A 56,897-nucleotide genomic window follows, 5' to 3' on the forward strand; every position below is an offset into this window, starting at 1 on the left:
TACTTATTGAAAACTAAAGTTATGGCATATGTGTAGCTTCCCCAGTAAGTACTGCTGTTCCACTTAGGAGTTAATTTCATTGCATACCAGTAAGACTACTGCTTGAACAAGCTGAGAAGGTTTGGATTTGGTGAGGCCACCAAAACTCAATATTATTCTATTTGTAGGTTGAACCCAGTAGGTTCATAGTTCATGAATCCTGACTTCGATGCAACAAACATTTTCATAATTCAAACTGAGACTGATTGCAAGTTAACGGATGTTTTCTATGCTCACATGTTCTGCGTATGACTAAGCACCCAAACTCTGCCACCTTTGCACATGCTCAGATCTCACTTGATATATCTGTTTACTTTCTGAAGGAAGTTAAAAAGTCCCATTTGCAGTGCACATGAGCATGAAATGATTTTGCCGTAACAAATTAGTTATTCTGTGCCAAAAGAACCAAGCTGTTAAAAAGTTTGGATTTGAAACCATGCAACAACCAATCAAGCAAAAGGCATGTGGAAGAAACAAATCGGAAACAGCCAATGATGGTGCGATGCATGAGACTGGAAAAGCAATGCCACATTACACATGCCAGATGCCCAGGATGCACTTGGTGTTTACATCTGAAAAAAACTAGATATATTGAAATATCAGAAAACTTCTGTCTGAATTAGTACCTCTGGAATCAGAGAATTGTAAAGTTGGAAGGGACTACAAGGGTCATCTAGTCCAACCCCCTGCAATGCAGAATAAAATCACAATTCAAAAACACAAAATACATAAAAACAAAAACAGCCCAATAACTCCCCCCCCCTTCCAGGCCAGGGGTGGTATGTCCTGACTCAGGTTAGCTGGTAACTCAATGGCAGAGACAGGGACTGTCCTAGCACAGAAGGCACAACATCCATTTGAATAATTCCCCTTCACAATTTGTAGCTGATGGGGTAAGTTCACCCATCACTATTTGGAACTGTATGTATCTTCTTTTACCATCTTTCAAGCAGCAGATGCAAGCCTCTTTTTATTATTTCAAATAGCTTTTTTAGCTGAAATAGATGTTGTTATAGCTGCAATTCTGTTTTTTATCCCTTGTGGTTGCTGCTGCTGGGTTTTTTATGCATGATTTTATTTTATAGCATTTTATTATATTTCATTCCAAATCATTGTAAAACTCTTTTGATGTGGTAAGTAGACCGATTGGACCATGAAATGGTCACTCCAGTACCCATTCCAAAGGAGTGACACTATACATTGTGGGACCAAGGTTATCGGCTGGTGGCATTTTGTGCTAAGCCAAACTCAATGCATCATCTCAAGCATGTTTTGTTGTTGTCAGCGTCAGTGCTGTAAGCAAACAAAAATGTTAAATGGCTTCGTCTGTGAGATGGTTTCTTTCTTTGCTTATGCAGCAAATTTCTTCCTCATGACATACAAACAGGGTTTTTTTAGCCGGAACTCACCAGAACTCAGTTCTGGCACCTCTCAGGTGGGCACCATTGCCATTATGAGAGAGCAAGGTGAGTTCATGGTGAGTTCTGGCACCTTTTTTTCTAGAAAAATAGCAATACATACAAGGAATCATCAATCACACCTACAGGGCATAATTTACTCATAGCAGTGAGAAAAGGCCAGCAAATAGAACTTCTCTTTCATTTTCCAAGAGACTAACAGCACAATCTTATACATACCTACTTAGATGTCAGTCTCGTTCGCGCACTTTCCACATCCATGAGCCAGGAAATCAAGGGCTACTGTGAGTCTGCACTCCCTGCCTTCCAGGGTGAATATTGGGGCAAAGGGGAGATTCACCTGGCCCATCTCATCAGTATATGCTCCAGTGTTTGCTTTCCTTCCCCCCATACTCAGTTTTTCCTGGATTAGACTGAAAGCCTGCAGGCAGACACTATCTTATCTTTTGATATCTGAATAGCAGTTAGATAATTTTAAGGACTTTATAAGTGTTAAGGAATAAGAACAATACAAGAAGGTTTAGTGGAGAAAGGATTGCAGCCCAAAGCTCAGTATGCTTGTGAAACATGGACCACTTATAAATGCCATCTCCAACTCCTTGAAAGATTCCATCAACTGTCTCCGAAAATTTTTACACATCACTTGGGAATACAGGCGAACTAATACCAGTGTACTGGAAGAAGCAAAGATCACCAGTGTTGAAGCAATGATTCTTCAACATCAACTTCTTTGAACTGGTCATGTTGTGTGGATGCCTGATTATCGTCTTCCAAAGCAACTACTCTATTCCAAACTTTAAAATGGAAAGCGTAATGCTGGTGGTCAACAAAAGAGGTTTAAAGACTGTCTCAAGGCAAATCTTTAAAAATGTAGTATAAACACCAACAATTGGGAAACACTTGTCTGCAAGCTCTCCAATTGGAGAACAGCCTTTACCAAAGGTGTAATGGGCTTTGAAGACACTCGAACTCAGGACAAAAGGGCGAAATGTGCTAAGAGGAAGGGATGATTGATCAACTCCAGCCCGAAACCAATGTCTCCACTGTGGAAGGACATGTGGATCCAGAACTGGCCTCCACAGTCACTTACGGACTCATTGTTAAAACTGTGTTTATGGAAGACAATCTTACTTGGCTACAAGTGGTCACTAAAGAAGAAGAATATGCGTGTGAGAGAGTGCTTTGCAAGCAACTCATGGGCTTGTGCAGCAGGTTAGAAAAAATAAAAGTAAAAATGAAGAGAATATACCACAAGCAGCTAAAGAGTGATTAATCTGAAATAGTAAGAGAAAGGTAGAAATAGGAAGATCTCTAGCAGACTGCAGACACCTGTATTTTCAGTTCTTTTGTGGGAATCAAGGGGGGGAGAGATCTAATATGGGAAGGTGAGATCAGACACAAACCTTTTCCCCCACTCCTGAGTAGGGCTGAGCTGCACAACACCAAAATTAAAAGATCCCATTTTTCTCCAGTCCTCAGCACTTGGTGTTTAAGGTGACTTTCAGTGCATCTGCTCCAGGTCAGATTTCCCTGTGTTGTCCAGCAAGTTGAGAAAATGGGTGTCCCACTTTGGCTTTCAAACATAAAAATTCCCCAGACCAGAGAAGTTCCCTGCACTTAATACAGGGCAAAAGAAAACTAGCTCAATGGTAGAGTACAAGCTTTGCATTCAAAAATCACCAGCTTTTTGCATCTTCAGGTAGGGTTGGGAAAGACCTCTGTCTGAAACCTCGGAGAGCTGCTGCCAGTCAGTGCATACAGTATTGAGCTAGATGGACCAAAGGTCTCAGGCAGTTTTGCTTTGTTCCTAAGAAACTTTAAAGGGAGCAAGACACAGAGAGAATCTTCTCACACGTTTTAAAAGGCAGAGGATAACTTACCTTTCATGAGAGCAGGCAGGCAGGCAAGACCACTGAACAGTAGGCAGCAACACAGATGTGGGTGAACTGGTGAAAAATCAAGTTCAGGGTATGTGACCCCCTACACAGAAGAAGTGTATGAACAGTCCATCTAGTTACCTATTGTTGGTACAATAAGCCCAAATCTAGCAGGGCCAGAAAGAAGGAGGAGACTGCTTGTGGTCAGGATGACCCTTAGCCCTTCTGCTTTACTGAGAAATTATCCCATTAATAATGTTCCCTCTCAGCCCAGCCTGGGGACCAGCGTGGACTGACAGCTGCTAATTCAGTGTAAATGGCTAGTGATTGCTCAGGACTCCTTTCCCCACCCAAGACCTTATCTTATCAAAGACCATAATTACAATTGCTATTTTGTTTTCCCAGATCAGCAATCAGGCCTTTTTGCCACCTAAACAGCTCCTGTCAGCCTGATCCATGAGTGACAGATAAAGCCCCCCCCCCCGCCTCAGTCATTCACATACACTGGTACCTCGAGTTACAGACACTTCAGGTTACAGACGCTTCAGGTTACAAACTCCGCTAACCCAGAAATAGTACCTCAGGTTAAGAACTTTGCTTCAGGATGAGAACAGAAATTGTGTGGCGGTGTGGCAGCAGCGGGAGGCCCCATTAGCTAAAGTGGTACCTCAGGTTAAAAACAGTTTCAGGTTAAGAACGGACCTCCAGAATGAATTAAGTTCTTAAGCCGAGGTACCACAGTACACACTTCGCCCAAGGAGAGCACTGCACTCTTCAACACCGCTTTGTTGAAGCTGAAAACATCATCCACACCTTCTCTTTGGCTTCTCTAGATGAAAAATATATATATGGAAAACTTGAATGGAAAATCCTGTGTCAAATTTTCCCCGCCTGTCCTCAAATGGGGATAATAAAAGTGTCCCTCCCTCTTTCTGAGACACTGTAAAAAAAGTACTTTGACCACTGGAAGTTAACTACAGTGGTACCTCTGGTTACATACTTAATTCGTTCCGGAGGTGCGTTCTTAACCTGAAACTGTTCTTAACCTGAAGCACCACTTTAGCTAATGGGGCCTCCTGCTGCTGCCGTGCCACCGGAGCACGATTTCTGTTCTCATCCTGAAGCAAAGTTCTTAACCCGAGGTAATATTTCTGGGTTAGCGAAGTCTGTAACCTGAAGCGTATGTAACCTGAAGCGTATGTAACCTGAGGTACCACTGTATGTAAATCCTAAGTACTATTATTGCATATATCACTTATTGTGATTAATAGTATTTAGTTTTTCTATAACACACATGACAGAGATAAATGATAGATAGATAGATGATAGATAGATAGATAGATAGATAGATAGATAGATATCATAAACTTCTGAAGGCAAGTGAGTTAATTCCAGTGGCCTACAGCCTTATATGGGCGATTTACACTGACAGAGTCACGGATACATGGAAGGGGATGGATCTTGTTTCTATTGCCACACTTTCTTCATTTAGATAACCAGAAGGAGCGTGGGCATTCCATTTTCTTCTGTGCTGGGAAATGAGGGAACACTCCAAGGACCCCTGCAGTGTAGGGTACTTTAAGGTGACCTCCCATTTTGTGATGGGAGAGGCAGCAGCAAAATACCCCAATGGTGTGGTGGCAGTGCTGCCTGCTGCCACCAGCTGTGCTCTGAATGGCAGCAGCAGCAGCAGCAGCAGCAGCACGAAGAGTCACCACTTCCCAAATGATCAAGAAATGGAGAAACTGAGTTTCCCGCTTACAAAGAATCCACAGAGAGATCTGAGCTTTATTTGTATTTTCCTTGCTATTTATTTTCTATTTCTCTAGAAAATTTGTAGCCTCCTTTATCTTGGAGGCTGAAAGTGGCTCACAGCCCAAATTTAAAATAATAAAAAAAGTAAAAAACCAAACCCAAATACAACATCTTGAACTCTTAACTGGCTAGATGTTAAACAAACATCCCTTCCACCCGTCTATTTTCTTTAACATTTGTAGCCTAAGTACCTAAAACCTCAGACTGAAAAAATAGTTTATGTTGCCTAAGGTGTAAACATTGTACTGTTCCAAATGCTTATTTCTTACATTTTGTAGAAACTGACACAATTGGACTGTGCTTTTCTTGGACATAATTCAGCAAAGAGAAATGATTCTGCACTCCGTTCCTCTCTCCCACCTAAGTTCAGCTGGGGTATCCAAGGAACCATGCCCAGCTTCTTGGTCCCCTCAATGGATCTGCTTACAGAAGATCTTTCCAAGAGAGACTTTGCCATATTAATTTGCTGTCTTTATTTGTACATGGCACTTCTTATTTGGAGACCCTTGGCAGAACGGATAAATTTCCTAACACTGTACGTACAGAAGCCACTCTTGTCGTTAAGCTAACCTGTGTCCACAAGGTGGCAGTCTGAAGACACTAAACCACATTTGTTTTAACCTCTGTTTTACACCCCCACTCTTTCTTTCGGGAGATGTTCCTTGGCCAGCTCAGTGATCATATTCCTTAGTCTTCTTTTTGGATTACATTTATCCAAAGCTGCTTTGTATCCATTTGTGTTTTTTTAACTTCAATTTTCTTGATTTTTTTTTAAAACACCCAAACCCCTCCTTCCTTAAAGCTCACCTCTTTCAGCATACACACACAGCTGAGTTTTAACTTGCATTATCCTTTCTCAAGATAAACTTTGCTTTTGAACAAACCCTTGTTTCTGGTGCCTGTTCCAGCTGTTGATTTTTCCCCAAGGCAGAAACCATGGAGTTGTAAACCTCTCTCTATAGGACCAAAGCCTGAGGTGAGAACAGCAGCTGATAAAAGAAGACAAACTACCATAGGGCAATTCAGTGTGGACCCTTGGGTCAGCTGCCCTTAGTGCATCAGAGTCAGACCCCTCCTTCTTGCCACCATCAACCACCCTCTGGCCAGTCTGGCCCCAATCTGCACAACTGCTCACAAGGAGAAGGCAAGAGAAATGGAGGAAGCTGCTGCATCTCCTCCCTCTGGTCATTGCCTGCATGCTTGGTACAGGCAGGTGCACAGGCACTGATAGCAAAGAGGAAGTTGAGGAGGAGCAGGAGAGCGATACTTTGGGAATCAGCCGTGGGACCCCTGAAATGGTGGGGGCCTTGGCATGTGCCCAATAATGCTGACATCTGACATCAGCCCTGCTGCAGCCTCATGATTATATGTTACACAGGCGAAAGTGGAAAAGCTATATACTTAATACAAAATGAAAAGCTTTTCAAAACAAAAACTTAAGACAGACCAGTTCCATTATTCTGGAACAGCTGGTTCACTCAGGATATGATAGCTCAAAATGGATGTTGGACGTAAACCATAAAACACTTTCAACTTTTGAGCACCATTTTGAGACCTTGCCTCTACTCCCCACCCACCATGGGTGTTGTCCCTTCTTTTTCCTATGCTTGACATCCAAGCTGGTCCATGTGCAGCTGATATAGACTTCCCTTCTCCTCCTCCCTACTTCTAATGTTTGTCTGTATTCTATGAATTCTGTGATATCAGAACTCATGAAAGGGGCCCTTGGCCTATGCTTGTTTAAACTGGAGAAGCCAGGGATCGAACCGGAAACCTTCTGCCTACAAAGCATTTACTCTACCACTGCACTGCAGGCACGCCCTATGGAACTCTAATGCAATGCAAATTCATTTCAGGCCCTGTTTCTGTTTGCTCAATGTGGATAGCAAGCTTCCTGTAGTTCTATTAATTCTTCATAGGCCATATGATGTCCTCCTCCAAATCACTGCCTTCTCACACTTCCCCCTGCCTTCATCTGGATTTTCTCATTACAGGGACACTCCAGAAAGGGGAGGACTAACAGGTCCAAATAAATATTTTAGCATAGCTGTGATTTCTCTTCCCTTTCCTACTCTCGCATTTTTGGTTATGATTTAACACTGCAGAAGGAGATGGTCATCTTCAGGGCACTTTAAAGTGTAATCCCTCTCCTGTGGGTCACTTCAAGCAGACAGACATTTATGGACAGCCTGAGCTACAATTTGCGTATCCCCTCCCTTGCCAGTTTTGTTTAATCCTTTTCAATCCTGGTTAGCATCAAGAAGGCTTCACGTCATCTTTAGCCAAGTTAATCCTGGGTTACACAAATAACTTTCTGTGAATTATTTAATTTTCTAGCTTGCACTATTTCAGAGCCTCCAAGTGCGTAACAATATATATCTATATATATTAAAGCTCAATCAAAGCACTGCAAAACTGCTTTGAAAACAGTTCCTGGAAGGGATAATCACCCACTACTTGCTCTGGTAAACCACTGCATCTCCTCATTCCCACTGCTAAACTAAGAAACTTGCAGAGACAACAGTGGAAGTTCTGATTAGATGGGTTTCAGTCTTGGCCCAGATCAATGCAATTTTATAGGCAGGTGTCTATCCTCCTCCTTTCCTAAGTGGGAGGGAAGGGTGGTAGTTGGGAAACAAGGAGTTACAGCCGCTCAACCTAGCCCCCAAATCCACATGCTTAAAGCTCTCAGGGAGATAGATGGCCAAAAGCCATCCCAAATGTTGCATCCTTGTTCACCCCTCCCTCCCTCCCTGCCTATACCTCAGTCCCATAAAAAGCTGGAAGGCGTGGCAATGGAAGGTCTCAGCAGATTTATACCTTAAACAAGAAGGTCCTTCAGCCCCCAATGGCACTTGGCCAATGAGAACAACAGAGTTCACAGCACATCTCTGCAAAGGGGACCCATATTAATGCAGCCTTAGAATGACAACAACACCTTTGCCACAGCTGGGTGACTCTCGCTTGCCCCAGGCGAGACTGTGAGACCCAATTAACATCCCCTCTCTCCCAGGCTCAGAGAGCTCCCTAACCCGGCTTTCCAGGGCAGGTTCCATGGGAATGATTTTGTTGTTTATACCCACAGCACAAACCTGGCCTAGGGGCATCAGCAGCCATGCATGGGAGGAGGCCTTGCTTGCCCGCTTTGATGATCAGTAGCTGAACACAAAAGCTGCAATTCCCAGGTAAGGCATCAGCAGAAGCGCCTTGCTGTCTCTCTCTCTCTCCCCCTCCCCGTTCTGTGTTGTAAAGGCAGGGTGACGGGTGCAGGTGAACTATCCTAACACAAAGTATCATGACAGAGGGGTGGGACGTAGCAGCACTGAGCAAGTGAGACGGCGCCCTATGGCGTGTTTATTTAAGGAATTAAATAATCATTTAATTGCACCATTTAATTAAAAAAATCTTTAATTTGGATGCTCTTCAGACAGAAATAAAATAAGGCTCCTGGAGTGGTTTACAAATTACTAAAAAGAATGTTACAACCCTGCTGGATGGGGCCAATATCCCATCTAGTCCAGCATCCTGTTCTTGCAGTGGCTGACCAGATGCCTGCGGGAAGCCTGCAAGCAGGATCTGAGCACAACGGCACTCTGCCCACCTGCAATTCCTGGTATCCAGAGGAAAAGAAAGACAGTCCCCTGCCCTCCAGTTACAGCCCAAGGGCTCCTCCACTCCATCTATTAATTGAACTTTCATCCTGATTTGCTTGCACAAAGCTCACACGGAGGTTAGCTCATATCTGGATTTTATTGAGCATCTGATCTCATTTGCTTCCAGGGAGCTTATACATCTTCTCATTGATAATTTGTTCATCCCGCACTTTTTGATGCATTTCCCTGACGCTTCCTGCTTTCACCCCCACCCCCGCTGCCCCCCACCCCCCACAAGGATCCTGGAGCAATTACAGTGGTACCTCGGGTTACATTTGCTTCAGGTTACAGACTCCGCTAACCCAGAAATAGTACCTCGGGTTAAGAACTTTGCTTCAGGATGAGAACAGAAATCGTGCAGCGGTGGTGCAGAGGCAGCAGTGGGAGGCCCCATTAGCTAAAGTGGTACCTCAGGTTAAGAACAGTTTCAGGTTAAGAACGGCCTCCGGAACAAATTAAGTTCTTAACCCGAGGTACCACTGTATGGGATAAAATAGCAAGATGAATGAATGACTATGTTATCAGCTCCTCCACACCCATTCTAACACAGCCTGGCACTGGCTTAGATACACTTTTGGGGCACGGGCTTCTGAAAGCAATTTAAATCCATCTCACAGAATCAGCCCTATCTAAAGCAACCGGAGACCCTCCACGCGTTTGCTGCACAGAGGTGACAGTGTTTGGGTATGGGTATGTCATCAAATCTGGATCTGAGGGTGGCTCGGGCAAACTTCAGAGTGCAGGATGCTGTAATTTTAGACCTGTTTGTTTACTTACCAGTAGGCCTAAGCAACCTTTACCACATGGCTTTCAGGGCCTCTTGCCTCCGCGATGGCTGAACTACTGACCCTGAGAGTTGGCAAAACACTGGGGTTGCACTCTTGACATCGTCACCTCGAGATGATATTGCTTCTGCAAGGAATATCCTGCTGCCCCACCCCAGTGCTTACCTGGATGTCCTCACATCAAAGTGGGGGAAATGCTCAGTGCACTTGGGGTGTGTGTGTTTAGGTGGGGCAGTTAAGGTTTCCGAAGCATCCAAATACAGCCCCATTTCAACAAAGGCTGGCTAGCCTCTGTTTTTATTTGTTTTTGAAAGGAGAGGGCTGTGAGGAAAAGGATCTCTGCAGTACTGAGTCCATGAAATGTGAGTTGTTTTGGCTTATCCTATTGATTTGGTAGTGCCCCTCAGTGGCTCCACAACTATGATTTACAACTGAGCGCGAGAGGTGTGGGCATGCAGAATTTTGGCATTGCACAGGACCCCACTGAAATGTCTACATTCCCACCTCCATCCCTGCACTACGACTTCAGAATGCCACTTCTCATCTTTCAGGATGCCGGGGTTACAGACCCTTTAAAAATTGTGGGACCACCTTGGCAGAGTCCTTTAAAATGCTATGCTAATCAGAAGCATCCTTCCCTAACCTGGCGCTCTTCAGATATTGCTGGACCTGAACTGTCATTCTTCACCACCAGCAGCCATGCTAACTGGGTCTCATGCCACCTGGGACTTGTAGCATCTTACCTGTGGTCACTGCAACACTGTGTGTTTGTCTTGTCTGAAAATTGCTAGGGTCCATTACAGCATTGAAAGCTGTATGTATGAAATTAGCCAAGTTCCGCTCCAGTGTATTGGGGCTGCAAGCTTCTTGGCACACCACTATATATGCCCATGCACACACTTTCCCTCCAGCAGTTTCTGAAGTCTTCAGAAGAGAAGAGGTAGTCCTTAATCCTTGTGGATTACAGCATCAGTTTTGAGACTGTCATCAGGTGTGTGTGGGAGAGAGATGGGGGCCCGCACACACACAGAGTCTGTGTCTAAGGGGAAAGAATAGGATTAGAGGGTCAGGATAGGGCAATTGGTCCCCCTCTGGAGATGATGCTATCAAAACAGATTCAAATACTTTGTGCAAATGAAAAGGAAGTCCTAGGGGAAGGAGAGCTTGCTGTCAGAGGTTGCTTTTGATAAGCTTTTCCAAGGCAAGGGGGCTGTTAGTTTGTTTTCCCCAGGCTGAGAGGGACAAGGCGTATATGGTGCTCTCTCTTGCTTTTAGTGAAACTAAAGAAACCTAAGGAAAAGAGAACCTAAGTCAGTGTTTCATGAGTGAGTGCGGGTAGCTTGGTAAGTGCTCCTAGTGGAAATACTACAGCACAAAGAGCTAATGCAATGCCTGGTGATGTTAACAGAGTCATGCTGATCTCTGGAGAGCTGCTTCTGATATGGGTGGCAATATTTAAGAAGAAGCAGGGCATTGACATCTTGGTGAAAGTGGTGAAGACACTCATTCTGTTGCTGAACACATTGCCACGCAAAACAGAGCAAAATCCCAAAGAGTAGACTACAGCATTCTGTAATAATCCAGGCACCCCTGTAAATCACTGGGAACTGGATATTAACCGAAAAGCAGTTGGGGGTGTATGTCTCATTGTTCCGGTCTTTGCAAAGCCATTCTCTAGTTTTAATGTAAGAACCCACGACATAAGATACACCACATGCAGCCCAGTGGGATATTACTAAATGATGCTTCAAAGCAGAGACACCAAAAGCAGCTTTAAAAGATATCAAACGTGCCCAGAAGGCAGGCAGAAGAAAGGATGAACATTCAAATCCTTGCAACTCTTCAAAAAACGTTTAACAGGAGCATTTGACAAATCTCCCTATATGACTATGGGTTAGAACCATGAAGGATTCAGAATCTGCTGCGAACTTCTCCAGGGTTCATTTAATGCAACTTTGTGCTCTTTATAATATTGCACCAGTTCTATACTACAGTAATGCTATGACCTAGCACAGCTTTCACCAACCTAGTGCCTTCCAGATGTTTTGGACTACAACTCCCATCAGACCCAGTCAGCACAGCCACAGGCCAAAAGGTCGGAAGGACACTAGATTGACGAAGGCTGGCTTAGTGGATCTGTGAACTGTACCCTGATGGCATTTGGAGTTTTAAATGCATCAGCAAAAGTTGAACTGTGCACTGCTTGAAGGATCACACCTTACCCTTGATTCAATCACATGGATACTTTGAATAGGGGAAATACGAAAGCTGTTTATCATAGGAAATACATGTTGGATAGGAAATATCCTAGTTCTAGCTAACTAAGGTGAATGTGCAAAGAGCCACTGCAGGAGAGAGACACAGGAAAGATGCATTCTCTCCCACGATGGTACAAAAAAGAGAGGTAAGCAGGAAGTGAGGTCAGACACCCTGAGAGTGTCAGTCTAGCATCTGAGGAAAGGTCAGCCCAGGTTATATCAGAAAGACAGTCTAGGAAGCATGGGGGTTCCTCTGTCTTTCTCCCCACACGAACCCTTGAGTCCTTAGTTACAGGTAGGTAGCTGTGTTGGTCTGCCGTAGTCAAAACAAAATTTTTTTTAAAAAAAAAATCCTTCCAGTAGCACCTTAGAGACCAACTAAGTTTATTATTGGTATGAGCTTTTGTGTGCATGCACACTTCTCAGTGGGGTGTAGTGGTTAAGAGTGGTAGACTCGTAATCTGGTGAACCAAGTTGGCATCCCCGCTCCTCCACATGCAGCTGCTGAGTGACCTTGGGCCAGTCACACTTCTCTGAAGTCTCTCAGCCTCACTTACCTCACAGAGTGTTTGTTGTGGGGGAGGAAGGGAAAGGAGAATGTTAGCCGCTTTGAGACTCCTTAGGGTAGTGATAAAGCGGGATATCAAATCTAAACTCTTCTTCTTCTTCAGATGCACACTTCTTCAGATGAGTCTTTAGTATCCAGTATCAGTTCTACTCAAGAGTAGACTCATTGACATTAGGTCCATTAACTTCAATAGGCCTAGCCTGAGTAAAACTTAGTTGGATGCAACCGTGTGCCATTACTATATTATGATCTAGGCCCTTCCAACGAAAATGTGAAAACAAAACCATTTCCTCACTGTAACAAAGCAGACCAAGGAAAGCTCTAGGCATCAATTGTGATGGCAAGTCTGCCATCTTGTGGCTGCATAGCCTGTTGTTTCATGGAAGTCCTAGTCAAGCCTTTTGCAGGATCCGTACTGGGGTGGGGGCTCTTTGCCACCCTCTTCTCATCTGGAGGTAGGAAAATCTCCATTCCCTTAAAAGAAAAGAAAGGCTGGTTGCTTCAGCCACTCCCAGAGATAAATTTTGAACAAAAACAAGCTCATACCTGAAGGTTTTTCTCAGCCTCTTTACTGCAGGCTCAAAATCCCTTCTAGAGATAGGCAGGTAAGGTGTGCCATGTGCTGTAGGTACTTATAGCAGGAAGGGAATGTGATATAACATTCAACCATCACTACTTCAGGGAGTCCCTAACTAGCCTTCAAGAATCATATTCTGTGGGTGGATAAACCATATTGCCTCTTGCAAGATTTCTCCAAATATCAGAATCGTTAATACTTAGGAGTGAAACTAGACATTTGCAGGATGAGTGCGTATCTAGTTTTAGATATGGGAGATTCTTATTGGGAAGGAGGACTTAGAGAGGGGAAGGTTACCTCTTCACTTACCCACATCAGCTAATAACTTTAGGGGAAGGTTCCAGAAAAAGCCATAGCTCAGTGGTAGAGTGCATGCTTTTGCTTGCAAAATGTCTGACTTTCAAAATGTCTCCAGGTACAACTGGGAAATATTGAAACCCTGGAGAGCTGCTGCCAGTCAGGTGTTGACAGTGCTGAGCAAGATGCACCAATTGTCTTGACTCTGTATAGCCAATAGCTCCCTATGTTGCCACATCCTCACTGGCACCTATGGGGACTTTTCTCCCAAGGCTCTTAACTGCACTTGCAGAGTGGTTGTTCCAGCTGAACTGGGGAGGGAAGAGATAAACTTCCCTACTACCACGCTGCCTTCCCATTAAAGACTGTGCACTCTCTACCCCCGACGAGACCTGCAATTGAGTGGACTCATACAGGCCATGTATTAACGAATATTTAGACTTGACTAAGAGAGCCAGGAGCTAATGGTAATTTCTTTCACTACACAGTTAATTCTGTTTTGGCATTACAGTGGTACCTCAGGTTAAGAACTTAATTTGTTCTGGAGGTCCGTTCTTAACCTGAAACTGTTCTTAACCTGAAGCACCACTTTAGCTAATGGGGCCTTCCTGCTGCTGCCGCCACGCCGCCGGAACACAATTTCTGTTCTCAACCTGAAGCAAAGTTCTTAACCCGAGGTAATATTTCTGGGTTAGCAGAGTCTGTAACCTGAAGCGTATGTAACCCGAGGTACCACTGTCGATGTGAACCCACAGTTCTCTTTTAACATCGACTTGCTTTGTCATTCGACCCCCAGATACTCACCAAGCTACAAAGGCACAAGGCAAAAGCAGCTGGAAAGCAAACCCAACTTTGGTGAAACAAGCCATGGTTCAATCATGTATGGGAGAACCTGCAGTTTTTTAAACAAACCATGGCTTGGTGTTATGAATGAACCAGGCAATTATATCTCAATCAAGTAATATAGATTTTGTAGTGAAGCACAGTATTGGGAAGCTAGGTGCTCATCTTTAGTCATGGAAATAATAGTGCTAAGACATTAGTATATTTTACAGGGCAATGCTATGTCTCCTTCAAAGGAAGTCCCATTACTCCTAGATTAGGGGTGCAGAACTATAGTCTTTAGTAGTGTTACTTGCTTAAAACTTGCATACTAATTGTGTATTTCTTGGCCATTATTGACATGTCTATAACTATTTTATTAATTCTACTGACTAAAATAAGTCAGTAAAAACTATCAGCTATTTAAATTGAAGAAAAGCAAGCTCCCAGATCTTGAAATCAGGCAAAGTGGCAATGCCAAGATTGGTGCTCAAAGTCACTTATATGTTACTCCACCAGACACGCTGAGGGAGAGATCCTGTGTGAAGCCACTTCTGGGAAACAGCAAGAAATCCTTTCATACTTATAATGTATTTCAAGAGGAGAAGATAAAATCCTGTAGTGGGAAAGTGAGTGTCATGGTGCTCCATGGCTCTTGATTCCACACTTCCCACCAAGAAAAAAAGTTCAGAGTAGTCCACATATTGCAAACACATTTATTCCGAAAAGCAAAACTTGTTAGAAGAGATGGCACAATGTGAAAACAACTATGTCCACAAGTCTCAAATGCAGTTATGCTCCATGCCTTATTACTAATTCATGCACAGCTCTTGACACATAAAGGATGAGATGAAACAACAGGAACATAACACAGGTTCTATTCCTTCTCCCTGGCATGGAGTTCAGTTGGAAGCAATCCTTTTAAAAACTCTCTACAATAATGGCATTTAGAATGTGGCTAATATAATATGAACAAATACAAATATGGTTTAAAAATTTGATTAAAAATAAGATCTGGTTTTCCCCTCAGAAAGTAAACCCTGCATTAATCTGTTTGGGCACTCCAAAACCAAGAACTAAGGCACACACGCTTCAAGAGAAGGAGGCTCAGCAGGTAACTCATTTCTTTTATTTCTTTTAAAATGTTTTTATTGCTTTTTGAAGCGAACAAACCAACCAACCACAGACACCACCTTACATTCCACAGGTATTACTCATTCCTTAGGGAACATGTCCGTTAAAAAGATGTAAAATGCATAGGGAACATAAAACTTGCACCCCTCTCTTGACTGCCTCACCTGCAGAGAAACACAACCTAACACACATCAACAGCAGCAGTAAGTTTAGGCACCTTTCCAAGTACCAAAAAAATCTGACCAGAAGGCACAACAGGAACCAGTTTTCTCAGGGGGGAAATGTGTTTGAGGAGTCTTCGGAGATTTGCCAAACAGCAGGCTATTCCCCCACGTAGTCAGTAGCACCAGTTACTTGTGTCAGCCATCAGCTTCGTATAGAAAATATAAGAAAGGTTTTCAAGAAGTTCAGCTGCAGACTAGTAGCACTGCGTTTTAGGAAGAAGAAAACCAGCAGCACCTGGCAGGAAGAAAAAGTTCAATTATGTGTGGTGGTGTAAGCTTCTATGCACCCTGCCCACCAAAAGGGGTGAACCACTAAGCCTTCTTCACCACAGCTAGCCACACGCAATGGAGAAAGCCAACTCAGTGATAAGAGCATTTCCTCTGTGTGCAGAAAGCCCAAAGGTCAATTCCTAACATCTCCAGGTAGGGCAGTGAATGTCCTCCTTCTGAACCCCTGTACAGCTGCTGCCAATCAGTGTAGTGGTTTGATTGCTGGGCCTTGGAGAGCAGGGTTCAAATCCCCACTTGGCCATGAAGTTCACTGCATGACCTTTGGCCAGCCATTCACTCTCTGCCTATTCTACCTCCCAGGTGGTTGTGAGGATAAAAGTATGTGGTGACTCTGAGCTCCTTGGTGGGGTATAAATACAAACAGGGAGGGAATATTGAGCTCACTGGACTCTGCATAAGACAACTTCCTTTATCGCTATGGCTCTATTTCCTCCCAAGGCCAGAAAATGGATGACAGCGTAGGGCTGGTAGGCCCGGTTACATTAAAAAGCAATTCTGGTGGCATGGCCGCTGTCACAGAGCCAGCTCCTGTAGCTGGAAGAACACCAAAGTAGAGCAAAAACAGCTGACGATGTCACCTCCCCAATCTTAGCACTGCAATGGCCCAGGTGGGCCTCCTTTTCAACCTGCTGTGCCAAACAGCACAGCCAACGGTCACAGAGTTGTTTTCCAGTAAGATCTGGAGAGCACCAGATTGGGGGCATCTGACCTCGTTTCTCAGCTGGCCACCTCTCCACAAACACGTACCTTCAGGGAGATGTCAGGCTAAGATCTGCGTTGCTTCTTTGCTGGCTTGATAGGAGGTAGCTCCCCTTCCTCCTCTTCCATGGACTCTTCCTCCTCACTAAAATCCTCCTCGTCTTCACTGAACTCATCATCTGAGAGGTCCTTTTTGTGAACTGAAAGAAGCAGCTGGAACTGTTACTTTGCAGTATGACCTGGGGAAATGCCTCCAGCCCCTCCTCTCACCATTGCTTGCCAACTTCACCCCATTCCTAAGAGCGTCTCAAGCAGTGAATTACCTGTGCATGCCAAAGCATTCACACAACATTCCCCAGCTCTCTGCCTTATGCTTCAAAGAAGGGCTAGGTACTATTCCATCATGCACACCTGCCCATGAGATGTGTCCCCAGGTCCTCCTCACTTGGAGGACGAGCAACCTACACGCAACTCTGAACAGAGCGCACCACTGAGCAACGCCACACATTAGGTGCTTTTGACTATATAAATAACATTCCTCCAAGTAGCCTGTTTTAAAGTGTCCCCCTGCCTCAAGACACCTCAGCAGTGCCTTCCAAGGTGCCCTGGCTCTCCTATGGTTGTTGCTGCTGGTTTAATCACAGGAAGGCAAGTTTCAGCTTCTTAACCCCACTCTAAGACAAGGGAAGGAGGGACACAGGGCAGATGGAGCTGGGGCTTTGCTTTTCAGTGTGACCAACCAAACCACCTTTTTTAAAAGTAAAGAGTAGGGAGCAAATGGGAGACCCAGTACTGCAAACTGGGGGAAAGCAGCACGTATGTATTTGATGGGGACAGTTTTTGTACCCAAGTGTAGCCAATTTTCCTTCAGGGAGGGGGATTTTCAAGTATGTGGTTCGGCTTGTGTGGCTCACACCCAGCCTCCGCCTTGTATCCTGTTTCTTGTCTTTTACCTGTGGCAGCCATTTTGTGGCAGTGGCCACAACAGTTCCTCAAATTCTGCAATGTGCCCACAGGCCCAAAATGGATGAAGGAGTCTGTCACAGCACATCCCTCCCTAAGAGAGAACACCCACTTCTCTTCTCTTAATTTCTAGGATTTGCTCTCAGTAGCTCCCCAAATCCCAGTCCAGCCTCCTTACAGATTTGGTGTTGTCCTGCAAGGTGGACAGGGCCAGATCCTGAGCGCAGGCGGAACGTCACCGGGGGTTGGAGCTCGAAATCTTCCAAACACAACTGAGAAAGGAGAAGGAGAGGCAGGTGTGATGGAGAAAGGAATGTCTCCAGATCCCATTTAGAGCAACCAGACTCTGAGCTTTCTTCTTCCCCTCTTGCTTCTGGGCTAAAGCGCCAGGGCACTAGCAAGTCTATTTTCTATTATCTAAGCCATGAAATTCTCACACACAGCTGAATGGGATTTGACATATTTCCGCAGGGCCTGCAAGACAGAGCTGTTCCCCCAGGCCTTTGGTCGGGGTTCAGTCTGATTCTTTTCTTTAATGAGACCTCCTAGCCCGCTCACAGATCCTTTATAAGAACAGTGGTAACAGAATATTAACCACTCTCAATTTTACCCATGGACTGCCATCTGTCCAGATTTCATCTGCTCTGAACTAATTTTAAGGTGTAGTTTAATTAACTGATTGCCTGTTTTTTGTTTTTATGTTCTTTGTATACTGTGTTAGTTTTATGATGTTAGCTGCCCTGAGCCCGGCTCCGGCCAGGGTACAAATAAAAATTTATTATTATTATTATTATTACTAACAACCAGAACAAACTAAGTTCTTGCTGACACCTTTCAGGTCACACTAAAAACACTGCATCAAACCACACATTTGAACTGTTGAGCTAAAGGAGCCTGCTCCATGACAAAGATCTCAAGTCTTGAAAAGCCAGCCTTCTCCCCCACCCTCACCATGTCTTCCTGTTAGCCCTTTCAGACCCTGTAGCCACCATATGACCACCTCCCATGTTGCCCATGCACACAACAAGTTTTTTTTTACCGAAGGCTGGCACGACAACTTTAGGTTGGCCACTGGCACCACAATCTCCTGGTCCTGATAGTCGTGCCCCACAAACTCCACAATATTGTACTCATCCTTGGCACCTTCCGACAGGCAAATCTTGAAGATGGAAGGACAAAGTGGAAAGAAGGGTAAAAACCAAAATATTCAGCAATACTTAACAAAGAGATAATACCCCCCCTCCCCAAACCCCATGAAGAACAAGTAGCTAGGAGCGTGAGGAGTGTGAGATCATCCATTAACAGATGCAACCAGAAGAGTAAAAAAGCATAACCTCTACCAAAAGGTCTTCTAGGGAACTTTAGGTCCCTCTTCAAAAGCAGGAGCATAGAAGTTCAGTAGCCAACTCACAGCACAAGACTGGGCAAACTTAAGATTTCTCCTGGTTTGAGGCTCATCCTTCCAGGTAACTAGTAAAGAAACCAAGTGGTGCCTAGTATTTGAAGAGAGATTTGCCTGTGTAGAACTCCTGGTCACCTCTGGCTACTAGCTGAGTTCTCAAATACTAGGTCATGCTAACGGGTCTGGGTCTGGGTCCTAGTTTTCCAAGCTAAGGATGTAACCTCTCTCACCATATTCAGAGCCAAGATATGATCAGAGTCATCTTCGTCAGACACTTTAAAAGTGTAGGATCGGGTACTGCTGTTCAGCTCACATCCTGGGGTGGGTGGGGGGGAGAGAGAAACAAACAAACAAATATTGCAACTGATAAGTCAATTTTCAAATAGCAGCAGATTTGCAAGAAACTGAACAACTTCCTTCTTAACCCTCTCGAGCCAGCTACGTATTTGAAATATTTATAAAACTTTTAGAATGGTGTTTTCTTCACATGCTTCTCACTTTAAGCTGTTAGGTATTCAATTTATTCTTGTAGAAATGAATGGGAAAGTGCAGCCACCAAATGCATAAGCTCACTGGGTCCCTTCTATCCTCAGCAATTTCTCAAAAGAGGGCAAGCAAAATAACTTGGAATTCTACCTTAAATTCATTTTTTGTTTGTTTATACTACCACTAGAGCACTAAATAATCTTCCTGTTTTTGAGGGGTGGGTGGGGAAGATATTCCTGAGTGGACAAAATACAGTGTTGGACCCCAGGAGTAATTTTTTCTCCTGGGGACAACAATTCTGCTCTATGCTTGCTTTACCTTAACACAGAAGTTAACATTTTCATTGTGCACATTTATAACACCGCCTTCTTCTTTGTAATGTCCTTTGTTTGAGTGGGGGGAACATTAGTTACCTTCCATTATTTACTATGAGTTCAATATTTCATCTGGGCATTTTGTGCATGTCCTTATTTTACTTCCCTCCCTCCAGCTATTCCTGATTGACCAATGAAGAAATTAAATTAAGATTACAACATCTGGGTTAGCCAGTGTTTTGTTGGACCCTAGTACCAAATTGATACTGTAAATAAAACAGTGGCGTAGCGTGGGTTGTCAGCACCCGGGGCAAGGCAAGTAATTTGCGCCCCCTAACCCGTGGATTTGCGCACCCTAACCCCCAGATGTTGCGCCCGGTGCGGCCGGCCCCCCCTGCACCCCCCACGCTACGCCACTGAAATAAAATGAGGGGATGAGGATAAAGTGTGTGATTCAAGCGAAGAGGTATTTTTTACTATTTCAAAAGCAGTTGTGCCACTCTGCAAGACGGCGTTTGGCCATTTGGAAACAAATCCACTCTTTGCAAAGTATTCATATTTACCATTCACACTTTTTAAATCTTCCCTTTCTTGCATGGGTTTTTGAAATTAATCAGATTGTCCCCAAAATCTTTTTAAACAATTTTCAGATGCAATAATTATTTTCAGTTTCCTAACAAAAACTTTTATTGCTGTCATTAATATAGCTATGAGATCTCATACTGCATGTACACAGAATTTATATTTCTAATGGTTTCATTTGCTGGATTGCCGCAGAAGGATATAATCCACTGTGCTATGTTCCCGACGTAAACTAGAAGGGCCCAGAAACGTTATTTGTAGTCTGATTCTATGTACCCGAAGGCGGAAGCAAGTCTCACTGGGCTCAGCGATGCACGTGGACTCCAAAACCCACGTGCACCGAACTGCTGTTCTAGGGTCAAGAAATATTCGCCGCTCGTCTGATTACAACATAGGCAGATCTTACAGTACGAAAGATCTAAATGCATTTTCGGTGGGAAATACCCCTCCTGCTCCTCCAATGTAACGAGCCAAGCAAGCCACGTGGACGCTTCTGGGGCTTTAAGAGGCACACGCGGCACCGGGATAACTTAGCGTCGCCACGCCACGTGCTTCCGGGCCTTGAACATATAGAGACTCAGTTCAAACAAATCCCATTAAGGGTCAAGTCTAAACAACCCAGATCCCAGTAGGAGGTCCCTCTGAACATCCCCAAATGCCTTTTCCTGTTTTGCCCCAAAGGGCCCCGTTTCCCCCCTTCCACCTACATGCTAGCCTATCCCCGTTTCCTCTCTTTCCAGGCAGCGACAGGCCAGCCCTCCTTCAACTTACGGAACAAGAAGCTGCTGGTGCAAATCGGCGCCTTGACTCCATCCGCGATGCACTCCAGATCCACCAGAGAGGCCATGGCTTGCGCCGAAAGAGAGCGAGGCAGGACGAGGCAGGAAGACGCTCGCGCAGCGGAACCACCGACTAGCCCGGCTTGGCTAAGGCCGCCCCACCGTCAACGCGGATCCCTCCTCCAATCGGCGGGCGAGGTAGGCGGCCCCTCCGAGGGAGGCGGGCGAGGTGGGTGATCTCGTTTGCTCTCGGGAAGTTTTATCTGCGCCTTTTGAGAAAAGTCTCTTTTTCCAGAGAGCGGGCTTGCTTTCGTTGCTTTCCTCCTGGAAGGAGAGACGGCGCTGTTCGTGCAAGGATCATGCAAGAATCCGAAACGAAATGCGAAGTCTTAGGTGGCGCGGGAGGGTGGGGGAGAGAGAGGGATCGCTCTGGGGCGCCTTGATTCCCCGGGCATGCAATAGCATATCAGTGGGTGAGCACTCCAGCTGGCCAAAAGTGGAGTCGTGTCTACCCGTGGACGACGCACGCGGTATACAGAAGGTCCTGGGTCCAGCCTCCTCCTGCAGTCGTGTCTCCAGCTGCGGCTGGGAACGACCTGCAGGAGAGCCGCTGTCGCCGTGGCTGCACTAGACGGGTAGCAGCGGGGCCGGATTTAGGTTTGATGAGGCCCTAAGCTACTAAAGGTAATGGGGCCCTTTATATGTCCAGCTGTCCTTTGTCAGCAACAAATGCTCGCTGTTTTTTGTGTTGAATATATGCTATATGGTAACTTATGGATCTAATAGGTATCTAAAGCCATTTGCACATGCAGAATGTAGGCACCCTATATATAGAAATGAGCAAACCAGTGATGATGATGATGATGATGATAAATTTATTATTTATACCCTGCCCATCTGGCTGAGTTTCCTCAGCCACTCTGGGCGGCTCCCAATCAAGTGTTAAAAACAATACAGCATTAAATATTAAAAACTTTCCCAAACAGGGCTGCCTGCAGATGTCTTTTAAAGACAGGATAGCTGCTTATTTCCTTCACATCTGAAGGGAGGGCGTTCCACAGGGTGGGCGCGACTACCGAGAAGGCCCTCTGTCTGGTTCCCTGTAACCTCACTTCTCGCAATGAGGGGAACCGCCAGAAGGCCCTCGGCACTGGATCTCAATGTCCGGGCTGAACGATGGGGGTGGAGACGCTCCTTCAGGTATACTGGACCGAGGCTGTTTAGGGCTTTAAAGGTCAGCACCAACACTTTGAATTGTGCTCGGAAACGTACTGGGAGCCAATGCAGATCCCTGATATTTTAGGGAGCAGGTTAGCAGGCGGGGCCCATTATCATCATAGGAGCCCACACAACACAAAACACTGTTGTTCTATGTAGGTTTTATTTTATTTGTTTTTTCTTATATTTTGGAAATGTACAAACAGTTTTTCCCCCTTTAAATTTTTTGGGGGGCCTCCAAGAGAGTGGGGCCCTAAGCTATAGCTTGTTTAGCTTATACGTAAATCCAGCACTGGGTAGCAGCAGCGCTTGGACTTAGGGATGAGGCAGTTTTCCTGCATTTCCAATTATTCCTGGAACTCAGAATTCGCCCAGGAAAACTGAAGCTGCTCCGCCTGCTTAGTAAGGGCCCCGCTGTTCTCTGAAGTGTCAGCAGCAGTTTCGACAAAATGCCAGGATCTTTCTGCAGTGGAGGGCGTGGCGACTCCCTTGCCGAGCGTGGCAGCCGCTGCCCCTGTTGAATTCGGAGAAAGGAGAGTTTGAGTCCTTTGCCATTTACACTAAGGGGTGTTGGAAGTGCTTGGGCTTAATCTACCTACAGGGCAGCTTCTCCAGTATTCGCTTCTCTCACCAGCTTTAAATTGCAAATGATCATGAGTTTGTAATAGAATCATGCTTTTTGCAATGTGTGAATGCAGCAAAATAGTAGTTTCATCTGCTTTGAGAAGATGCTTTGCTGCTGGAGCAGATATACACTCTAGACCAGGGATGGGAACCTGTGGGCCACCAGGTGTGGGTGTTCCCATCAGCCCCAGCCAGAATGGCCAGTAGTAGTCAGGGATGATGGGAGTTGTACGTCCAGCATCATGTGCAAGTTTCCCATCCCTGCTCTAGGACCATCTCCAGGGAAAGGATTGGTGTAACTGAAAATGATTGGTTACAGGGCTCAGAGGCAAACTTTGGCAATATTTGGTATGTGACGCCCTGTGCGAGGCCAAAATTTGGTGCCTTCTAATGGATCTTCTCAACTTTGCACCCCCTTGGCTTGGCGCCCTGTGCAGGGGAACTGTCTACCCTGCCTTAAATCTGGCATGGCAGGGCTGTGTTGCTTACAGTTATATGTCATGGGTGGTATTTTGACCCAAGGCATCCGGTAATCTTAAAATTAGAGCAAAGGAAGATCACAAGGGTCAGTCCCTTTCTAAATAAAATATATAGCGGTTGGTTTGCAGACCCGACCTGGCCAAACCCTTTGGGGCTATGGAGACCCACACTGTGGTTTTAGATGGGCAGTACATTAATGTCTTGGCCTACCTTCTGCTTTTAGCAATCCTACCTCCCTTGCAGCCATCTGTTTAGGTCATCAGGATTCTCCACCGCAACCATCCCCTCCACAGAATTAGGAACCTGGAGGTGATGATTATTCACTCACTTGCCATAGCTCTGTAGCAGCATCTAGGAGCCTTTGTTCTGTCATTATATGGTTTGGAAAACGACCTGTGCCATTCAGCACAAGGCTTAACTTCCTGTAGAGATGAGGATCATGTTAAGATGAGCCTTAGCAGAGATTTAAAAAACAACCAAACACAGTGGTATACCCTTTTTTGCAGCTCACTAGAATATCAGCTGGCCTCACATAGAAAGGCGGCCATTTTTGGGCCAGCCTCGTCAACTTCCCAGCTGTGAGTTGAAGGCAGGGGGTGGTTTGCTGAATGTCACATTTATAGTATTTTATTTCTGGGCAGTAAAAACAAAAGGGTTATTGCCCCAGTGGGATACTGATGAGTTTTCCTGGTAGCTAGTTTCTGCTGTCAGATGTTAAAAGACAGAAGAACTCAGGAGCAGTCCCAAAGCTGCCTCGTACAGAAGCAGACATTCTCTCCTGCAGTAAGGCAGTTTCCTTCCTGTCTTCTCAGAAAGTCCTGAAGAGCAAAGCGTTTGGTCTTTGTACCTCCAGTTGATCTGATCCTATGTAGTTACAGCATGGTTGCCCCTCTCTGCTTTCCAGCAGTCTGAACACAGAAGCTCCTTACCCTTCAGACAGAATCAGATAGGGTGCAAAGTGTTGTGGATATCCTCCATGGGAAGGAGATGATTGGAAGTTGTGCAGTTTCCAGCACTGGGACATACACAGAGATAAAGTAGGATCATAGAATTGTAGAGTTGGAAGGGAGTGCCATCTAATACAACCTCCTGCAATTCAGGAATCTTTCGTCCAACATGGGACTCGAACCCACAACTCTGAGATTAAGAGTCTCATCCCTGGGAATATATTTGAAAGATGGTATGAAAACACCGAAGAGGCAGCAAACCCTTAAAGCCAGGGGGTGGGAACCTCAGGTGTGGGAGTCAAATGTGGCCCACTAGGCCTCTTGGGACTCTCTGGAGTCCTTTCCTACCCCAGCCACACCCTCTTTGTCCAGGATTTGGAATCTTGAAAATTTTTGCCTGGCTGGACTGCATCATTGATCTCAAGTAGTGACTCTTGTTAGAGTAGTGACTCGGATAGAGAGGGGTGTGAGAGTACAACTGGACATTAGCCTACTGTACAAAAGTGACTTTTATATTTACTGTTCTGTCCACTTTTCCCTTTGGCCCCCCACACCTCTGGCATGTGGCCCCTGGGTTGTCTAGAAAGGAATGCAGTATTTGGGCTAAAAAATATTTCATGCCACTAGCTAAGGTTGCAGAGCACACAGGGGGCTTTCCAAGTATTTTGCTGTTCTTACACATAAACCCTTCCCAACTAACTGCCCAACCTTATTGTGTATGCCATGTTCCTACAAACTTCCTGGATATATGCTCTCCCCAAATCCAAGGTACGACTGTATATCTTTAGTGGCCAGTCAAAAACTTGGAGGCTGAGTGCACACTTCTGAACATGCCACACTCATGACCGCAAGTTTCTAAGAGAACTGTTGCTGCATCCTCATTTCTATTCTTAAGAGGGCCTCATTCATTCACTGGGATCCATCTAATGACTTAAATTAGTAGTCTGCTGCTAATAAGTGTAAACCACAGAGTCGAAACCACAGAGCCTAGGGCTTGCCGATCAGAAGGTCAGCAGTTCGAATCCCTGCAACGGGGTGAGCTCCCATTGCTTGGTCCCTGCTCCTGCCAACCTAGCAGTTCGAAAGCACGTCAAAGTGCAAGTAGATAAATAGGTACCACTCTGGCAGGAAGGTAAACGGCGTTTCCGTGCGCTGCTCTGGTTCGCCAGAAGCGGCTTAGTCATGCTGGCCACATGACCCAGAAGCTGTACGCCGGCTCCCTCGGCCAATAAAGCGAGATGAGTGCCGCAACCCCAGAGTTGGTCACGACTGGACCTAATGGTCAGGGGTCCCTTTACCTTTACCTTTACCTTACCTTTACCTTTACCTTTACTGCTAATAAGTGTAGCAGTTGTATAATACATTGCTTTTTTTCAAAAAAGGTCTTTAATCTTAACAAATAAATATACATTGCAATTCTGCTTAAGAGCTGGAATTAAAAAAGGCTCCCCAGTACCCACCACTCCTCCTAAGCCTGGCTTGTGGCTTTTTTATTCACTAGCCTTCAATCCAGCAACTTGACATCTGGAATAGCTATGCTATGTCCAATGAATCCATCTCTCCTTCACTCTTCTTCCAGGATTCATTATTGTACACTGAAAGTGATGGGGGACGATGCCACACAGAATACAGATGTATTACATTTCCATATCATCTCACTCAAGCATATATGACTGCTTCCCACTCTCTCTCTGCAGGCCTCTGGCAGGAGGCTAACCCTTTGTGCACATTCTTTTGACCACAAACTAAGCCAGATTTTCAGAAGACATTTTTTATTTTATTTTTGACTATATGCCATTATAAACTACAATTCCTTTGCTGCTCAGTAAGAGACTTAAAACATAATTAATTATACCCCAAGGCAAGAAACAAACGAGTAACTCGTTCTGCAGACCACTCTCTTCTTTCAGAAGTTGTCTATTGGGCAGAATCCAACACTGCATGGGCTTCTGCTTGCACTATGGGACCTCGTCTTCCTCTCCTCCCTCCTCCCTCCCCCTAAATCTGATCAGGAGGAACAAATTTGGAGGGTGCATGGGGGTTGTAGAGAGGACAGGGAAGTCAAATCCTGCTCCATAGAGGAAGACTGTTTGGTTTGCACATTGACAATTGATACAATTGTTGGCGTCAGTGGCGTGGAGTGCCTTCTGTCAGCTTCGGCTGGTGGCCCAGCTGTGCCCTTATCTGGACAGGGACAGCCTAACTACTGTTGTCTATGCTGCATTAACCTCCAGTTTAGATGACTGCGATGTGTTATACGTAGGGCTGAAGGTGGTTCAGTAACTTCTGTTAGTGCAAAATTCAGCAGCGAGGTTGCTCACCAAGGCAAGACGGTTTGAGCTTATTACACCGATCCTGGTCCGACTGCAATGGCTACTAATTAGTTTCTGGGCCCAATTCAGAGTGCTGGTTTTTATAAAGCCTTAATTGACTCAGGACTGCTATACCTCAGGGACTGTCTCTCTCTATATGAACTTACCTGGATCCTGAGAGCATCCTCTGAGGCCCTTCTTCATGCGCCTCCTCCATTGGAGGTTCGGAGGGTGGCAACAATGCATTTTTTGCAGTGGCTCCCTTTTTGTGGAATGCTCTGTCCAGGGAAGTTCAGCTGGCACCATCATTATACGCCTTTAGGTGCCAGGCAAAAATGTTTCTCTTTAACCAGGCCTTTGGCTGATTTCAATCCAATGGCCCTTTAAAGTCCGTTGTGGAAAGGGGATTGGTTGTCTTTGTATTTATTATGTATTTTCTGATTTTTATATTGTGATTTTATGTTGCAAACTGCCCTGAGATCAATGGGTATACAAATATCAATGGCAGTAAACAAATTTAAATAAATAAGTAAAATACAACCTACTTTCAGTTTAAAAAGTCCAAACCTGGGTTTCTCTTTTTTTAAATGTATTTTTTATTAAAGATTTTCTTGATTTACCAAGGTATGTGCAATGTCTCTCTCTCATATTTTCCCCCCATGTAACTTTTTTTTTTAGAAATCGGTTTCATTTGTTGAGATATTAGGAAGAATAGGGGGAAATTTGTGGGGGGGGGATGCGTGGGGGGGGTCGGGTGGTGATGTTTCTATTTTACTTATTATGTGGGGTTTTGTGTCAGCGTTGCTTATGCAGGTTCTCTGCTGTTCCCTCTTGTTTATTTGGTGGTGAGAGAGGTTGGGGTTGGCCTAGGGTGTGGTTGTTTGTGGTTGGCTGTGGTGTTTTCATGTGTGAGTGAGGGTGGGTGGGTTTTGGATCAGATTAGCCATATTGATTTGTATGCTGTTGGTGGATTTTTGTTGTCTTGTTGGGCTGTGTATATGATAAAGGGGAGCCATACCGGGGTGAAGGCATCTTCTTCTATTTGTCCCCATGTTAGTTTCAGTTTATTGGTTAATTTTTCTAGTAAGGCTGTTTCCCATACTATTTGGTACCATTGGTCCTTGCTTATTCCTGACAGGTCTCTCCAGTGTCTGGTTATGATGTTTCTGGCTGCTGAGAGTAGGTGGGTTGAGTTCTTTGTGGTGTAAGTGGTCACTGTTGTCTTGGAATATGTTTAGTAGGGCCAATTCTGGGGTGATTTCTAATACTTGGTTATTTTACATATTTCTCGTATGGCTCTTGTCCAGAATAGTTGGATTTTGGGACACTCCCACCACATGTGGAGGTATGTGCCTGTGGAGGTGCACCCTCTCCAGCATTTTGGTGACCTGGGTTACTCTTAAAGCTAACCTATGTGAGAGAATAGGGTATATACACAGTAAGGCACTGCAACCAAGAGTTTGTAAGCATCCAACACCCAACAGAGGCAGCTGAAATACTACTACAGCAACCTATGAGGGATGATATCCACTCCCATAGGGAATGGGTTAACTGCAGATCTTCCCAAGCACATATCTTAAATCACCTACTTTACCAGGACATACTTGTGGAGTGGAAAAGGAGTTAGCTCAAGACCTTTTCTGACTCACACAGCCCATCCCTCAACCGTAACTACTTTTAAACGGCCACTACTTTTCAGTGGTCTCTACTCTTGGTTGAGAAACGTCCCAAAATGCTTGAGCTGAATTTGCCAGGGAGACACAAGCACTAGTTGGCTCCCCTGTCACAGCAAGCCAAATTCAGTCTTTTACCTTCCCGTGCTCTATATGTGTAGAATTAAGATATGTAAAGGAGTAGATCCTTGCCTGGGATTGACAAAAGTACACATTCAACCTCCAAGTTCCAAATCAAAGACTTTATTAAGGTTTGGAATAGGAAATCAAAAAATACAAAAGACTAGACAAGCAAATAGGAGAAAACACTTTAAAATTTGAATAACTGCCAACGTGCATGCAATTAGCACTGGTTCCATATGTCCAGTAAAAGACAATTTTTGATATGGAATGATTCCTAATTTAAACCCTGTGGAATCTGAGAGGAAGATGAGTGGCATATTTGCCACATCCAACAGAGGTGAGCATTGACACTCTTTGGATTAAAAGCAGGGGGTGGGGAGATGAGTCAAGAACTTGACAGATGCTCCACTCCTTTCCTGCTGAAAAGAAATAGTGAGGGCATCCTGGATTCAGGTCACTTGTGGGATAGGCCACTGTGTAATAGGGAGCTAAGCCATCTGGACAGGAAAACAACAGCCTCTTAAACGGAAGGGCTCCTAAGCGAATGCTTCCTAAGTTCAGTTACTCCAAAACAATGCAGACTAACATGAGTGATGAGTTTAACAAGTTGTTTTCTTATGAGAGGCTAACTGTTCTGGATAATGAATGCATTTGAGTTCATCATGCTTTTCATTGCATTGAAACAGCAGAGTAACGCTGGCCAAAAATGCCATCAGAAGCTCAATGCTCTGGGCCCCTTGCTCACTTTGCCCCACATTTGTCTGTGTATAGAAACGCGATGTCACAATAAAACACACAATTATTCTGCTCTTCATGCAATTTTAAGCTCTACAGCAAATTGGGAAGGAGGGGGGGATACTTAAATGCCTTGTATGAAGCAGTTTGTTAGAATCCTAATAATGTCCAGTATTAATGGAAAAGAAATCAAAGGTTTGGGACAGTACATTAAGTAGGCTTCTGAATGTCTCATCTCCTCCCACCTTCCAAACCATAAGGCATAACCTCTTTGAGGGTTTTTTGTTTTGTTTTTAAAGTGGTGTATAAATTTTAGCATCATGGGAGGGGTCTTGCTCTAAGCCTTGCAAGTGGCTGCAGGACAGCAACATCATGGAAGTGATGTTTCTAGGACTAAGGTGAAACTTTGAAGCTCCCTTGTTATTTTTTGCTATTGGATGCTGCATATTGTTTAAGTAATCTTCTTATATTTATGGTATTGAAATAGCTATTTTGCTATGTTATCATGAAATTGTTTTTACACTGTTTGTTTGAAATATGTTCCTATTTTCTTTGTTGTAAGCCACTTTGAGCATGATTTTTTGTGGAAAAGCCACATAACAAATAAAAGGAATGAATAGGGTAAAAAAAATGAAATAAATACTGTAAATAGCCAGCCTCAATCACAAACTGGCCACCACTAGCTTCATCATATAACTTTAATTGCTCTGATTCTTTTATTTAAAAATACGACATTATATTTGACCTCCAAATAGCATCTTAGATTATTACACCCGCCCAAGACAAATAAACCTTCAGAAGTTCCCTATGCTTTCCCCCCATGCTAGCTAATAAGGCTATTTACAAAATAGCAATGTTTAGGCTCAGCAGCAATGAACACAGCTCAAAAGCAAATTTGCTGTACTAAAAGCCATCTCTTCAACATAATCAGCAGAATGCTCTGAAACACAGTATGAAGAATTATTCTTCTCCACCCACTTTCCTCATTCTGCAGCATTATACAGAGACGAGTCTTTACATTCACTTTGCAATTTATTCTATTTCTCACATGGTCTTCAAATACAATTTTACACAGTCCATTGTTCTGCTACAGATACAGTAGGTCTAAAGACAGTCATGAAAGTGGCATTCCAACTGTACACAATGAAAACTGATAACCATGAAAGTTGTGTCACTGCATCACTTTACAACCTGAGTGAGAGACTGACCCAGACTTTCAAGACCATCACACAATTAACTTAACAGTGATAAATTCATAAGTTTATGTTAACAGTATAAAAACCCAGATACCCCCCTCCCCTGAAATGTGTAATGCCATAAATCAAGATGTTTTCTCTGGGATCTAATTAAAACTAAACCAAGTGGCTAGCTGCTTTGCATACACTCAAAGCCATAGAATCCTCATGAAAACCAGTTTAGAATTATGCAAGATCTATCATTATGGTTTGGTGCCTTGCACTCCAAATGAAATGTATTTGCTGCAGTTTAAATAACTTGCTATTAAAACTGTTCTCATAGTGAACATATAACAAAGGCTGAACACCAGCATCTCAGAAGAGGCTGCAAAGTACACCAACAGTAAAATTCCATTTGAAAAAGTGTATAAAACCTCTTCAAAGTTTACACAGAGGGTTTTAAAAAAAGGTTAAACTCAATCCTTTCAAAAGGGAATATTTTCAAAGGAAGCAAAAGCAGTTGACTGTAGCAGATGAGAAAAATGAGGTGTAACATTGACTGACTACCTCACGGGAACAAGGCATTATATGGAACAGTAATAACTCCTTCCAAGTTATGGACTTACTAATATTCCTAAGCCATGCAGATTCCACTTATCTGATTTCAGGGGACAACTTAAATGCAGTGATAGTAAAATTAGATAACTACTTAAATCTGTAAAATGTGCTTATTTTTGTCCACAAAGAAGTCTGTCACAAATGTGCATGACTTGAAGACCCTGATTTAGTCAGAATGACTGACACGGAAAGGTGGAAGCTGTAAACTGCAGTATTCCACCCATCCAACCAGTCTGGATAGGCAATCTGGCTGGCTGTCAGGGGCATCAATGATTTCATGAGGTTGCCCTCTGACCAGCTTTCCCCCAGCAGGAGGCAGTGTCCACTCCACCTTTGAAGAGATTGTCCTCTAAAGGAACGGCCCTTCTTGATCAGCGCTCATTTTCCCCCAAAGCGGCAATTCTAGTGAAGGGCACGAGGCACGGTAGAAAAGGCCTGTAGTGAAGTTGGCATTAGCCTCTCTTGTGGTTTGACATTATTCAAAGGTGCTGTCTCAGAATACCGCTTTGCTTCAGAAAGCAAAATTACTAAAACGATTAAACACAAAGTATTAGCATACAGCGAGTTTATATATATTTACACACTGAAATTTACACTTCTGCCACTGAGTGACTTTGCCACAGACAAATGCACAGTTTTTATCCCTATGAAGCACAAAGCTTAACCAATTCTTTAGAAGTGATGGTCATTCAATTTCCCTATCAGCAAGCATGACAATCAACAAAAACTAGAGTCGTCAGTGTTTGTTTGTCCTTAAGCTGGCCAACACAGGCACCCTGTTTCCCTCTGTAAATGGAGAGATCCCATGTTCATCTCTCTCATCCCATTTCAAGAACAGGACACAGGGACGAACTATTTCATGTCAGGACTTTCTGGAAAAGACAGCCATTCTGCTGAGTACAGAGGTGGATGCATGGATTTGTCACCAGTACCTCTTTGGGAACTCATGTAATATGCAGTACTCCTTGGCACTTTGCTTAAGACCAGGAAATGAAGATGACCAGTATCCATTTTCCAATAATATTTTGAGCAGCATCTCAGAAAGGGTAATGGATGAATTTTCACATAGCTCCTGTCAGGCCAGCTGACTGCTGCCTTTGCGTGGAACAGCAACAAGATAAACCTCAGGCTCTCCAACCATTATGTGATTACAGTATCAAAAGTTCACCAACAATCTCCTTACAAGCTCCTTCCAAGAATAATGACATCCTTTGGAAATCCCTCCATTTTAGCTATTTCAAAGCATCCCAGTTTGCTGTAAAATTCCAGGATTCTTTTATCATCTGGTCTCACTTCACAGAAAGCCCCACGGGAGCCTGAAAAAGACACAAGAGGAGATATTTGGGGAGAGAGTAGAAGCAGTGAGGAGTCTTTATAATGAAGAAACTTCACAAACATTGTTTGATTTCTCTAATCATTTCACACTGAATTGTGCAGTTGAATCAAGGTCAAGAGTTATTTTTTAAAAAAATGTTTTATATTTTGATATTAATCTTATCATGAGCTGCTTTGGGCACAGTTTATTATGGAAAAGCAGCATACTGTATAAACAAACTATGTGGAACTATTTGCATGCTTTTCTGGATCTCAGCTACTGGGTGTCCACCAGTCCTCACAGGAAGCTTGCATGCAACTGTTCAAACTGCATAGCTGTCTAGGACTTGCAAGGATGATGTGGGCTGCAGAAGTGGTTCTTCATTGGCTAAAAAAAGTGACATCTCATCAATGAGGTGACTAAACATCATGATATCACGATATCTGAAATAAGATGGTGCTACATAGATGTGAACATGGTAATGTCCTGGCAACTACTACTAAGTTACAGGTCTAAATTACCATACACTGATGAAATCATCACTTTCATCAGCAGGCAACCCAAGATGTATCCAAACAGGACTTTGGTTTTGGGCTTAGATACCAAATTGTGGTATTCAGATGTAGGACAATCCAAAATACAGTGATGAGTCATTGTGAATAATCCAGGAAAATATTGAACAAAGAATCTAAATTTGATGCATATAATTATATGAAAATTAACTCAATGATTGCATGCTTCAGCTAAACCATTGAAGACTTCTGGAGACTATATTAAAGTTTTAGAGGCAAATTTAAAATTTACAAAAGTAGTAGATTTAGTAAAAATATTAATTAAACTTACATATGATTAACAATTTAATCTGTTTTCTACTCATTTAAGATAATTTATGTAATTTACTAGTGTCAAGTTGCATCTCCTTTCCCACTAGAGGGCCAACTGCAATTCTATGCATGAGTAAGCCCCACTGAATTCAGTAGGGCTTACTTCTGAGTAGACATACATTTGCTTGCACAACCACCACTCAATCTCCCATTTCAGCATAAAGGCAGAAACAAATCTTTCCCCCTTCATTTCCCCCTACTGTGACACAGAAGGGCCCCCCAAAAGCCCCCATCCCACCAATCTCTCTCTCTTTTTATCCAAGGGAAGGAGGAAGGGCAAGCAAACAACAAGATAGCATCCTTAATTTTTTTTTTAAAAAACTTCCTTTTTTTATATGAAGGAAGCTATTTAGGGTGAACCAGCAATGTTACACAGCAACTTGCACCCTAAAGGCATCAGAGGGGAGAGAGACGCTTAGCACATGTACTCATACAGGTGGAAGGGGGGACAGGAGTAAAGAAAAAGAGTTAAATGACAGGGCAACGTTTTTGGTTCTTGCTCTGAAGAAAGCCATAGTTTCTTCTTTCATGGGGGCAAGGAAGGGGCAAAGGGGGCTCCCAACAAGAAGCCCCGAGCCAGCTCAGAGCAGCACCTCTGTAAACCACACCTAGGGGCCTGTCACGCTGGCTTCTAGCCTGCTGAGCCAGGGCTTGCTGCAAAATCGAAAGAAGTCTATTGTGAGGGCTGATAAGTTTCTGCTGCTGGCTGGCTGCTGCTTTTCCAGCTACTTTCAGAATTGTCACCTGTTTTTGCAGAGGCAGTGGAGCTGAGCTGGGGCTCCTTGCACAATCCAAAGAAACATAGCCTGCTCTTGTGAGTCGCTCACTGCTCCTGCAGGAGGCAGCGGAGGCACTAAGAAACATTGGCTGGCTACAGTTTTCTCAAAATCGCAATGTTTGCCAGATAACATTTTATGAAACCGTTATTGTGATGTGGACTTCATAACCGATTTTGAAAGATATATTGAAAAATTGCCCAGGTCTAGTTCAAATACGGCCATAGGCACTTAGTAAGGAGCCTACAGTTGCCTTTCATATCCCAACAGCTACAAGAGTCAGGAATAAGAGCTTACCATTTGCCTTCAGAGAAGAGAGCAAGCATGCCATCATGCTTTTAGCCACACTTGGATCAGTCACCTTCTTATGGATATCAATCTTTATCAGTGATGGGAAGTTGGCAAGGAATGTTTCTGGCAGAACTTCTTGCTCCTCATGGAAGCTCAGCATAATTTTCTACAACAGGCACAACAGAAATAGTCTTTCAACATCAAAAAAAATGTTCGGTGATCTATGCTGGAAACATTGTGTGCACTTGCTGAACAGGTTCTTTCTACAGACTTGGATTAGCCTATTCACTTGACAACCACATTAATCTCTAAACAAAAAGCTAAAGTAGCTAAGTACAGTAGATTTGGTCAGTACCATTCTTTAAGTAATTAGAGATAAGTATACAGATTAAACTGGGTGGCTGGTGCTGGAAAAACAGAAGAACTTCCCTTTTGAAGACTATATTCTCTTTTACTGTTCTAAGCTTCTGATAAAAAACATCATTTTTAAACAATGCAGACCTTAATTGCTAGTAACAAATCTTAGTTTATTTCAAGGTACAATAAAGATAGCCATTATTTTGGCATACACTCAGCAAAACAAAAATAATGCAATGAGTTTATTCAAATCCAAATAAATTTAGAGAAACTAAATTCAGCAGCAGCAGCAATTGTATATCTAAAACATATCAGGCTAAGTTAGCTATTCTATCCTAAATGCAAATATCACAGTGGTTAAAAGAGGGGAAAGGACTGAGTGTCATGACAGATTGGCAGTTAGATGATTTATGCTTGGGTTCCGGACAGTGAAAAGAAGTGAGGCTTTTCATCAAGCCTCTCCCAGGCACTGTTCCCAGAGCTTTTATAATATTGTGATCAGGAAGGGAGTCTCTGAAATCTAATGAACACGCTACATTGCCTATTCTATGATTCATGTCAAACCATAACTACACTGTAAAATATAATCTACGATTACATATTGCTAGATATAAAGCTATCAATTGGAATTGTTCTGTTTAAGTAGTAAGAATGAAATATAACTCAATGTTAGAGATAATTGTAAGTGTGGATTTATAAAGGCACAGAGAGAAACTAATTCTAGAGACTACTTGGCCATCACACTATCACAGTGTCATGCGTCTGAGGCCTCTATATTGGAATAAATTGGATAAATTGCCCCTACTCTTCCTAGGATTATAAAGACAACAGGGGATGAAAGCCTAAAAACAGCAATTTGACAATTCAAGCATACGCCAGCATAACTAACCTCTGCCTCTGATAGCTCCTTATCACTGCTTGGCTTGCTGTATTTCTCCTGCATGAAAGGAAACCAGGCAATTTTGCATTTCTTAATGAAAGGAGTTACATCAACGGTGCCCAGTGCATAGCCACAGATGCCATCTTCATCCTCCAGGACAAAGCAGTAATCTGGGCTGAGGGACAGCAAACCACCTACTAGCCTGAGAAGAAAGGAATAGTCAGTAGAGCCCAAAGATAACTGATGCAAACAAAACTACATAACAGTTAAAGAGCACAGGAGAATAAATGAACCACGGTTGCAAGTTGTACAAGTCTAAGAACTATGACTTAGTACTTTTAAATGCCAGTTAGTCAGGCATCATGTAGAACATACAAGTGGCTAAGTACCTATCCAAGGGGGTTTCAAAATTAAGTGTATTATGGAAAGGTAATCAGAATTGGGAATTGTTATAATGAATTAGTAGGGATTATAAAAAGTGCAGAAGTGGGTTTTACCAACAGCCAAGACGGCTGCTCCAGGCAGCAGAAGAGAACTATGTGAGTAAATGCCTAAAGCCTGGACAGTAGTTTCAGCTGTAAATTTACAAAGTAAAGCCAACTTCCCTACTCCTCCTCAAACGGTTTAATGCTTTTAAAAAAAATAGTTAAAAAACAACAGTATTGGGGATCATGAGAATTGGCAAGCCTCAAATGGGAGTGAAAAGGGAGGCTTACACGACAATCCACAGTTAGTATATTCAATGGCCAATCCATACAAACATATAATCACAGTATTTGCAGCTGCACTACCTTCATTGAACAATAAAATGTCTGAAGCTTACAGGATCACCTTATAGGATGGGTCGTCCCCCCACATACACAGTTTGATCAATGAAACAGCAAGAATGTAGGTGGTTTTCAGTAAATCTTTGCCATGACTCAGCATGATCTCTTGGCAGCACTGCATTGTACTAACTGCGTAAGAAATTAAAGGCTGGATACCAGTAGCAGAACAGTTTACAGATTCCTTTTTTCATACCCTGACCTGCATCCGCAGGGTGTGAAGATCTTAGCTGTTAATCTCTAGGGGTTCATACTTGATTCAGAAGAATGTCTGGAGTTTTACACAAAGGAAACTTCTTTTATTTTTTCTGCTACTTTAGATTGGTGCCAATTCTGTTCTGTTCCTTAAATTTTGTTTCCCCTATCAAGTGTTTGCTGAGTTGCACTCAAATTTGCAAGAAGTCTATAGAACTTGGAAGTCTGTCTTCAAGCCAGAACGGAGAGCATCTTTCAGATTAGAATTCAGATTCAAATTGAACATGTGAAGCACAGCCTTACAAAACCTGTGTGTTCTAGTCAGCTGGCAAGGCATGGATGTTTCCTGCTCTTCCCAGTTGTTTTGAATATTGTATTTACATTTCTTGATAGCAAGAGGCATACCAGGAGACAGACAATCTGTGACACTTCAGATGCTGCTAATTCCAATTATCCCTGACCACTGGCCATGCTGCTGATGGTGGCTGGGCTCCAAGATCTGGAGCGCCAAAGATTAGCCACCCACAAGGAGTACTATTACTAAATGAATACAGTACAGTGGTACCTCGGGTTAAGAACTTAATTCGTTCCGGAGGTCCATTCTTAACCTGAAACTGTTCTTAACGTGAGCTACCACTTTAGCTAATGGGGCCTCCCGCTGTTGCCATGCCGCTGCTGCGCAATTTCTGTTCTCATCCTGAAGCAAAGTTCTTAACCTGAGGTTTCTGGGTTAGCGGAGTCTGTAACCTGAAGCACCTGTACCCGAGGTACCACTGTATGTAATTCAACAAATTCCAGTTTATTTCAAGAGTATACCTACTTGTCTCCAATTAAGTCCGGCTGGCTATGGAAAGGCTGATCAGTTTCATCATCATACATTTCTCTGCAGATCTTGTACACGGATGCCTAAAGACATATAGAAATATTCATTGTGTGAGTTTTCCCTCCCACAGCACATACACTTGAACTGTTGCTTAGGAAGCCTTGCTGTTCTACTAACTGACAGGCATCCTCACTACTTCATTGTATTCCATGCCTCCACAACAACTCATATTGGACAGGTAGTGGATGGCATATTGGACGGCCTAGGGAAATGCAGGCTTAAATCCACGTGGAATTCATTGTGCCTTGAAACTAAAATAACTCCATGTAAGTCACATTGGAGGAAGTACACAGTACAAATGCGTCAGATAAATAACCTAACAGGAAAGGCCAGAGCTCAGGGCTTGCAACACCTGCTTTGCATGCACAAGGTCTCAGGTTCACTCCCTAACATCGCCATGTAGGGCAGGGAATCTCCTGGAAAGCTGCTGCTTGTCAGGGTAGACAATAATGAGCTAGATGAACCAATAGTTTGACTCAATGCAAGGCAGCTTACTATGTTTCCTGAGCTATTCTACAATGCTTCTGAGATTATGTATTATTTCCAAATAGTTCAGGCTAACATGCATTTGGATTATGTCACTCCTTATTCATTGTACTTGGTGATCAGTAGTTTACATTAAACTCATTCAGTGTTATCAAGGCAGTCAACTGGGCTGGGATCCCAAGGCTTTTCCTATTTATATTCCCTTTGATAAATGGGATCACATAAAAAGCATCTAGGAAAAAGATTTTTTTAATAATACTGCTGCCAGATACTTCCATGAACCCAGAGTAAGCCACTCAATATTGCTACATTTCCCCCATTTGAACCACACCTCTCCTAGGCATTCAGAAGACTCACAGAATAACAAAATATAGAGAAACAGTTGCTTTTATCAACATGCTCCTCCAAACAGCATTACTGTGTACAATAATTACCAAAGAAATGGGTTACCTCATCTTTAGGGAAATAGGGTCTGATGGTGTAAACTTTAGAAGTTGGAGTAAGAGGAGGTGGCTGAAAAAAGAGGTCATTTGCTCCTTCAATAGGCAGCAAACGCTGTGAAAACAAAAAATTAGTGTAAATGTTTGAGAAGATGCAATACATTCCTGGGCGTGCATTGCAGACTCCCAAGTTAACTTTTGCTACTGCAGGCACCCCAGAGGGAAGTAGGGTTTTGTAGGCTTTACAAATGTAAGGACCATTTTTCCATTTTATCTGAACAGAAGTTTTTTAACGATACACAACTGTTACAACACTTAATGGAGTTTACATTAAACTCATTTCTGCTTTAGTATAATTTCACCAAATCTCATCTATGCTCTCAGCTTAACATAGCCATGTCAGGAGGAAAGGTTTGGTCTGAAGAGGGTTAACTGGCCAGAGGAGACACTAACCCCAAAACAACATGCTGACTCAATTGGCTGTGCGCAGAGAGCACCTGTGAGGGGGAAGAAAGTAAGCCCCTGAAAAATCCATGAGCAAATTCAGGCACAGAAGAAACATTTCTTTTGGACTGGTTTGCCAACTGGATTATGAGGAACGCAAACTACAAGTTTTGCTTAGAGAGGATCTTGGAATACACAGTATCGTATTTTCTTTGCTCATGGAGTTCTCGTCGGCAGACAAGCAGGCGCGCATTGTGCAATTGCGGGCGCAGATAAAAACGCTGTGCGACCTGCAAAGAAACAATGTGAAATGTACAACTAAAAGCCGCAGCGCTTCGCAGGCGCGTGGGAATGGCAGCATCTCCTTGTGATATTACTGTAGAAATGGGAGGAAAATTATTTAAAAACAAAGCTGTCAGGCTATTTGGGTTTGGACCAGAAAGCCTTCGGCAGACCAAGCCTTCCAGTCCTCCGACGCGCAATAAAAGATTTCTCAAACAAAGACAATGTCATTCAGTTGTGAATTCATATTGATACCTGGAACTCTCCTGCTAGACCACCTCTAAAGGCCCAGGGTTCTTGGTCTCCACTTAAGAACTGTGCTGAAGATTGACTACGACACCCTGTGGAGATCAGATCCAAGCGGAGAACGTTACGAGAAGGGGGATTGTCCTGAGATGCTAAAATGTCCAACAAGCTAATACACACTTTGTAGGAAAAGCTCTCTAACTGAGCTATAATCCAAGAACTTGAGGGGCTGCGATAATGCTGCCGTGTGTAGATTCCTGATTAGATGCTTTGTGCTCTTTGTTAATAAAATGAAGTTAGACGATAGCCTTAGACAGCAGAAAATTCAATACTGTAAAAAGCCAGTATGCCCCGTTCTGTACAGGTATAATATTTATTCCAAGAGTTGAGCTTTCCTTGTCCTTCTCTTTCATCACTAAGAACATGGAACAGCTCTCACATTTTCATTGATGAAGGTATAGATAATAAGCCATTATCACAGCCCCATGGAAATACTTGGACCTGTCTGAAGTCACATTTTCATATTGTTTGAATCTTGCCAGAAAACCAGGTTTGGTGTGGGATGGAATAGCCCAAACAGCTATGTGGAACAGATACTTCTTTTTCAAGAGATTAGAAACCAATACTGTCCACTTCCGTAGCTCTGCTTACACAACAGTAACCACAGCACACATATTGTTCCCAATCTAGGCAACAACAGCCTCAGTTACAGTATTTTATTTTACCCACCCTCAACCATGTAAGAAATGCCATTAATTCCTGACAGCCAGCTGTGGCAAGGGCTTTAAAGCCCTCTGCACAATTTAGTAAGAAGGTTATATATTTTTTAATAATGGCTAAGCTTTGATAACAGCTTTGATAGCCAAGTTATACAACCAATTAGCATAACTAACATCTTTGAGAGGGGATAGGCAGGTGAATTGTTGATGCGGGGATTAAAGTAACCTGCCTAGTCTTCTGATAAGATAAGCTGCGCAAGTTTGTTTCCTCTTGTGGACAGCGATCTACTTCCTGTTCAAGTAACAATCTCAGATCAGTACAGTCGAATGTGTCATACTAGCTAGGTAGTCTCAAAGTGAACCAAGCTGGATATCAATGCTTAGCCAATTATGAAAGAAAGCCTTTAAAATAGCAAGTTTGAGATGACTCAAAACATGTCAATTAGAGTTTCTTGTGTTTCCACATCAAAGTGCTTCATTAAAGAGGCTTTATATTATACCCTTTCGCTAGTTACTTGGAGTACTTCTCCTTTGAGACTACACCGTAACTAGCATTCCAGCTATTATACACTTTACAGAGCTGCATGAATGAAGAGCTGTATGAATGAAAATCAAGAGTTAATGCCTGAGTCGCTGCGCAAATGTGACTTCAGGCTGTGCCTACTGCCCTAATCTGAGCTGCCTCATGGACAGAACCTTCCCATCTTAAATTTATTAATCACGACACGCTGAAAGCATCTGGCGTGGTCCATCCAATAGCAGTAGATACTTGTGCTGAAGATTCTCCCATCTGCACACATTGGGGAAGAAGACAGTAGAAGGCATTAGTAATCCATAGTAGTATTATCTACACTAGTTTCATAAACTGAATGCTAGCTGGATTGAAAGAAAGGGTATAGAGATCAGCCTTCAGCGGACCACCAAGTGTATCAACATTCAATGGCTAAACCATTCCAGTTTAGTGATTCTTCTGTATTCACATCAAATGAGAAGCAACTTTTATGACTATATAAGTAATTATATAAACTAAAGAATGGTCTCAATAAACAGCAACACCAAGATCTCAGCTACAAGAATTCACTTGGTCTGCGGCGAGACAGTTTCTTTTGGTGTAGATGCATCCAGTGGAATATACAAATGTACTGTACTACCAGATAGTGTCAGAAATGGGTAGCAAGCACTAAGTACTTTTGCTGGGAGAAGCCATCCTTATGAAAGAAAATGGCAGCTATGATCAGCAGCCTGCTCCAAAAATTGGGAAATGTTTCAAAAGCAAATCAACCTCACAGCTGAAATCTATGGTCAATCAAGTTCATGTTTATCATTGCAGTTGCTTAATGCTCCTTCCAGGAGAAATGCACAATTTAGTTTCCCATCTGTTTCTTTGACAAAATGGGTAATTTGGTAACCAAATATACCACTTAGAAGTATGGTGTGCCTCCCTTCCTGCCTTTAAAATAGGGGCTGACAATCTTGTTGTAGGGGTTGGCTGATTCTACCTTCCTGTTCCTCTTCCCTAAACAATCTATAATGTCTGAACCAATACTGAGGGGAGAAGAAAAAGACAAAGAAATAGGTCTCATGAAGGTACAAACTCTATTCTAAGGCTCAAGTTTTGAATTATTTCCTATTTATTTAGTGGGAAATGCACCGACTTAAAAAACCTCTCTGCACTAAGCCCTAATTTTTTTTTTGCTAGAACCATATGGTCTTCTGCTGAGTAACAGCAAAATGCAATATTGGATATCTTGGCAACTAGCTCAATACGACCTATGAATACTTATGAATGTATACAAGTGATTACAGCTTCAAGTGATCCAAGAACTGTAGGCTGATCCAGTATGGTGCAAGAGGTTTATTATGAGATTTGTGACAACTACAGAAATTGTGACAGGAAACCATCAGCGTTGCTGCCTGCTGTGTGCATCAAGCAAGTCCACAGCATATTCCTTACAGTTGGATTGAAACCTGAAAGTGAAATGAGGTCACTAGAGGAACCCAGGCCATGCTGGTGCTATTCCAAAAAAACCCCGTGTAATTTAAAAAAGGCTGCAGGCAAAAAAGGCTCTTTGATTTCTCTTTAGAGAACAGTCTGGTATGAAAGCAGACTTCAGAGCTCTGGAATTTCTTCCCTTGCCCAAAATCAGTCATCTTGCGAATGTTAAAGCAAATCACTTTTGCACCAGAATAGCCTTATGCTAAAGCTCGCATGCGCAGAGAAAGGGCTGGGAGGCTCGGCTCCCTCTTGGCCAGGCCCATTGAAAGGTCACATCTGCAATTGTTCTGTTGAAGACAGCAATAACGTTATTGAGACAGAGCAAGCAGCAGATAGCTGAGGCATGGTCACATTTCATAGTGTCATTTCCAATTTTGCAACAAGGCCGGGAAATACTGCATTATAGTCCAGTGTGCATTCAGTCTGAGTCAAAACTTATGTTTCAGAGATCAACTTTTATGTTCCTTAGCCCAAGAAAAAAAATTCAAGACCAAGAGAGATATTCAACGTATGTCCACTGTCACTTTTACTGCCAGTCTATAGTGAAACATGAATGGCGACCAATAATAGAAAAAGTAAGAAGGATTTAGGGTCAAAGCGACCATAATATAAAAACGTTCAATTGACATTATTTTTTCCATGGGCTAATTAAAGACAAGCATTTATGCTAGTTGCCGCTCTAACTAGTTCCTAAAGAACATACCTAGCCACTGCACAAAAGATTTCACCATAGACATGATGCTCTTGATGTCCCAGACGTATGAGTACATGTCATAGAGGATTGTCCGGTTGGCACAGTTTGAAAGACGAGTGAACATGCCCATCACCAAGCTACACATCTCTTCAAACTTGGCGGCTCGAGCACGCCATTCTTCAATCTAAGTAAAGATAAAAAGGAACAAATTTCATACACTGTATTTTCATGTTGAGGATGAAACTAGATGGATATTATCACAATACCTATTGACTTTTACATCTCTAGCCAGGATGACACACGAGTAGTGCACACATTCAAAGCATGAAGATACATTCTACAGCACAAGACACTCAACCACCAACCAGCCTACATGCATGATATTCTTAATTATCTACAGGCTAGGTTCAGCTCAGAGACTTCCAATGCAGTTGCTCATTATTTCTTTTGCTATTGTGCTTTTTTCAAATAGGAAATATGCACACTTACACCAAATGAAAACAATGCAGTCACTCACCTTTTCAGAGTCCTTTCCTTTACAATTCACACTAACAACACTGCTGTTTGCTCTGAGCCACTGGAACTCTCGTAACATTTGGGCCCCTTTGACTCCATGTTCATATGGAAGATAGAACAAGTCTGCAAGCAACTGTAGATCTTCTAGAGTTACTGGTTCTACTGCATATAGCGGCTTCTCATGGGGACCAGGCACAAACTGCTCCTTGTTCGTTTGCTCATCTGTCTGCATAGGTGCAATATCACCACAATCATCCTGCATTGACATCTCTGGAGATTTTGATTCAGCTATGCTCTCTTTATCCGTATCCATTGGTTTTAACTCTTCTGACATTTTTGCTTCAGCAATGTCAGTCAATATTTGATTGATATTCTTGTCAGAATCCTCTTGTTTTTCCACTACCATGTCCATTGGCTCCTCATCCAGTTGCTTCTTTTCTTCCTCTTTGACCAGAACCTGTGATTCGTTGCTTAGTGCAGTTCCCTGGCTCATTATGGGCTCTTGGTAAACGGTAGTAATCACAGTGGTAGAATTTAAAGCGGACGGTGTAACCAGAGGCACATCCACAACACTTGTTTTAGCGCCACTATGGGCCACTTGTCTGCCTGCGGACAGAGCAGACAAAATTCTGTCATATCTACTCAGCTTTTTCATGCAACCAAATTTCACATATATAAATAACTTGTGAACATGTCTTTGAATGACATACACGTACATGCAAGTGTCTATTTTTCTGCAATTAGACATATTTTGAAAAGGCACAACACTTGTGCATTTTCCTGAAATACATTTGCATGTACCCAAAATATGATGCGTAATTCAGAACAATCCCTTCAGATGCACAAATTATATCGGGTGCAATGCAATTCCACATATATTTTCAATACAGTATTTTTGATAGTGTCCTCTCCCAACAAAGACAAATTGAGAACACCCCCACACCCGACACAGAATCTCTTACAAAGTACATTGCTTCAGGAAAATATACTTGTCACTCAGAAACAGTCAGTTCCTTTGAATTTTTTAAAACAAAAACTGTTCCTGATGCATAATGAAACTGTAACAGCAGAAATCTTTTGAAGTATTATATTCAGCAGATTTTTTTTTACTGAACTCTAGAAAAACATTTTTGGTTTGAATAATATTCTTCATTCACTCCAATATTGTAGGCAAGACAAAACCAAAATTGCTTACTCACTGCTGTACTGATGAGGTACTGCAAATTCCTGTAACCACTCTGTTAATGACAACTTCAAGGCCAATTGTGGGCTATAGAGAACATCTGTTTCAATATCTTCATCACTGCCTTCATTCTCCAGTTTAATCTGAATTGAAACAGTACTGTCTTCAGTGTCAGCTGCACAGATTATTAAGAAACAGAATATTAATTCAAGAGCAAGGTTAAAGGCTGCCATGTATTTGCATTTAAAGACAAAAGTACTAATTTATTAAGATGAAATTTCCTGAAACTCCTTTCATCAAAGTGAAAATTTAAGATTATTAAATTATTAAGGTTATTATATTATTTCTAAAAGCATTGTTCCTAAGATAGTGACTGAGCACTTCTGATCAACTTACTCATCACAACATCTTTCCTTACTCCATTCATGTTGGATTTATACCAGGTTGCAAGGGTGTGAATAGCAACAAAGTTGGCTTCAAATTCACAATTTGGATTGGTCAGGACTCCCTTTAAGCGTGGGATGAGTTCCGTTGATCGACCTTTATATGGACCAAGAAACAGCCTTTTCTGATCATAGTCATTGGCATGAATGTTGTCCCAGATGACCGGAGCTCTGCGAATTATCTTTGAAACCTCTTCAATGGACTCCACTGGAATGTCTTTAGATACCACTTTGGGACCTAAAATGTAGTTTCACAACTGACTCAGAATGAGTTTATTGATTAGCCATAGGCTAGGATGATAAAATTTAAGCAGCATACTAAAACATTTAATAAGAATGCTGAACTGAGTTGGCAGTATCAACCTCAACAAAGCAAAATGCTCACCTGTCCATAACACATCAATTCCAGGTAACAGCTTTTCCCCTACAGTTCGTAAATAAGGAGACTGAGCAACATTTGGATAGCAGAAAGTGCCACAGTATTCTGGAACAGAGAAAAATACAAGTTAAAACCCACTATCACATTTTGCTCTCTTGTGTGTGGCACTGCTAGATGATTATGGCAGTTCCCAATATCCTACCATGTCATTTCTCACAGATTTGCTTTTATGCAAAAAAATTTATTGTTAACTCTTGCAATGGTTGAGGTAGTGTTTAAATGTAAAGGCAAAAAATAAAATGTCACAACAACACAACTTTAGGGACTCCCACAGTAATCCATAAACATTCTCAACAATGCAAGTGCCTTCCTAAATTCCAAAAGGCTCATTCCCGTTGTCCTCCAAGGCTTAAGGTATTAGGGACACTCTGACAGTTAAGAGGTTACTGGGACTCAATGATCTGATTACTGGTGCTTCTTTTAAAAGTGCTAGAGCTGATCCTGGCTACTGCTTATCAACTGGGATATGTTGCCGGTATCTCTTCTTGTTTCTTTTGATCACCTGTGTTTTGGGACCAACTGACTGGTAACTGGGCAGAGGCTTGACAGTTCTGAGACTGCCATCTTCTCCAGACCTTTGTTCAGGTGTTTCCACAGTAGCTGGCCGTAAGCCCATTTTACTTCCATTCCCTCCCTGTCAAGTAGGGATTCTACCTCTTCCTTCCTTTTGGAATTGAGCAGGTTTGTCTCAGCTATGCATGCTCAAAAAGCTGAATCCAGAATTGCAGAAATTTATTCTTAAGAAGGCATGCCTGCCAAAACAAGTCTGGAACTCTGTTATTTTGCTACATGTGCATGATTATATTTAAGCTCTGAAGTAAGTCTGAGAATCTCCAGTAAGGTTATCTTAATACCATACCTATGTACAACCTGGCAAGACTGAAAGCAGGGTCTATCTATGCAATGAGCCTTTGGTTAGCTCAACATCATTGTTGGGGAATAGCCAAAAGTGTTACAAGTACTTTGGCAAATAAAGTAATTCATGCACCAGACCCTGGGCAACAGAGAATATGTATGAACTTATGCCAAGGACACTTCACATAATGTAAGTACATAAAGGAAGGAAATGGCAAGGAAGGAAAGCCCCTCACAGAATTTTCTACGCTCTAGTTCCAAAACTAGCAATTTTAGGAGCTAGCCATTCCCCAGGAAAATGTTATTCATTAGATTTCTGTCCCCCCCCACCGTTTGTATTTTATTTTTAATAATTTATTCTTCTCTGTGTATTCAGTGTATGTAATCCTTCATTGCACATAGTTCTAATCCGTTGATGAGGAAAGTCATATTGGAAGTCACTTAGGAGTCTAGTGAATACGTTGTGATTCATAAAACACGTTGGATACAATCAACAATAGCAAAACACAAATTACAACCAGCAATTGTTCGTTTCATGACACCACAAGTTAACCGTTCAACAGTTTTCCTCTGCTTCCTCTTTCCAAGGTATTATCATTATTATTATTAAATTTATACACTGTTCACCCAAAGATTTCAGAGTGATCACAACAGAAAAAAATACTAAGACAAGAACCTGTTCATTGGCTCTGTATGCTGTGACTTTATAGGAGTGGGCCTTCCTGTATCTGATGAAATGAGATCTGCTCTACAGAAGCTTATGTCACAATGTAAGTAAATTTTTTAAAACTGCTTTTTACTACAACAGACTAAGATGGCAAACCTGCTAGAATCTCACCCCCGCCAAACTCCCGAAGAAAAAATATTCAGACAGTGTGAAAAAGTATGCCGCATACCTGCAACTAGAAGTCATAAACATGCACCCAGTTTACCATAGACTGCTATTAAATTTGTAACAAGTTCAAGTAAAGTGTGGCTAAGACAGAAAGGAGGGTTGTACCCAACTGTTTGAAGATGTTCAGGGTGCCCTTTAAGGAATGGTGTCTAATCGGCAATTCTCTTCACCAACCCCTCCATCAGGAAAGGTTTGCCGTGAGAGGAAAGGGGACAAGAACAGAAGGCTTTTTGACCTCATTCTTGTTAAAATGCAGTATCTGCATGGTTACTTTACCTGTGGGACAGAAGAGGAATGTTTCTGGCTCTCCTAGATACTGGAAGATTTCATTAGTGATTGAGATCTGGGCATGTGCAAAGGAACTGAACACTTCTTTGTCGGCTGCACACATATTGTGATCAATATCATCAAATAACAGTGCAAAAGATCGGCAGCCAAACTGAGAAACCTAGCAGAATAAAGAAGAAAAAATATTAACACTTGTTAATATTGTACAACATAAAAGCTAGGGAATGTAACCCCACCTAGAGTGCAACACAGGTAGGGGCATATTTCCTTTATCCAGTGTTTTTGCAATTTCTCATTTATGTTTAAAATTATAATATACATAAATATAAGATACCTGGTCCAGCTTGCGTTTCAATGTAGAAACTTCTTTTGGGTTTGAGAAGGTAATATCGAGTCCAGGAGAGATAGCATAGATAAATTCTATCCCATATTCTTGAGCAGCCGCGATGAGAGTCATGAGCTGCTCTAGAAATCAAAGCCAACTATTTTAGCAACAAGCAACTATGAAGTTAAGGCATTTCATTAATCAGAATACATTTCAATATATGCAGGCAAAAAATACTTTTAAGGGGCAAGGAAATATGAATAATTAACATTTTTTGTCAAAACATACTCAGTCCTCCATCTGATTCTTTCATACACACACACACACACACACACACACGGTAAAATGTGGGGAAACTGGGATCTGCTTTTAAGTAAGCATGTATAGGATCAAGTTGCACATGTCAATTTGGAACAAAGGATTCCTTCTGTCTTAGACATTAAAATATTTTGGGCAGCTCCAGTGTTACAATGGCATTTTTACTAACGTAGTCAGGCACAAATCACATCTATCCACTACAATTATTTATATTCCACCTTTCAGGATACAAATATTTTCAAAGTGGCATATAATGAAATATATTTTTAATATTGTTGTTGTATCATTAATGTAACTTTCTCATCAAAAGCCTCTTCACAGGCTACTTAGGGGGCAGGAGCAATTCTGGCTGGAGCAGGCTCTGGTGTCTTTGCTAGCCAACCTCTCTCTTCTGGAATCTGTCCCACAGGACTCTAGGTGGTAGATGACACTGTAGAAAGGGAGTGGGGAAGTGGCAGTCCAGCTGCAACAGAAATGGATTTGCAAAGTGTGGTTCACAGAAATGCTGGTGCAAATGTAATGCTGCACCACAGCTTGCTCTGAAAATGAAAGAATTGGAGGAAATGATGATGATGATGGGGAAAATGCTGAGCACATGAACCAGGGTTAGAAGAGAAAAGACTGTGCTATATCTGTACCAGGCTGATATAATAAGAAACTAAGTCAGTTAGGAGCACAGGCATTGTTCTCCCCTCCATTAATGAAGCATTGTGGGTTGTCACTGTTGAATATGTCTTCTTTCTCCCTAGCATTGAGGCAAAGGGATCATCCCATGGCATCATTCAAGGTGATATAATGCAGCAACCTTGTTAAAGCTAAGCAGGTCTGGCTATGGCCAGTGTCTGGATGGGAGGACCACCTAATAATCCTATGTACACTGTCTTGAGTTCCATAACTGGACTGTTGGGTTGGGGAGGATATTAAAAAATTATCTGTGTGTACTTTAACAGAACACTGATTTTCTCTCATCCAGCTAGGCAGGAAAGCCTCTAAGAGTTATTTAATGCATCTTCTAATTAAAACAACAAAAAGCTTACCCCTCTCAACTTCACTTTTAATTTACCATCCAAATGTGGAAACAACTGTAATTCAATGAATATATATATTTAAAAATGCAATAAAGTTAATTACCAGCTTCCTCCACAGAATACATTTCTCGCCAAAACATCCTGTGCTTGTAATCATCTTTTGGTGCATATAGGTATGCATTCAGTCCCCATTTCTGAAGTCTACAAAGCAAAATTAAAATGTTGTTTGAAATACATTGTACAAATCTGCATTGCTTAATTGTATAGCCAAGAGTACCATGCAAGTTGTGCAACACCCCAGGGAGAAAAAGCAAGAATGGTACACCTGAACAAATAAGGAAGATAAATAAGAGGACCAAATATACAAATCTAAATCTGTGACCATGGTTAGATGCTTTATGTTCTACAAACTGCTACTTTTTGTTATTTTTCTTTAAAAATGTTACTTCAAGGTTTTTTTCAGGTGGTAGTACATCCTGGGAAACTGCTTTGCTGGAGGGACTGTGGTATGAACAGTGCATCTTATGTGGTGGGAAAGTGTGCAGATGCAACCATTCTGGCAGATAATTTTCAAGGAAATTCAAGATATAACACAGAAAGTCACTATAAATCCATTATTGGTGCTATTCTATTTTCCAATGCCCATACGTTTGTTGCAAAATAAACTGACATATTGATTGTGATATGCTTGGAAACTGGGGGACACTATTCATTTTCTTAACTTAAAAACACTGCTCAGAGCTTTTGAAATATTAAGTGGTATATAAATGATTTTTGCTAGATTCTGCTTATTTATTTTATTAATATTGTTGATATTGTTTGCATGTTGTATTGATTTGTTAATCATATATTACTTTTGCTTTGTGATGTTTAGCTTATTAGTTGTTGCTTTGTTAACAGTGTTTTACATATAGCAATTGTTTTGCTGATGATTTGTTAATTACTTTATATGATTTATACTGCATCTGTATTGTTTTATCACACTGTTATTAACTGAAGCCACTTTGGGATTCATTTGAATGAAAAGCGGCATAGAAATTGAATTTCAGAGGTTTGATTTGATTTATTATGAGTTAGCTTAGAACAGTCACTGAAAGCAAAAACCACTCAAGTTTCTATGATCTTTTGGCTCCTCCTCTCCTCCCATACTTTAGTTTTCAGAACCTATGCCTTAATTCTGCACTAAACAAATTCTTTATTTTTACGACTAATTGTTATTACTTACTTACTTACTTACTTTATTTCGTATACCACCCTATACCCAAAGGACTCAGGGCAGTTCACAAAAATATCAAATACATAAAATCAAAACAAAAACAATGACCCAATAAGCCCCCCCCCAAATTATGTATTAGAATGCTACAGTACACAATGCCACATACCTTCTAAAAAGCTCTTTTCTCTGTTCCATAACCCAAGGCCTTCCATAAAATCCTGTGGGAAATATTGATGGTAGACAGTTTCAAATATTGTGCCGCTTCTTAACAAAATATCAAGTGCAACATCTGAGCCATAATAAACTAATAATTATTAGTTTAATAATTCATTATATACATTTGTTAAGCAACTTTAATTAGGGCACAGTAAGAACTAAAGAGGTAAACTTGTACAAGTTAGCTGTCAAAAGCTGCATCTAGTGGGTTTGAAATAAATAGGCCTCAGTTGTTCCTTTAAGTAGTGCCTGAAGCGCTACATATAAACAAGTACGGCAGTGTAAAATGCTGCGAGATCAAACCTGTATGCATGATACATGTTGGAACTTATGTCCTGTTTACCACTACTGGAATGCATTTCTTGGAGCAAAGTATGACCTTTTGAAAATCTGTTCTAATGTACACTCAGTTCATTTCCCTGATGTGAACGAGGCCTGCCATCATAGTGACTATGACACAAGCCGCCTTTCCAAATCTGTTACCAATGGAATCCATGCACCTGGGTAGCTCACAGAAAAATGCACACAGGTCCTGAACATTACATCTCAGCAAGTGCCCATCCACAAACAGCCAATTCACAATCATGTTATTCCAGTAACATGGGGAGAGGGACAAGGGGAGAGGCAGGGTCCTGGCAACCACAAGTTTTTACAAGGCTACTAGCCCAGTCAAAAATAATAGCCTCCTGAGCTCACATTTTTTAAAACCCAACTTAAGCCCTAAAGCAAAGCATTAAATCAGAAGTGGAGCTAGAGTGTTTTAAAACATGATTGTAAGGAGGGTAAGAATGAACCCTCCCCCGACAGTGCCTGCAAAAATACTCAGACAACTGCCAGCGTGGGAAGCTGTTATGCTCTTCTCCGGTTGCCAAAACCATCAATATGGCAGTTTTCATTACAAGCTTCTCACTCCAGGAACAAAGGGTTTGGGGGAGTTATGTCTGTGCCTGGCTGTACTTTCACAAAAGTGCAAACATGACTGGCATGAGACAATATATACACCTTGTAATAGAAGTTGCTATTTAGAAGAGGCATTTTGCATATACACAAATCATGACTGATTTTAATAAACCTATTTAATTCCTGACAACATCTGGTAGCCATCTGACTTCTCAATTCTCCCACAAAAACTCCATACAAAGTAGGCACACATACAGATAGTGTGTATATCAAGGGATAGCCAATGTGATACCCTTCAGATGTCATGAAGTACAATACCCATCAGTCCCAGCCAGCATAGCCAATATTCAAGGATGATGGGAATTTCAGTCTAAAATTTCTGGAGGGTGACACATTAGCTACCCCTTTTCTATATTAATCAAGCTGGAAATAAACCTCCTTTTCCATATTGAGATCTCATCAAAACCACAAACCTACAACATGCCACAGAAAAAAATCATGTAACACCACAGCTAACAACACCTACTGTGTGGGTGGAAAAAACCCACCAACATTTAGATTTAGGCTGATATTCACAGCTTAAATCTATGCTAGATCAAAATTCATGCATGCTCCTCTACCACCAACTGTGAACAAGATTATATCTTCAAGCTGAAGGAACACGCCTTTCATAAGCCTGCAGGTCCACCTCTCCAGATTCAGAGGTAGCCAACATGATACCTTACAGGTTACATAAGAGCTTGCTAGATCAGGACTTCCGGGGTGGCGCCACCAGCAATGGCGGAATCCCTCTGAACTGGAGGGACTGGCTCCTCGGAAAACGGGTCTTCTCCGCTACGGCGAAGCGGGGACCCTTTCAAAATCACAGGCGGATGAAGCCTGTGACCATGGGACTCGGCGGGCACCTTTAGCGCCCCCCCCAATCCGCTAAGGAACCCACCAACGGGCTCCGAAGTGAGGAGGGGAAAGTGGCGCGGTGCTGTGAGTCAATCGCTACTTCCGAGGAGCGAAGCCGCATAGCTGTTGCCGGAGAGCGCTGCCTTTATCCTGGGACAATTTGGACTCTAAAATAAGCACCCGTGAGTACTAAGAAATTGGACAACTGGATATTGAACAAAGATTTGAGAGCGGGACAGAATCGGACTTTTAAAAAAATTTTATTTGAATTTGGTACGGAACGGGAAGAGCTAAACAGGAAGTCACTCTTCCGTTCTTTTGTAAACAGAATAAAGCAAAAGCAATTTAAACTAGAGCTCAGAAAATCGTTTTTAAAAGATTGGATTTCAACATTTTAACTTGTGAATTTCTTTTTTTGGACTGTTTGAAGTGACTTTAAAGGGAAGAAATTTTCCTCCGTCCTGATCCTGGAGAGGGATGTCATGACTGAAGTGGGAAGCTCATTGACCAAAAACAATTGTTTTTTGACAGATAGCTAAAAGAAGAGAAACTTTGCGATTCCACTGTTCCCTTTCGCATTTTAAAGGAATATATAAGGACAAAGTATTTTTAAAAAGGAAATTCTGTAGCAAGAATAAAAACAAGTCTTCCCCCTAGGGGGAGTTTGTGAAATTGTAACCAACTCCAGGGAACTGACAGCTGCTACAGAGTAACCGTGGGAACAAGTATTTGACCTTGCAGGACAATGTACTCAGAAGCCTTGGTGCCTGCTTTCTACAAAACAAATGCTCTACTGGAAGAATTACATGAAAAGGTGAACTGTATGGTGACCTTGACTAGAAATCTTGATCAGGCAGTGGGACATTTGGACCAGACAGTGAGAAAATATGTGGAGCCTACCCAGGATTCAAACCAGGAGGGGGTCTTGACAGAACAGGAATTTGAGGCACTAAACCAGGAGTGTGTTTTGACAGAACAGACTCAACAGGAGTATGATATTGTGGACTGGACAAATGAACTTGGGAAAAGCCAGAGCTGGAAAGGGAAAGTTCGGCGTGGTTTGGAAATGGGGGGCTGGATTGACCCCCCTATGTTGGGATGTCTGGACTTTTTAAATATGGCAATGGGCTGTGAAATGTTTGGGACTGTGGGGGCTCCTAACTTTGGAAGGCCCTCGAAACATGCTTTAAAATACTACATGGAATGCAGCGAGGAATACAGAAAAGGATCTGATCTGTCGAAAAGGGTTAAAAACATTGTCAAGTTGGAGCTACCACGAGCAAGAGACGTAGCTAGGCTGGAGTTACTACGAGCAGGAGATAAGGGAAAGCGCAGTTACAAATATGAAGAAGAGCCGCGGAAGGGCCATGGAAGTGACTTGAGGGCCTTGGACATAAGGTTACCAGGTTAATGGGCTAGGCTGATGGGAACAAGGACTGACAAAACCTGGAACCAGGAGAGAGGGACGTTGGATAAAGATTGGATTTGTTTGTATCTTTTTTTTTGTTTTTGTTTTTCAGTATGCTTTACAAAGTTGATGAATGATAGAAAAATGTTGGAAGAAATTACTCGGTTTTAGTAAAGATGCTTAAAGAATTATGAAAGAATATTACGATTATAAGAAGTTAGTAAGGTCTAGATTTTAGCTTTTTAAATTTTAAGGTTTATTCTATTATAGAAAGATAAGACTAAAACAACTTGGGGTAATGTAATGGAAAGGATTTGCTGGGATAATTTATATCTAGGATACAAAGGAAGGGAGGAGGAGGAGGTCTAAGAAAGAAGGTAATGACAGTTAAGGATCTGAAAATAATGAATTTGTTTTTAAATGTCTTCTTTTTTGTCTTTTTTTTAAGGGTTTGGGATTGTTGTATTATTGTCATTTTTGTGTCTCTTCTTATTTTGAATTTTTTCTTTTTTCTTCTTTTTTACACAGTGGGAAGGGGTTTGTTCTTTTATTATTATTTTCTTTAATGGTTTGCTTTTTTCATTCTGTAATATTTTGAAAATCTTAATAAATATCTTATTAAAAAAAAAAGAGCTTGCTAGATCAGACCATTTAGTCCATCCTACTGTTCTCACAGCGACAAACCAGATGCCTATAGGAAACCCAGAAGCAGGACCCAAGAGCAAGAGCACTTATCCCTCTTGCGGTTTCCAGCAAACAGTATGAAGCATATGCCTCCAATAATGGAGGCAAAACATAGCCATCATAGATCACAGCCACTGATAGCCTTGTCCTTCATTAATTTGTCTAATTCTCTTTTAAAGCCATCAAAGTTGGTGGCCATTATTGCCTCCTATGGGAGCAAATTCCATAGTTCAACTATGCACTGTGTGTATTGTATTTTTCCGCCTATAAGACACCCCATGTATAAGATGCCCCCTATTTTGGGGACCCAGATTTAAGAAAAAGGGGGAAGATGTATCTAAGACGCCCCCTAATTTTTGACATTATTTTAAAGGAAAAAAACGTAGTCTTATACATGGAAAAATACTGTACTTTCTTTTGACTGTCTTAAATCTCCCAATGTTCAGCTTCATTGGATGTTCACTAGTACTAGAAGTATGAGGGAGAAAAACTTGTCTATCCACTTTCTCCAAATCACAGATAGTTTATACAATTTTATGCTATCTCTTATTCACCTTTTCTCTGAACTAGAAGTCCCAAATGTTGTATGCTTTCCTCAAAGGGGAGTTTCCCAACCCCTTTGATTATTTTGGATGACCTTTTATGAAACTTTCTCAACTCTGCAATATCCTTCCTGAGGTGAAGTGACCTGAACTGTATTCAGTATCCCTAAAGCTGTTGCACCACTGATTTGTATAACAGCATTCTGATATCAGCCGTTTTATTTAAAATCCCTTCCAAATGATCCCTAGCATGGAATTTGCGTTTTTCACAGTTGCTGCACAATGGGCTGAGATCTTCACTGAGCTATCCACTATGACCCCAAGGTCTTGTTCCTGGTCACTCACTGCCAGTCAAGACCCCATGAGCATTATGTGGGACATATCTCCCATGACAGCCTGCCAACGACCATACTGTCTAGGGCTGGTGGGACTCTAACAACTTGGGGGGGGGCAGGCTACAGGTTCCCACTCCTAGTCTAGGCGGCAGCATAACACTGGTACTTGAAGAACCAACCAGTAAGTATCAATAAACACCTCAGTGTTTTTCTTTCTTTTTGTGTGGCAATGAAAAAACACAGGAAGAAAACAAGCCTACTACCACTATCCATTCCAGAACACTAGCTGAACTGTAACCCTATCAGCAACCTGGTTACTTCACACACAGAAAACCCTTGGAGCACAAGAAAGCGGTTAGTTTTCAACTGTGTCCGTGACATAGCTGTCAACTTTTCCCTTTTCTTGCGAGGAATCCTATTCTTAATAAGGGAATTTCCCTTTTAAAAAAAGGTAAGGGAAACCTTGACAGCTATGGTCCGTGAACTGTTTTTGTTTTGTTGCACGTTTCGTAACGTTTTTACAGTGCGTGCACTCACGTGAACGGAAGAACCAACATGTGGCTCGGAAGTTTGCAGCATTTAAATTCAGCGAATTGGAAGGCAGATGCACTGAAAGGGGCAGCTTCGCCTTTACCGCAGGAGAGCAAACGGTTTTAACCCTCCGCCGCCAGGTTTCATTCCCAGGGCGGAGCCAGAAGAAAATGGAGCGGGGAGGAGGAGGAGGAGACGGCGCTGGAGGGAGAGGCGGGGATGCTTTGTTCCGGCTACGGCCTCTCCTCCTCGCTCTCGACCGCAAATTCGCCCGGCCCCGCAGCCCCTCGCTCTCCCCTTACCTTCTACGACGCCGCAGAGGAACCGCCGAAGGCCCCCGTTGCCCACAGCTCCGGAGCCGCTGTCGGGATCCGCTTCGGGGCCCGCCGGGTCGGGTCTCGCCGGGGACGCCTCGTTGGGCGAGGCGACGGCAGCCACAGGGCTGGGGCCAGGTGTGCCTTGAGGCTCCCCCCGCGCCTCGTCGACCATCCCCGCCAGGCCTGCTCCGGGACTCCCGTCCGCCGCCATCGCCCTTCCCTGCGCTCTAACCGGGGCGGGCTGCGCTTGCGCGGGGAAAACCAGCCCCAACCGGTCCGAGCCGGAACCAACCGCCCTGCTCGCTCGACTGCCAACCGGGGCCGCTGCTGCTGATCACGTGCGGCTCCACCTCCTTCCCACCGCGCGCCAGGCGAAGGGAGCAGGGGCGAGCAGTCCAACAAAGCAGCTGCTTGAGCGAACGAAAAGGACGTGGGGGAAGGGTGGCTGAGAAAACTACCTAACCGCGCAGGCGCGAGGGACCGGCAGGGCATTTACTGCGCATGTCTCGCGGGGGAGGGGCGTGTCAATGCGCACGCGCGAAAACGAGATCGCGGCCCACTGCGCAGGCGAGCAACGGCAGCTCTGAGCAGCGGACTTGGAGCGCATGCGTAGCTACTGAACGGACTCCGTAGGAGGCTACTGCGCACGCGGGAGGGGAAATAAACAAAGTAGCGGGGGTTAAGGCGCAAGCGCAGAGCGTAGCCACGGGGGGTTTGTATGATTAAACGCTGCGCAAGGGGCGGAGTCTTGCGTAAGCGCACGAAAGCGGTAGGCTTCTCCACCGCCGACTTTCCGCCTCGCTGCACATCTGTGGAGAAGGAGGAGCTTGTGGCCCGCTGCCTTGAGGTTTGACCTACTTTTCTAGGCTGGGGCCTCGGTAGACCTGAGGGGTAGCTAACTGGGCGCGCCTCACGCTTCTCACGTCTAGGGAGAGGCCGGCTGCAGGAATAGCGAACCAAG

At 42.8% G+C, this 56,897-nt stretch overlaps 2 protein-coding genes and 1 long non-coding RNA gene across 5 annotated transcripts; 1 reads left to right on the forward strand and 2 right to left on the reverse strand.

Annotated features, from left to right (window-relative positions):
• Positions 1–14,811: 14,811 nt before the first annotated feature.
• On the reverse strand, positions 14,812–21,161 carry NPM3 (nucleophosmin/nucleoplasmin 3). Its single transcript, XM_053389449.1, has 6 exons — positions 20,976–21,161; positions 19,053–19,138; positions 18,460–18,579; positions 17,599–17,692; positions 16,506–16,657; positions 14,812–15,702 (listed from the first exon to the last, which is right to left on the reverse strand). Exons 1-5 carry the CDS (start codon positions 21,049–21,051, stop codon positions 16,524–16,526), a joined length of 510 nt encoding a protein of 169 aa, XP_053245424.1. The 5' UTR covers positions 21,052–21,161; the 3' UTR covers positions 14,812–15,702; positions 16,506–16,523.
• On the forward strand, positions 21,079–48,898 carry LOC128414327 (uncharacterized). 2 transcript variants are annotated; one of them, XR_008330644.1, is made up of 3 exons: positions 21,079–21,181; positions 46,747–46,806; positions 48,612–48,898. It is a non-coding gene; the product is annotated as an uncharacterized LOC128414327 (long non-coding RNA). The 2 variants fall into 2 exon arrangements; XR_008330643.1 differs by lacking the exon at positions 21,079–21,181 and having other exon boundaries at positions 45,223–46,806.
• Positions 30,115–56,385, reverse strand: OGA (O-GlcNAcase). Of its 2 annotated transcripts, XM_053389408.1 has the most exons (16): positions 55,922–56,384; positions 50,273–50,324; positions 48,994–49,091; positions 47,554–47,684; positions 47,208–47,379; positions 45,128–45,226; positions 44,696–44,980; positions 44,316–44,474; positions 43,118–43,722; positions 42,610–42,784; positions 39,201–39,286; positions 38,230–38,334; positions 37,231–37,316; positions 35,401–35,593; positions 34,161–34,320; positions 30,115–32,204 (listed from the first exon to the last, which is right to left on the reverse strand). In XM_053389408.1, the coding sequence occupies exons 1-16, from the start codon at positions 56,145–56,147 to the stop codon at positions 32,068–32,070; spliced, it is 2,769 nt and encodes a 922-aa protein (XP_053245383.1). In that variant the 5' UTR covers positions 56,148–56,384; the 3' UTR covers positions 30,115–32,067. The 2 variants fall into 2 exon arrangements, with proteins under 2 accessions (XP_053245383.1, XP_053245384.1); XM_053389409.1 differs by lacking the exon at positions 44,696–44,980 and having other exon boundaries at positions 55,922–56,385.
• Between the last annotated feature and the right edge of the window lie 512 nt (positions 56,386–56,897).

Source organism: Podarcis raffonei, chromosome 5 (genome assembly GCF_027172205.1).
Source record: "Podarcis raffonei isolate rPodRaf1 chromosome 5, rPodRaf1.pri, whole genome shotgun sequence".
NCBI classification, from domain to species: Eukaryota; Metazoa; Chordata; class Lepidosauria; order Squamata; family Lacertidae; genus Podarcis; species Podarcis raffonei.

Excerpts from the sequence above, each read along its gene's own strand:
- NPM3 (XM_053389449.1), bottom strand. The coding sequence starts at position 21,051 with ATGGCCTCTCTGGTGGATCTGGAGTGCATCGCGGATGGAGTCAAGGCG. Across the intron at positions 18,580-19,052 it reads ATATCTTGGCTCTGAATATG|ATTTGCCTGTCGGAAGGTGC; the intron begins GTGAGAGAGGTT and ends TCCATCTTCAAG. Across the intron at positions 16,658-17,598 it reads TGCAGGACAACACCAAATCT|TTCACAAAAAGGACCTCTCA; the intron begins GTAAGGAGGCTG and ends TGCTTCTTTCAG.
- OGA (XM_053389408.1), bottom strand. The coding sequence starts at position 56,147 with ATGGCGGCGGACGGGAGTCCCGGAGCAGGCCTGGCGGGGATGGTCGAC. Across the intron at positions 50,325-55,921 it reads CCTCTGCGGCGTCGTAGAAG|GATTTTATGGAAGGCCTTGG; the intron begins GTAAGGGGAGAG and ends TATTTCCCACAG. Across the intron at positions 32,205-34,160 it reads CTCTTCTCTGAAGGCAAATG|GCTCCCGTGGGGCTTTCTGT; the intron begins GTAAGCTCTTAT and ends TGTCTTTTTCAG.